At 38.0% G+C, this 72089-nt stretch overlaps 4 protein-coding genes across 5 annotated transcripts in view; all 4 read left to right on the forward strand.

Annotated features, from left to right (window-relative positions):
* Positions 1–10572: 10572 nt before the first annotated feature.
* Positions 10573–17977, forward strand: LOC143883298 (transcription factor bHLH110-like). Of its 2 annotated transcripts, XM_077386643.1 has the most exons (7): positions 10575–11224; positions 11907–12552; positions 13913–14032; positions 14239–14304; positions 16060–16125; positions 16649–16708; positions 17549–17977. In XM_077386643.1, the coding sequence occupies exons 1-7, from the start codon at positions 11103–11105 to the stop codon at positions 17693–17695; spliced, it is 1227 nt and encodes a 408-aa protein (XP_077242758.1). In that variant the 5' UTR covers positions 10575–11102; the 3' UTR covers positions 17696–17977. The 2 variants fall into 2 exon arrangements, with proteins under 2 accessions (XP_077242759.1, XP_077242758.1); XM_077386644.1 differs by lacking the exons at positions 16649–16708; positions 17549–17977 and adding an exon at positions 16426–16614 and having other exon boundaries at positions 10573–11224.
* A 5356-nt stretch (positions 17978–23333) lies between these two features.
* Positions 23334–40349, forward strand: LOC143884544 (calreticulin-like). Its single transcript, XM_077388172.1, has 14 exons — positions 23334–23490; positions 27366–27473; positions 28196–28388; positions 29845–30103; positions 30202–30258; positions 32446–32493; positions 32630–32716; positions 32804–32861; positions 32983–33050; positions 33145–33240; positions 33325–33372; positions 33476–33511; positions 33596–33649; positions 40158–40349. Exons 1-14 carry the CDS (start codon positions 23391–23393, stop codon positions 40167–40169), a joined length of 1224 nt encoding a protein of 407 aa, XP_077244287.1. The 5' UTR covers positions 23334–23390; the 3' UTR covers positions 40170–40349.
* A 6427-nt stretch (positions 40350–46776) lies between these two features.
* On the forward strand, positions 46777–59480 carry LOC143884545 (bifunctional nuclease 2-like). Its single transcript, XM_077388173.1, has 11 exons — positions 46777–47203; positions 48372–48677; positions 48954–49124; positions 49270–49319; positions 49444–49500; positions 49618–49683; positions 49883–49957; positions 52586–52704; positions 53182–53273; positions 59065–59123; positions 59277–59480. Exons 2-10 carry the CDS (start codon positions 48380–48382, stop codon positions 59118–59120), a joined length of 984 nt encoding a protein of 327 aa, XP_077244288.1. The 5' UTR covers positions 46777–47203; positions 48372–48379; the 3' UTR covers positions 59121–59123; positions 59277–59480.
* Positions 59481–63439: 3959 nt separating this feature from the next.
* LOC143884547 (phosphatidylinositol/phosphatidylcholine transfer protein SFH8-like) overlaps positions 63440–72089 on the forward strand; it is an 18294-nt gene continuing 9644 nt past the window's right edge. The window contains exons 1-3 of the mRNA XM_077388174.1: positions 63440–63647; positions 63728–63843; positions 67393–67693. Coding sequence (XP_077244289.1) covers positions 63810–63843; positions 67393–67693 — 335 coding nt within the window. The 5' untranslated portion in view covers positions 63440–63647; positions 63728–63809. The remainder of the gene's footprint in view (positions 63648–63727; positions 63844–67392; positions 67694–72089) is intronic.

Consider the following 72089-nt stretch of genomic DNA (forward strand, 5'->3'; position numbering starts at 1 on the left):
TTTTTTTTTGATGGGTAATTTGGGGTTAGGCGGACCCCAACCAGATATATTGAAAGAAAAGAGTGATACAATTAAGCTGCAAAATACATGCCCAAACCCGGGCTAACTAAGAAGAGATAACAAACACACTCACACAAACAACGATCGTGGTCACAGATGGCACAAAAGCATAAGCATCAAACAAAAAGAGGGCGCGGGTCTCTTCTTTTTTTTTTGTTTTTGACTTTTTGCCAAGCTTCACCATCGGGTTCTGAACTATGGTTTCTAGCAGCTCCCAAGGAGGAGGAAGGGTGTTCCTTTGGATCTCCCAAGCCGGGGAGCTCTCCATTGAGAATGTTAAGAGCCTCAAAGCTGTTTCTATGAGAATTAACAATAGGCACCCCTCTAGCAGAGGAATGGGCTTCAGAGTGAAGGGAGGCTACTGGAATTTCAACAAGTTCAGAGTCTATAGAGCTGGGCTTAGAGGGAATGATCTCTTTAGACAAGATAGGAACTATTGATTTTTGAACTGGTCTCCACACATTTCTTGGTTGCTCGGCCGGCTTCTGAGGGAGAGGGGAACAATTCTCAGAGAGGTGGCTGAAATCTTTACAGTGAGTGCAGAATTTTGGTTTCCAATCATATATTATATTCTGCAGAATACTGGCAGAAGAGGTGCGAAGGGTTATAGCTTCAGGAAGAGGATCACCGGCCTTGACTTGGATGCACATTCGGGCATAATTCAAACGGGTTGCTTCAGCAGTATGAGTATCCATATAGAGAGGTTTGCCTATCATGCTCGCAATCCTGCTGAGGCAATGAGAACTCCAGAATTTTAGATGTAATCCAGGAAGGCGGATCCAAATCGGGATTTCTGGAAGGCTTTTCTTCTCCATGGAAGAATCTGGATCCCATCTCTGAAGAAGTAAAGGACGACCACCAAAATTATGAGATGTGTCTTCAAGAACTCTAGTACAATCCTCAGAAGATGAGAATTTGAATAGAAAAAAGCCATTTTCTAAAGTATAGAGCTGAAGGGATCCTTGAAGATGCCACTTGCGGCTGAGAGTTTCTCTAAGAGAGATGAAATATGGTCTCTTTCCAATGAAATAACCCACCAGACAGTTCACCCACTTGTTCTCCGAATCCACTGTTTCTTCATCCTTGAAGAGCAGCTCTAAGCTATCTATCTCTTCAGACTTGGGGGGGATAAGATTAAGCTTGGTGGGTACAGGAGGGGGTTGCTGAAATAGAGATTTCCAAGGGATGGAGGGATTCCCATCTCCTTGCTTATCCTTCAGGGAATTGATGGATCTGATACAAGCTGGCTGAAGGCCCAAGGGAGAGATTTGGTCTCTAAGAGGAGAACTACTCAAGCTGGCATTGGATACAGGGACATTTGCACATGTATTTTTTAGAGTTGAAGGGCAAGAATGATCTATGGGGCTGAGAGAAGCTTTCTCATAAAGACAAGGCACAACAGTGTTTCCTTTATTTCCGTCTGGGCTGATTGGGATAGGACAGGCCCGCTCTAAAGATGGAGGGCAGGAAGGAATTTTTTCCTTGGGAGACGAGGACACAGGAGTAACCAATTGAAAAGAAGCAGAAACATCAGGTGAGAATTCATACCTACTCAAATCCAACGCGTTTTTACTGCCAAGGGCAGCAACATTGGGACCAACATTTCTGCTTGCTGATAGGTCCATAGGATCCCTGACCTGCATCTCTCCCAATGCACTTGAATTGATCAAAGCATTTAATGAAAGGGAGGAGTCCTTTTCAAAGGGAATGACAGACTCGGATTCAGCATGGCCTTTTTCAGAGAGAACTGACAGTGAAGGGACAGCTGAAACCAGAGCAGGTTTGACCAAGGAAGTTTTGGCCAAAACCAGGCCATGGTTTGCAGAAACCGGGGAAGAGGTGGTTTCTAAGTGCAGGGAAGCGGTGTTGGATATCCTCCTTTGGATTTCACCCCCATTACCAGCGAGATCTTGCACAGGAGAGGGATCAGATGGTTCTATGTCCTGAGAGCTTAGAATATCGAGATCATCTTCAGAAGCCGCTAGAGCGGAAGATAATAGGCTTTCTTCCTCATCAATCTGATTTTGAAGAGAAACCTTTGATTTCTTCCAATTTCTCTTCTTCTTTTTTGAGTGCGAGCTGCTTTCATTTAAGGGAGATCGAGCATGGGAAGGAGGACGATCCTGAGAGAATAAGATTTCTTTTTCAATCTCCTTTAAGAGCTTCATCTTCTCATGCACCGAAGGATTGAGATTATCAAACTCTCCCTTAACAATGGAAGACCTGACCCTTTGAAGATAACTGGAAGGGCTGGGGGCGGAATCAATTTTGAGTTTGATCAGCTGAATGTAGGAGAGGCACTCGGTCTCTGAATCATTGGGACCTTCATCAGAAAAAGAGGCCATGGGAATCCAAGAATCTGAGCGTAGGAACACGAAAAAGGTAGAGCACAAAACCGATCAGAGCAGAACTGGGCTGAACTAAAACAGAGTCTAACCCATTGTGCCACTCCCTAACTAACAACAGTTTATCTCTAGGGAGCAGAGAAAGGATGTTTATGAAATCACATCAGTTTTTTTTTTTTTTTTTTTTTTATTCGGTAAAAGATTTTCTCCTGTTAGAAGAGGTGTTGGAATTGACCTTCGCTTCTTCTAATGGAGCAAATTGTGGGACGTATTTAGAAAGCATGTATGATCATAGGTGTTAGGTCTAAAGTTGGTAACAGGTTATGGTAGGGCTGGAAAGGCTGATCTGACACACTACAGCTGAAGGGCTGGTGGATTCCTGCGCTGCACAAGGGCACAGACAAGAAGATAAAGGGTCAGAGGACCAACCCGGAGTGGTGCTCCGGACGGGCGCTTCAACACTCAAGTCAGTATGAGCAGGAGTGAAAAGCAATGTCAGAGCAAAAGCTTAGGGTTTTTATTTTCAGATCCCTCACCTTAGCACAAGTGAAGGCTATTTATAGTGATTCTGAGCCACCTGTCTAGGACAGGTGGTAGTTCTGAGCCACCTGTCCTGCCACCTGTTCAGGACAGGTGGTGGCCTCTGTATGGACCAGGTCTCATACCTAGGAAGGGTAGGTGGAAGTCCCTGATTGGTCCAGGTGTCACACCTAGCAGGGACAGGTGTTGGCTTTGCAGCGGTCCCTGTGAGGGCCACGTGTCAACAGCCAATTGGTTGCTGAGTTCGGACCTCATCAGTGCTGAATTCGGACCCATCAGTGCTGAATCCGGACCCCATCAATAGGGTACCTTGCTTATTAGCTTTAAAAGAGATAGGGAAAAGTATAGGTGGATCCTGACCATTGGCTAGTGGGAGTCTGGGCCCCACCATGAATGGGCCATGCTCAAAAAATCTTTCCACCATTGTCTTCATCTATTGAAATTAGATAATCTAAAAGGGAAGTATATTTCCTCCCCATTTTGTTTGTCTAAGGTGAAAGTTATTTTCATTCACAGACAACAAAAAGAGGAGGGAATGCGGTAACTTTTAAGGGAAGAACAAAAGGGGATGGAAATGCTTAGTTTTGGGTTGGAAATACCATTTTCCAACATAGAAAATTTTGAAATTTCTCCTTAATTTCACGAGAACTTGGGTTATCAAGGAGAAATTTCAAAATTTTCTATATAGCACTTCCAGCAATGATAATCAGATTGTCAATGCTTTTCGATTCTCGTGATCCTATCGCTGAAGAAGTTCTTGTTGAATCTAGTCCGTCGATTATTGGAAGATCTTCGAATCTAGCAAACATGGACCAACCACAAAAACCCTTGATCCCCGTTGAGCAATTGCATATATTTATAGACATGGAATTAGAGTTAGGTCTGTCAATGCACCACTCTCTTGCCAATTATGGACCCTTCATAATATTAACCTTAATTACCTAAAAACCCTGATTAAATCCTAATCCTAATCTATCTAAAAGTTGCAATATAGGCCATCCATCAGATTGATCCATTGTATTATTTTATATTTGTTATTAATTACTTGCTAAAATGTAAACTTGTGAACAGTGCATTGTTGTTTAATTTGGGGATCTTCAGTGTAATATGAGGATCTCTGGTTAATGGAATGTACTGGACCGTCCATCTCTAGAGATATTTGATTTCTTACCCCTTGGATGACTGTATTTCTTGCAGCCTGTTGATCTTCTCCCTATTCTTTCTCGTTCTCTCGACCCCGTCGGTCATGGGATCTTTTTTTAAAAATTAATTAATTAATACAATAGCATCAAAATTAATGAAAAAAATAAGTAAAATAAAATTTTATTTGAAATTGGAAACATATTGTGGTAAAATGCTTTAAAATAACTATGTGACTATAAGATAACTTTTTATTAGATTAGTCGTATAGTTAAGTGTTATGATATATCAGCTATATATGGGCAACCTTGTGACTATAATTTGAACACACGAGCTTAAACTACTCATTTTATGTCGAAAGAAACAGAGCAAAAGGAAAAATGGGCAGCAGAAGTATCAGCTCCACATGTTCTATATAATCCAAACCATTATAATGTTAGGCATTTCTATGAGTGGGACATTCATCAAAATTCAACCCTATTGGATGGTTCTACTACGGGTGCAACTCGGGTCGGGCTGAGACTGACCTGAACCCGACCTGAGGAACCATTCCCTCAACCTGAACCTGACCCCGATTCGATTTCCCAACCTGAACCCAAACCAACCCGACTTTTTAAAATGATAAAAAATGTCGAGTTGAACTCGGGTCGAGTTTGCCCAAGCCCTCAACCCGGGTTGGCAAAACCCAACCAGACCCGACGTTTTTCAGGTTGAACCCGACCTGAGTTGCATCCCTAGATTCTACCCTTCTGATTTATATCCGTCGAATGGATGGTGAGAAAACAAAGAAAGTCTACACTAACCTCTACAAATTAGAGGTTTGGAATCGTCCGATAGGAGTGAATTTTGAGGCATGGCCATCTATAGCACTGCCTAACATATGAATAATTTGAATCATATCATAATCGGACCCCATTTGTATTTCTGCTCGCTCATATTCTCGCATCTACCAATCTTTTACTTAGTAGCCAACCCACATTTTTGTAATTGCAAAATGACTGCCAACACCTTTTTGCAAAATAATGGCCCCAACTTAATTTCGGGATATCGTGCCAATATTTTTGAAAAATAAGCCATCATACCCTTGTGATACATTTGCCTTTCGCTCTCCCTTTCTTTCGACGTAAAAGTGGCGTAAAACAAATTTCATTGGAATTTTATACGCCCAATAAAATTTGTTTTACACCCATTTTATGTCAAAGAAACAGAGCCTAACTATTTTGGGTATTTTTGGCAACCAAGAAAGTTAGTTTTGTGAAATATGGCGAGAGAGGGAGACTTGAGAAGGGAGGTGACTGGGAGGGGAGGATGAAAAGACACAGAGAACCAGGAAAAATAAAACCCAATTTTAGGAATTTCTCATGCTATCCATTCGTACTGTCTCAAAACTCTTCATCTTCCTCCTCCTCGGCCCATCTCTTAACTTAGACTACATTCCAATGAATAGTTTTTCATGGTTGCCAAACATGCCATTTAAGATTGTGTGTGTTTCTTAGGTAAGAATATTTTAGAAATCATATCCAAACAAAGGTTTAATTACAATTTCTGGGCTTGAGAGGATGTTGTTACAATATAAAAGGTTCACTAGGACTTCCTCATAGAAACGCATGCCCTAGTAAGTTCTACTAAGGTGCACTTCTCGCCATCCGTGTGGTGCATGGCATGGTACAAACAAAACCTTTCGAGTCATGCACCCAGGAACGGGATAGACATGTGGCACTATCAGAGCCATCAAACTCCTAAAAGATGTATAGATGTTAGGCATGCGATGAAACTTATCGATGTTGCTTCATAATATAAAGAAATGGAATGGAATAAGGTAATATTAATTCGTGAGTGGGCATAAAAAGTAAGACAAAAATGGCCCCCAGTGTTGGATTTCATGTCCTAAACTAAAGAAAAGCATACATCAAAGCACATATTCTCTTTCGTCTTCTTCTCAACACATATAGCAGTCTAAAACTTCTTTTTAAGGGCTAGACATGAATGCACTTACTTTTCTATATTTAATCTTCTTGATATTTGGAAAATAATACAACTCGTGATTAGAATATACACTAATTAATGATATTTTATAAGCATTTGGATTTTTGAAATTATTTTCCCTAATGATCAACCGCATATTGTCGAAGATAACACCAAAGTACTAAAGCTTTGTTTCTTTTGACGTAAAATGGGCGCAAGACAAATTTTACGCCTTTTTTAAGTTAAAATTTGTGGATGTAAAATTTGTTTTTTTCACATTCTACGTCTAAAGAAACGGAGCCTAAGCCCTTCTGCCTTTAGACTCAAATACTTACAAAGAGTTTAACCCACATTTTAAAAATCAAAATCGAGGACTAGGGTTGAGGAAAAAATATTAAAATATATCATTATTGATAATGGACTTTTTTTTATTTACTATATTAATCTGGTAAATACCACTAATCTGAGTGGCATTTGACCCTTGGGTTGACTAGCTATGAGTTAAAAAAAAGTGAGTTTGATTTGCTTACGATAGGGATGGACCATAAAGTTCTCAATGATAGAGATTTGATTTTAAGGGGTTATTTGATTCTTGAACTTTGTTATGTGAGGCTTAGGTATAGTGGATCAAAACAAGGACACCATTTTAGTGTCTAGGAACTAGGGACTAGAGAGTACTTGTATAGACCATTCCATAGTCTCTCTTTTCTTTATTTTTTTTAAAGTATTGTGAGTCTTTCTTTTGCTTTAGAGAGAGAGAGAGAGAGAGAGAGAGAGAGGTTCGGATTCTACCAAATTTTCTAAAGAGATGCTAGCATGGCTCTCACAAGGCATAAAAATTTTAGGTAGCCCTATCCATTGTACACGTTTCACATGTGAATTGTTATTGGGAGTTTCGATCTAGTTGGTCCCCGCACAAATGGACCCAAAGATTATGGTTATTAATGGGTTGCTCTAGTAATCTGATTGGAGCAATTTTCAAATCGTCTATTTATTGGATGGCTAAGATAGTCTGACACGGATGTGATTTCTCAGTTATTGTTCGTTCATATCTAGCAGCCTAGCAAACTAATTAGCCTACACCTATGTCACATGCTTTGGAGGAGAATTCAAACAGAGAGCGATGCAAGCAAACACATACTTAAATGGTTGTATGTTTAGGATTTACATAAGCCTTAATTCCACACTAATAAAACGTAGGGATTTACAAAAAACATCTTCGAATTCGATATTCTTCTAATGATTGAATATTTGTTAGTGTGTGAAATATATGTGAGGAATGCTAAATTGATGAGCACCCTTGCAAAATTCAGCTAAAGGGCGTCCCCATTGGACCATCTCATCAAAGTACACGTGCCATACGTGGATCCTCTTTTGGGTTGGCCGTATTCATGTATTTGGATTTTCTATATCAAGGAGTTGTTGGGTTTTGAACACTGGACCTCCCGTGAGGCAATAGCTCTGATACCATGTGAAACAACCCATTGCTCTAGCTTAAGCGGTTAGAGTTGGTATTATTCAATCATTTATACTTCAACATCAAACTGCATTTATTATTCCTTTAATTTTATATTTTTTCTGTGCTATTATAAGTGCACTTAGGTGAGATGGTCCAATGGAGGCACCTTGTATGATGTATGATTCGCCTTGTTCTGTTGCCAAATGCAAACTCACTCTCTCTTTCTCTCTCAAGAAGATATCATAAATCTTGAGTGACTGGATTAATAATATAATACCTTAATCATCAAAGTGTCCCTGCTAAACATAGCAATCATGACCTATCAAAGTAGCGTGAAATGGACAAAATTTCCTCTAAATGGCCAAATTGTTTCATCTTATGAAATCCAACTTGTGTTACAACTGCCAATTGGTCACCAAAAAAATATGGAACAGGCAGTGCAAGGATTCAATCCCTCAGACAATTATGCTAACATCCAAAAAAAAAAATTTTAAAATTGAGATCTCACCTCCTTAGCTCATGATACCACCAAGATTAGGTTGAGTATCATCTCTTAGTGCCATAGGACCCTAGTCTCGACTTGGAATGGAAAGGGTGTATCTAGGTAATTTTAGGGTTAGTTATTTAAGTAGATGCAAATAATTGAGGTGATTTTATATACAAGTACTTAATTTAGAGATGTGATTCTTCTTAAAACCTAATTTAAAAAGGGGCACTAAATGAACAAAATATGGATGATAGTGATATTAAGAAATAGGAAAAGGTGGCAGCCAAAGCAAAGCAAGGGGACTCAATAAAGAAATCAGGCTTTTTCTAAAACCAGATGTAGATGGGTCGGTCGGCATTCTCGATGAGTAAAGAAAGAGGTCCAAATGCAAAGGCAAGCTTGCCCATACTCTAATCTCACATCCCCCTATCAACTTTCCCCTGACAAGAACTTTTGTGGGGCTGAGCTAATTATTATAGGCTTTCTTTTGAGCAAGGCCAGCTTAACCTTGCTTATTCAATCTTAGTAGAATGTCATCACAATCACCCAAAACTAACTCTCTCTCTCTCTCTCTCTCTCTCTCTCTCTCTCTCTCTCTCTCTCTCTCTCTCTCTCTCTCTCTCTCTCTCTCTCTCTCTCTCTCTCTCTCTCTCTCTCTCTCTCTCTCTCTCTCTCTCCACATATGTATCACCAATTAAGAAATGTTGCCCCACTCTATATGTTATGTACTATCTAGCTTCACACCTTGGTCTCATGTCTATTGACCTCATAAAAATTATGTATACTTTTGCTTACGAGTATATTGCACTTGTGTGTACTTATTATGTATGGGCAATGTTAACCACCTCAAAGTATGTACCAAGTACACAAATTTGTATGTACATTTTTGGTAATTTCAACCCTTATTCCTTGATCGCTGGATGAGACGAACCTTTCATGGCAATGGTTAAAAGGAGTGATCTTCACGTATCCATTCAGTCACTTAATGGGACCGCCCTAAAAGTCTACTGTGAAACCCACGAGCTATGATTGGTCCTAACACACCAATGTGATGTGCAAAGATGCTGTGATTTAACCAGGCGACTGTTGCTATCAATTCTATTCTTGTTATTTTTATCTCACTTATAAAATTTCACTACATGCAAGAAAATTTTTCTTATTATTATGTAAAAAGAAGATTGTGCATGAATGTATGTTCGCGTCCTTGTTAATGTATACAAGTTGCTAACCTCTATCCACTAATATCCTATGGTATAAATAAAGTTACTTATCATACCAGAAAAAACACATGGAGAGAGAGAGAGAGAGATAGAGAGTACTTTTTTATATGAGTCTAAGCCATACAAAATAAAAAAATGGAAAAGATGGAGAGAAAATATGATTGGAGGGTTTCCCGGGTTTTCTTTTGGTATAAAGTATTACAATTTCTAGGGCTAGGGTTTTCTTGCTTGCCGCTGAGATATTATTGAGAAAAACTCTCAATGCTGGTCCTGCTCGTATTGAGGTTTCAAATTAAAGTAACAAAAAGGAATTCATTTTTCGTCCTCTTTTCTCATCACTGCCCTAGTGTCATTGCATGTCATAAATGCTATGTTGTGAGATGGGGGAAATCAGCATCTCAGCTATTTTCTAATACACGAGTGTTTCGAGGGGTATTCCATGTATTTTGGGGGAAACAATGAAAATTAACATTTTTCCTTTCTTAAAGTACTGTCTTAGTAAGCTTACATAAAATAATTAAAACATAATCTATTTTGCATCTTGTAAATCCTAAATTAAATCATCATCAGTATAAATTGCCCATTTAAAGTCCATAATTTAAAATGTATTGTATTGGTTGGTCAATATTATTTGACCTGCTTATCATGATATTATGGCCCTTTGTATGTTTTCGTGCAAAGTTGTATTGCATCAAATAGGGTGTGTCTTGCTGCCTCCCTTTTAGGGGTGCCACTCGGGTTGGGTTGGATCAGGTTGAGGCCAACCCTAATCCAACCCGAGATAGCATTCCCTCAACCCTAACTCAACCCAAGCCTCGGGTTGAGGATGTCCAACCCTAAACCTAACCCAACCTGCCTCTAAATCTCTCAACCCTAACCTAACCCATCTAACCTGAAATTGGGTTGGGTTAGGGTTCACCTAGGGCCAAACAGGGAAAAAAAATAACCTAAAGAAAATCAAGATAAAATTAGAGGACATAGGTTGGGTTCGGGTCGGGTCAAGTTGCCAAGGCCTCAACCCTAACCCAACCCAAAATTTAAATCCGGTTGGCTTTTCCTAATACGAGGACATGCCAGCCTAACCCAAGCCAAAATTAGGTTGAACCCATTGGGTTCGGGTTGAGCCCGACCCAAGTTACACCCCTACCCCTTTCAGGAGAGAGGAACCACATCATATGAGGTAAATATTAACATTCAGGTATGAGTTGTCTCTTGAAAAGAAGGAGCTGCGAAATAGCTTAGTGGAAAATTGCCTAGACATTGTGATGAATATATTAACATTTAGATGCCGAGTGACTGTGACATGATTTATGGGTCTTGATTCTTGAGTCTTAAGTCTTAACCATGTGGCCACGAGAGAGAGAGAGAGAGAGAGAGAGAGAGAGAGAGAGAGAGAGAGAGAGAGAGAGAGAGAGATTAGTGGCATGGGTGTAATGATTTGCTCTCTTCTGACTTCCTTTGAAAGCCTTTGGATCAAAGGCTGGGAATTTAATCATGGCGTTGAAGAGATAATCATCTCCCTGTAATTGCAGAGAGTGCAAAAAGCTTCACCTGAAAAAGAAAAAGAGAGAAAGACTTCAAGAGTTAGAAAGAGAAAGAGGGTGATATGATCATCTACCTTTAGTCATAGACCTGCAGAAAAATTTCCTTTAAAGAGAAGGCTAAGAGAGAAAGGGAGCGCTTTGATAGGGTTCTCATCGTCTTTCCATTCTATCCGTGGCTACTTTAATCTAAGCTTGTGACTTGAAAGAGTAAAGAGGGAACTAAGAAGAAAAAGTTGTCAAAAGAAAGGTTATGGGTATTGTCTGAAATGTTTCTTTTTAATTAGAGTGAGATTCCAAAGGTTAGTTTAATACCATCTTGGGATTTTCAAGCCTTTAAAAATCATGGAGTCTGCAAATATAGGCCACCAGCACCAACACCAAGAACAACTTAATGGGTCTTCTTTAGCACTCCCATCCTTCCTTGGAGTTGGAAGCAACCATGTGTGGAACCAAAATTTCATACTGTAAGTCTATTAGTAAATTCTCTATTTTAATTTTTTTTTCTAAAATATATGTCAGACTACCTATGTTTTATTCCTTGGATTTGGATTTATTTGTAGGCTTGTTTCTATTTGTTTTCTTTGTAACTGTGAAGTTGAAAGTTTTAATGACTAATTTATATGGGGATTTGTTTAACTTGATGATTTATTCATAGAATTTGGACTTTACCTTCTGTTTTTTTTTTTTCATTACACTTCAAATGTTTCAAGTGTTATATTTTGGCTAGGGCTTTTCTAGCCCACGAATAACATTCTCCAAAAATTAGGAATTTACTTCTAGCCCACAAATAACATTCTCCAATAATTTGGAATTTACTCTTTGGGTTCCTGCTCTATTTAAACCTAGCCGAGATTTTGGACCTAGGGTTTGGAATTCACTTGTTGGTTTAGAATGTCGATACTGACGGATCGACATTCTCCAATAATTTGGAATTTACTCTTTGTTGTTTGGAATTTTCTTCTTTTGGATATAATCATTACAAATCTAATGGTTATTGACTTGACACATTTTTTTTTTCTGGGGTTTGAAGCTTACTTGTTGGGCTTTATTCTTTTCAGTGATAAGTAATTTGTGTTTTTAGGGTTTCTTTTCCTTTTTTTTTCTTTCTTATATGAATTGAAGTTTTCTGCTAAATTTATTATGCAGGAATGGTGGCAACCTCAATGGGTTTTTTTCAGGCTCTAGAGATTTGAAACAAAATAATGAGATTCTAGTCCCTCCTCTCACAACTTCCATGTTTCAAGAATCAGGGTTTCAATGGGCTAGTAATGAAGAGAGCTACACAAATCACATGACCCATGAACTACAGTTTGAAAAAATCAAGGAAGAGCTATCAGATAATTCCTTTCCCAAATTTAGCAATGCTTCTAATCTTGAAGAATTCCATTTGCCTTCCACAAGCTACATTAAACATGAAAGAGAATATTTGCAAGATCTAAATGAGAAGCTTTTGCACAAAACCTTCTCTTCTAGCTGCCAAATTAATGGGTTAGATTTGTATACCAACCCTCAAAGTTCTGCTACTTTTGGAAGTTTAACTACAACTGGTAGGGGGAACTTTAGCCGCATTCTTCCGAGTGCTAATATTTCAAACCCAAGACTGTCTTCTTCTCCATTTTCGAGTTCCTTCGGTGCGAACTTGCAAGCTTTGGATCTGTTGGCTTCTGCTAAATTTGGAGGGAGTTATAGCCAGCCCTCACTTAATAACATGGCTTTGTTTAGAGAAGGTGTTCCTTTTGGCCTTGACCTTCTACAAGAACCAAGTCAGGAGACATCCAACAGCCCCCCAAAAGTGGGTACACTCTACTTCTTTGTATCAAAATATATTAGTAGCATGAGTTGTAGTCTTAGGGCAATCTTCAAATGGTTTTGAATCTAAATATGATCATTTGAAAATAATGGTTATAACAGTTATAGAAATGATTTGGTTAATGGCTTCCAAAGATGCATTAACGTCAAATTTTAATGTTATCATAAATACTAATATTATCATCAGAGTTGTTGTCTTTGCCTCCATTAGCAGTAGAATTGTTGTTTGTTGATTTTCTTATATTTTCACAGAAAATTTATGGTATAGCACTTGGTAGAGATAAGCTAAGAGTAATTGAGCAGGCAGGATTTCTAAGTTCTTATCACATCATATGTTTATCGCGGATTGATTGCATTTTGCTGTACTCTATCTCTAACAGCACTAATATCGATCAGTTTACAATTTCAGATGAAATGTAGGTTTTATCCGTGGAATAAAGATAAAAATGTTATGAAATTTGTTTGTTTTGCTGAACAAGTTCTTAGTATTTCTAAATAACAAATACCAACATTTTTGCTGATTATTTTGTTATTTAAAAATAAATTTTAATTAATACCAAACCTACCAAAATTGTAGTATTCAAAACTTTTTTGTCTTTAAATCTAAAAATGCATAATTCTGAAATTTTGAATCATGGTATTTCCACCCCCACTTTCCAGCATTTCCACCCCCTTTTTTACAGCATTTGTTTTTTCATAAAATGACTTTATTTCCACTACATTTTATTTGTGTTCTCCTTAAAAATAAGTCATTTTAAGGAAAAGACAAACACATATAGGTTGCAAATGCTAGGTAAAGGGGCTATAAAGTTATTATGCTTATAATGGAAATGATAGAAGTTATAAATCGATAACAAAGATCATGATAATGATAAAGTTAATAATAAAGATAATTATAATAGTGTTCATTTTCGTTGGATTTTATTATTACTTCTTTCAATCTATGACAAAATCTGAAATCCATGATGCTGAATTAAATTAGTGCAATGATAATCAAGCTTCCTTCAATCCTTTGTATTTCATGAATGCTTACTTTTACGTCATTAGTTTCATCCTTCTTTCTTTTTCCAAATTAAATTAATGAAACCTTATGGTTTCATTAAAATCTGTCTCTCTTTCCATCTTAGATCTGTGCAGCCCATAAAGAGTATCACTTTTTTCTTTCTGAACAGCGATAAAGAGCATCTCTTTTCAGCTTTATGAATCACATTCCTTAGCTCTTTTTTTTTCAGCAGCATAGATTTATTTATTTTTATTTTAGTGTTTGATGAGCACTTCATGGGTGAAGAAATCAATGGATCAAATAACTAAATAAGTGGCCTTCGCTCTATGTCTTTTGAAAGATATTCATGAATGGAGTTACCGAAACAAAGAGAGCTAATGGTATTTCAGAGCCCAAAGTATCTCAGGCACCACCCAAAAAGCCTCGATTCGAGTCACGCTCTTCATTTCCACCATTTAAGGTGCACCAATTTACAAAAGAAATTTCCATTTATAGAACTGCAGTATTAATGTATTATTGGTTTTGATATTTATTTTTTGTGTTGTATTGTTCATCTCCTTCATGAATTTTTTCTAAAGGATTCATTTAGCCGACCCCAACTAGTTTGGGACAAGGTCTTTGTTGAGTTGAGTTGAGTTGAGTTGAGTTGTTGTATTGTTCATCCAGGTTAGAAAGGAGAAATTAGGAGATAGAATTGCAGCTCTTCAGCAGTTGGTGGCACCCTTTGGCAAGGTAGCACTCTTATAAATTACCTTACCACTTTATATACTGTTATACATGCTTGAGTATTAAGATTATATGAGAAAACATCCACAGTGCCCCTTCATTATTACAGCAACATCACAACAGAACATTTGGCACCATGTCAATTTTTCTTATTTGATTTACAATTTACTTTTTTTACCTAAAATACAAACTGAAATGGGTGTCATGACTAATTTTAAGGGGGTCTATACCAGTCCTTATTGCTATTGTTACTATTATTATTATGATCATCATTACTAACATATATATTAAGAGAAAAGTCCTTAATAATTATGATGATAAATTATGTAATAATAGTGGTCTGAAAAATGTGACAATTAGAACCGATAAATGGGGCAACCATAGAATCAATATTAATTTAACTACTAGAGATCAGCCAACCCCCAGTTTATTTACCCCACAAAAAAAAAAAAAAAAACTAGCAGTAGTTGTTGCAGCTGTATTATTGATAAAAAAAAATACAACTAAGAAGAATGTTATCATACTTAAAATTGATATTAGGGAAAAATACACTTAGACCCCCTGTGGTTTCTGACACATTAAACTTAACCCCTAATGTTTAAAAAGTTGCAAGTTGACTCCCTGTGGTTTCAATTTGTATAAGGTAGGCTCCCTCAGTTGATGGTTCGTCCACATATTGAAGGGTTAGGATGATCCGATGGAGCTGGTTTTTTGGGCACACCCTATCTATATCAGGGCCCATGAATGAACACTTTGGATCATCCAAACAATGTGGGTCCATACCCGAATCCAAACACTACCAAAAACACAGTGGGCTCACATTGTTTGGATGATCTAAAGCGTTCATTTGATGGGCCCTGACATCGATAGGGTGTGCCTAAAAAATCAGCTCCATCGGATCATCCTAATTAACCCTTCAATCTGTGGAAGAACCGTCAACTGAGGGCGTCTACCTTACACAAATTGAAACCATAGGAGGTTTACTTGTAACTTTTTAAACATTAGGGGTTAAGTTGAATGTGTCAGAAACCACAGGGGGTCTAAGTGTATTTTTCCCTTGATATTATGCTCTACAATTCCCATGATTATTAATCCTGCAGAAAATACACCATTTTTTGCTAAATTTTTATGATTTAGAAATGAAAGATGCTTAATAGCTATAAAGAAACTTACATCTATATATGATATTTAATTGCTACTAAATATAGGCTACTGATATTTTCCCTACCATGTTTTGATAACTGGGCTTTAAATAACTTAGGGTCCGGTTTGCTTTTATAAGGCTTTTTAAATAACGTAATTAGGGGCCTGTTTGCATGATAACTGAGGGTTAGACTGAACGAAGCGAATGAAGACTTGTTATATAAAACATATATTTCTTTACATAGCTCATAAATATTAGAAGATGTTTTTACATCACGTCAACGAGTAATTCGTTCTTACCACTACTGCTACTACTAGTGATATTATTGCTATTATTTCTATCGATGAATAGTAAAACTGTTTGAGAATAATCTCGATTATGAATTTCGTTTAGTCTTTCATTTCATTTTAACTGTCACGTAGGGGAGTATGTGTTCTTACATATATTTAGTTTTTGACACATGAGAATTTAAAAAAAAAGAAGGTTTGGGAGATGATAAATAAGGCCCCTCTTCTACTAGGGACACCCCAGTTTAATGGTTTTATGTCATTGCGTTTATCATTTTTTTTTGTCTTTTTCCTGGAATGCGTTATAAACATGGAATGTGGAATTTACAGACTGACACGGCGTCCGTACTGATGGAGGCCATCGGGTACATCAAGTTCCTCCATGATCAGGTCGAGGTAAAATCTTCTTCTTTATAAACATGAATTTCTGCAATGGGAAATGATATTTCCACTCCCTTTTCCAGCATTTTATATTTCCCCCGCATTTCCACCCACTTTAGTTTGTCCTTAAGGTGATTTTCAGGAAAAGACAAACAAAAAGGGGTGGAAATATCATTTCCCGAAAGACTACTCTTTTATTTGAATGAACAGAATAATCCCCATAAAATGAGCATAATGCTGCTATATGCCGGGGTAAAATGGGCCCCATCTTTTAACTGCCCAGAAGAAGAGAAATGATAAATGGTGCAAGTGCAGCTTTGGTCCAAAGAAAGGAGCAATCATATTAGATGTCACCTGTAAACAAAAGTCTTAGTACTACTACTCGAATACCTATAACATGCATGTTTGTATATTTTTAAAAGATAAGTTCTTATATTGTTTCCATTATTTACACCCCTAATTTCTTACAGAACAAATTTCCAGGGCCTAAAGTTATCTTGCTATTCTGGAAAAATCTTAACTGGTTTGTTTGTTGCAGACTCTTAGCGTGCCTTACATGAAGTCTTTGGGCAACAATACTTGTAGGACAATCAAAGCGGTAAGATAGTAATGTCACGCCATTAAATAAGTAAAATGATTATTCTGCCATAACAATTAATTAAGTAAAATGATATTTCCACTCTCTTCCAGCATTTCCACCCACTCATGTTTGGAAAGGCTGGACAAATGGAAAATTAGCTTGCTTTTCCAATTGGTTGATGGGTCCACCCATCCATTGAAGAGGATCAAGGGACCAATCTCTGAGAGTAGTGGGACCGATCTGTGATTTTTGTAGGCCCTCTTTTTTCTCTATCAACTAGAGGGGTAGGACTAGTCATGATCTTAATTAGGCTTGCTATAGTCCACTGGGGTTTAGAACAACCCTAGTAGATAGGGTGTATATGAGATTCTATATGTTGTGTGCGCGTGAAGTCTAGTATCTTTAAAAAACTACAGCAGGGCCCATTTCACAAGATGATCCAAACCGTTCATTTGTTGGGCTACATCGTAAATAGGCTATAACCCACAAATCATCTCCATATGATAATCCTGACACTCCGATCTATAGAAGTTTCTATAACGTGCAGTCCCTCTACATTTCAGAGGGTTAAGATCATCCTATTGAGATGATTATGGGCACAAACCTATTTGTATTGTAGCCCAGTCAATGAATGGTTTGGATCATCTTATGAAGTGGGGCCCAATTTACTTTTTCAAAAATATTGGTCACCTCCTAAAATATAAAGTGGGACCCAATTTACTTTTCCAAAAATATCTAAGGATTTCCATCCCTACCGAGAAAAGCCCCGAAGAAACTATGAAAATATAATGAATTTTTGTGTTGATATAAATGCTTATTACACTTGTTCTCTATGCTTCATGTTGTGCCAATAACCAGGGTTCAGTCGAGCAAGGGCTAAAGGAAGAACGAAAGCGAGATCTAAGAAGCAGAGGGCTCTGTCTTGTGCCATTGTCATGCACGTCGTATGTTACTAATGACAACGGATGTGTTTGGTCTCCTCCTAACTTTGGCGGAGGTACTTGAACAATTGAACATGCATGATGCATGTAGTAATTAAAGGTTGGAAAATGAATGTTATTTAAGTTTCTTAATCTTTTAGTTAGTTTAGGAGTCAAGAGCTTGATCTGTATTGGATATGTCTCTTTGAAGAAGAAATGTTGTTTTAGTGGAACAAATTTGGTCATCTTTTGAAGAATTTCTACGATAGACCAGGTTTGGTCCACTAAACTTTCTACATATCAATGTTAGTTGGATGATATATGTTATTACCATTTTTATTCATGTGGTTTTCCTTTGTTTAAGCTAGTACTACTAGAAAATTTGTATTGTAATTTTACAGAAACCTTGTGGTATTCTTCTTAGGACGTTGTATCCATCCAAAGCAAAGCCTAATAGACATACGGGTTGGATCATTGAGCAATTGGGCCCTACTTGTAGTCAACTAGTCAGTGCATGTATCATATAAAAAACCCATTTTGTTAGTTTAGTAATACAAAATCACCCCATTCACTGATGGGCATTTTCAACTTGAAGGGTATTTTTGATAAGTGTAAAAGAGGGATTTTGGGTAATCTACGTGGTCCTTTTAGGAGGCAAGTTTTGAGTTTAAACTCTATCAATTCCATACTCGAGACTTCCTTCTTCTCTTCCTCTCTTGGCCTTGAAAACATAGAATACCAAGGCTTCATGAGTGTCATTCACACTGTGAGTGCTACTTTTTTGTAGGGTTTAATTTGGAGGTCCCGGAAAAGCAAATAGACAATTTAGAATCAATAAAGATAGTTCGAAAGGGATTTGACTCTACTGGCCTTGTCTACCATCTTATCCAGTAGGGTAGTAGGCTAATCTAGGAAGGAGGGCTATCATGTGGCAAAACACATATGTAAGGGTGTCCTGCCTTCTAGGCCCGCACCGGAAGTTGATTGGGAAGTGGACGAGGCAGGTAACAAGATCTCAAGACGCCTATCCTGAACGTCTGTTCTACCTTACGTAATAGGGCAGTTCTCTTCCTCGACTTTATTTGACAAAGGCGTAAGATGTGCATTCCTATCCACCCGGGCCTCGAGTTGTAAGTTTTCATTTTGATTAGTTGATTTTTCTTGCTAGACCCATTGACGTAGCCCTATTACTGTTGAAAAAGATAAATTTCTTGTGTTATGATCGAGTATTTTATGTCTATTTTCTCCATATTTCTCTTCATTAATTGCACATAATCTCTTTGGTTTATTTTATGGGTGGTGGAAACAACAACCGGATTACAAAGGACTGGCCTTGTCCCTAACAATTTTGTCTACAAATGAATGAGTCCAATCGGCTCAGCCCAAAGAAAGTTTATGTAACCTAAGGGTGGTCCGGCCAATTTGGCACGTCTAATAGGGAAAATGATATCTGCATGTTGAGAGCATCTTGAAAATTGCAACTGCCTTTAAAAGCTTATTGAATAAGTACAAATTGAGGAGTGAAGTGTCATTGCCAAAACAAGGGAGTGTTGATATCAATTCCCCAAATAACGACAGTACTAGTGACGAAGAATGTTGCCTGGTTGTCATTGCTAATATAAAAGATATCAATGGCTTCTATTTGATCATCTAGAGTTCTAGATGGATTTAAATTATGAGGTGTATAACCTTTCACAGTATCTTTGTATGAAATTAGCTGGCAATATAAGAATCATCACAATTCTATAATGCCAGAAGGATCTCTATCCTTACAAGAAGTAAACGCCAATTACTAAAGTGCTCGCGCATGCACGGCTTTGTTTTCTTCACTGCTTTCTTGTTGTTGTACTCTTTGTGATATTTTCTGTTTTAGACATTAGGGATTTGCAGTGGATAAGGCCGGGCTTCATTTAAAACCTTATAAATGTAATTTTCCTTACAAGGAGTCTAATGTTTTTTTTTATCTGCACTCTTGTTTTGATATTGTAGCCTCTCACTTTAGGTCGATGATATTTTCACCCCCTTGCAGTACGCATTCGTCCCCTTATAATGTGATTTGACGTCAAAAAGCGTTAAAGTTGCCCACTGTTCACGTTATAAGGGGGCGAATGTGTACTGTAGAGGGGTGAAAATATCATCGCCCTCACTTTATTGAACACTTTTTTTCAATTGGTTGTTGATGGCTTTTTGGGAATTGTAACAACTTTTCGGCTACGTTTGGCTTGCTGGAAAAACATTTATTGTGGGAAATCTTTTTTCCTATATATTTTTTTGCCTCCACAATTTGAAAGGAAATAATATTTTTATGAATTATTTAGGCCTTGTTCGTTTAAGATTATGAAATCTGATTGTGAGTGCTACACCAATTATTGGACTCAACTTCAAATGTAATTTTGAGTCCAATAATTGTTTTGGCTCTCACAATTGGTTGTCATAATCTTAAATGAAGAGGGCTTTAGCACTCACAATCGGTTGTCACAATCTTAAATGAATATGCCCTTAGTGTGATATCATTATAGATTAAATAAAATTTGAACTGGGGTGGTTCGAGCTACTTTTTTTTTTACTTGTAATCAAATAATGGAAAAACAAGAAATTCCGTGAATCTTTTTCTTTCCCAAAGTATTTTTAAAGAAAAACCCTGCAACACAAGCAGAGCCTTGTGGGACATTTAGATCTAGGGGAAAGAAATTTTGAAACTAATAATTTCTATGGAAAATAAAATTCAAGGGTCAAGTATGTTTGCAGTTATCCTTTAAAAAACAAGAAAAAATTTCAATTTTGAGAGAAAATTTTTTATGGAAAATGAGTTTACCAAGCACTGAAAGAAAAAAATTTCATAAAAAAATCCAAAATAAAATTTACCTTTATTCGAACATCCCATTAACAGGCCATACGAAAAGGGAAATGATATTGGCACAACCATGTTTTGATATTTTCACTGACTCATCTTGTCTTTTAGTATTTAAAGAGCTGTCGAAGGTTATTACAGTTCCAAAAAGCACTCACAAGCCAAATAAAAAAGAAAAAAACAAGCTAGGCTTGTGCAATTATTAAAACATGGTTGTGGTGACCATGGTTTTAAATTTCAACCGAAATCTGAAATTTCTGTCCAAAATTTTGGGTTTCGGTTGGGTGCGGAGTCGAAATGCCATTTACCCGAAACGTTAATTTATTTCGACCGAATTTTCGAAATTTAGGTTGAAATTTTGCTTATCCCGAAATTTCGGGTGGAAGTTAAGGGATTTACATAAAGCGTACGCTAATTTGATTTCGATGGATTTTGTCCGAAATTTAGGCTGAAATTTCGGTTTCGGTGAGGTCTATGAGGACCGAAACGTGTTCCGAAACCGAAATTTGAAACCATGGTGGTGACCGGCGATATCAATTCACCAATAAAATGTAAAATGAAGAGATAGCTGCCAACAAGGGATTGCAAATAGGGTTGCAATTTGGGTTGGGTTTTACCCAGCCCGCATCAGCCGGGCCCGAAAAAAAGCATGGGTCGGGTTCAAAGTGGCCGGGTAAGTTGTTGGGCTGGGTTTACTTTTCCAAAGCCCGAGTGATTCTCGGGTTGGGCCGGTTTTAAAGGTGGAAAACCCGGCCCGCCCGAAAACCCGCATTTATTCATTTTTTAATATTATAAGTTATAAATAATAACATTGATATGGGTAATTTAGTAATTCTCATTTCTCATCCCACCAAGACAGTAAGAGTGTAAGACACGAACGAAAGAAGGTCTATTTCTCGCATTTATGCCTCAATTGCCTATTGCTCTGATGGCCATCGAAGTCATAAGAAGGTCTATTTCTTGCATAAAATAATCTTTGTAGTTCTTTAATTTGTTTACAGTGGCATCTTTACTCATATTTGATTGTCCATTTTATTCATGCTTTCCATTCATGTACATGTTTGTAGGATACGTATCAATATATCACCACCACAAAAATAATTTTATGTCATTCTCTATAGGCAAACAGAGGCCATGACTGCATTTTTTTTTTATCGAACCTCATAACCTGTGTTTTGCATAAATATTTAGTGAGTAGTGTTTAAAAGCTTACAGATCAGTCTGGCCACTAACGAGTTCATTGAGAATTAGAAAATGTTTAAATCATACTTTGTCTAATCATATCACTTATCATCATGTTTCAATCAACATGTTAAAATTAGGTTTAAAGTAGGTTTAGAGTAAATTAGGACAATTTGGAATAAAAATGAGAGCATTGCATGAAGTTGGAGGCGGCAATGCGGAAAAACCCGACCCGACCCGAGAAATTATCTCGAGTAGGGCCGGGTTTAAGAATCAGGAGTTTTCCCCAAAAAAACCCGCCTGACCCGACCTGAGGTTGTTTCTTGGGTAGGGTAGGGTTCTAGAAAACCCGACCCGCCTGACCCGAGTTGCAACCCTAATTGCAGATATCATACTCATCTCAACAAAGCCTTTGTCCGAAACTAGTTGGGGTCAGCTAAATGAATCATTTAGAAAAAATTCATGAAGAGGGTCAAGGAATCTACCCGGCTCTAATCCTAGCCCTAGTTGGGTTCATCTAAAGTCGGATTGCAGATATAATCTCACTGTTAAAACAAAAATAGCTTATGTTTCACATTCAATTTGCCCTTCAGAGGCACAATTGTCATCTTCAAAAGTTTGAAGCATTTGTCTACTAAAAAGATCAATACAAGAGCTTAAAATCAGAACTATTTATTAGATGGGTCACCATTGATCTAGATAAAGGGGGCCCACTTCTATTCCAAGCAGAGAGCCTACCGTTCATTAACCACTGCCAACAATTGGGGTAAATTTTTCATTGAAAAGCTACCTTTTTTCGATGATCAGTTGGTGTTAATGCCCGACAAATGTAGGCCCACAGAATCATTAGGCGAATAATTGGGAAATGATATATTCCCCGCCTATTTTTACTTCTGACAGCCCCCTTTAGCGTAAAATAGCAGTCATAAATACACTAGAGAGGTCTGTCCCAAATAAAAATGGGGGCAAATTTCCTGGATTATTTTATACGTTTCTGACGTGTCTTCCTGGAAAATTTGGATTAATCGTGATCCATATTTTTGAGGAATGATAGAATTAAGGGCGCCCTTGCAAAATGAAGCTACAAGGGCGCCTCCATTGATCCATCTCCACTAAGTGGCACAGAAAATCATGCAATGGCAGAGCAATAAATGCACTTTGTTGATTTCTATACCCACTAGGTGGAGATGAACCAATAGGGGTGCCCTTGTAGCTTGATTTTGCAAGGGCGCCCTTTATTCTATCATATCTCATTTTTTTTGTAATAAAAAAAAGGTCGATGATATTTTCACCCCCTGCAGTACGCATTCGCCCTTTTAACCTGATTTGACGTCAAAAAGCGTTAAAGTTGCCCACTATTCACGTTATAAGTGGGGCGAATCCTTACTGCATAGGGGGTGAAAATATCATCTCCCAAAAAAAAAGCTGGATTAATTGATCCTAAGCGATAAGAAGGTCAACTTTTGTCCAAGGGAAGGGTTAACTGAGCAAGGGAGCAAGACGGCAATGCTATTTTCATACCAATAATGCCCTCTTTTCTTTCCCTCCTTACACGCTTTTCCTCGTTCGCATAACGTTATTTCTGTTTTCTACTATGGTTATTTTAGTCATTCCACATAAGAATATTCGCGGACTATTTTCCGTTCGGACCTCAAAGTAAATTAAACTCCTGTTAACCAGTTGCCTTTACACGTCCGAAGCCTATATATATACCTCTTTCTCACTCTGACCTACATTGCTTCGAACGATGATGGCGAAACGAGTCGATCTCGTTTCCTCCATATTCGTCCTAATTTTCCTCTTCTCCATTGTTTCTTCCGAAGTTTTCTTCGAAGAGCGATTCGATGGTGATTTCTTATCTTTTGGCTTCAAATCTCTTTTCTTCTTCGATTTCGTTGCATTTCTGCAATTTCTACAAGCTCATTTTCTTGTTTTGAACTATAATTCATCGACTGGATCCCAATTTTACCAGTATATTATGTCATTGTTTGATCTAAATCTTCACTTCCTTATCTTCTCCGAGTTTGATTGTTGATGCTGTTGATTTTACAACATTGATGCGATATATCGTCGAGTGTCGTTCGATCTGAACTGTTTTTTTTTTTTTTTTTTTTTTTGTGGATCTGGATTTTGTAATTGATCTGAATTATTGCGTGCACGATCTTTGAATCTGGTTGTTTTAAGTGTTATTTGAGTGTATTTTTCTTGTTGCCTGTGCATCTGCTACTTGTGATTATTTTAATATACAGATCTGTTTGTTCAGATGTTGTAGGTAGTACGATTACTAGAAGCATTAATTTTGCTTGTAGAAATTGTATCTTTTTATTTGACTAGCATAAGTTTTCTAATGTTGTGGCTATTGCCTGCTTTTAGATCTGGTTGAGCTAATAGATTTGATGCGGTTGGGTTTTAGTCAAGTAAGATGCATTTTAGAAAGAACACTTTGAAGGATTTGAACTGATTTTGTCATTTTGTAAACTAATTGAGTTTCTTTCAGGTTTTTTAATTATTATTCAGTAAGAGTTATTTGTTTGCTTTTTATTTTTTTCATTCCCTAAGCCGCAGTGTTATTTGACTTGGTATCTGACATGGCATTGACTTAGAAAGTTTTGTAAGTTTTGTATAGCTTTTATTTGATGGAGACTAAGTAAGATTTGTTCGGGCCAAGATAATATGTGATCACTAGTCTCTTGGCACATGTATGAGGCTAACTAGTTCCCCTTGTGCTATGGCTAGAGTGATAACTTTAGCTTGTGTTTTCATTGGGTCCAATGGTTTCACTGAAGACTGAAGTGGTATCTAATATCCATGCATTTCTTCATATGTTTGTGACAAAGTAACCATCATCAGATTGTATACAAATTAATTACTTATGCTAAGCTAGCTCAAACGTTGCTTGCGAACTCACTGAACCGACCTTGCTTGGTAAGACATTAAGAGAACTTTTATAGACATATAGTTGGGACTTGCTATGAATGACCGTCCTATATGAGAAACATGATAATTTTCTTAAAACCATTTAAATAAATAGGTTAGTTCATGTATGCTAGTTTGTAAGGTTGTACCTAAATGTAGAATATTACTGGATATAATGTTGGCCATTTTTTACAGCATAATAGAAGCTATCACTACTTAAAAACTACCCAAGTCGATCATCGACTGACCCGATTTGACTTGGTTTTTTCTTGGCTGAGGTCTCACCCGAGGCCAAGTTTTGCCTAGCAAGTTAATTAAAAACTCCTTTGACTCACCCACGCTAATGAAAACTGACCGGCCAATCATTGACTCATCTGATTTGACTCCTTTTTATCCTGGGCGTGTTTTCTTCCGAATGCAGTTTTTTAAGCACCGGAAGCTATAACTAAATTCCTTATCCAACCCCAAACACTTGAATATGATACCTTGCACACGTCTTTATTTCATTTAGATATATCAGGGAAGTTTAAGGATCGAGGTTTAAATGGTTGGAACTTGGGTGGAACCATCGCTTGGGTCAGTGTTCTGAGTTGCATGAGTTTCCTTCCTGGAATCTCAAGCTGCGAATGGTGTCCAAGATTCCCATGAATTGGGTGGTTTCTCTTTCTTTGCATGAATTGACATGCAAGTTCATCAAAAAATTGTATTCAGGTTCCTGTGCTAGTGCGAGCATTTTGTATTCAGGTTCCGGTACTAGCCATGTGGTTATAGGTATTGGAAGTAATTACAGTGAGCTGCAATTATAGTAGTGAATCTGGTGTCTGATCCATTTTTTACTAGTAAATGGAATTAAATTCAACTAGAAATCTTTTGGGGATTACCTTGTGTATTCAAGCTTTCAAGTGTGAAAATATTATGGAGATCAGCATCGTTGATGTCAAAACTGTATTATTTCTGTACCACAAGTTTCATTGTATTCATTTGCAGTTCTCGCTGATATCGAGTCCCTTCTAGTATATGCTGTCATTCATCCACGATAATGCCTGGCATTGATGGGACTAATGTGTTAGTTAAAGGTGACCACCTGCTCTTGCAATTCAGTTATTTGATTCTTATCCACAAGTTCAGTGTATCATTCTATGTTGGTCTTTCTAGGTATTCAGTTAACCTTAAATGGCATGTTTGCTGCAGGTTAGTGAAGCTGTCCAGTTAAGTTATTCTATTGTTGTTTGGAAATTCAAACGGCATGTTGGTCAACATTAGAATAGTCTTTGGATGAGTTCCGCGGGTTTAGTGTTAGTTAAAGTACCGTTTCAAAACTCCCCATGTCAATGGTTGATTTTCCTGAGTCCACTCCCTTTTACCTTGGCCATGTTCTTGTCCAAGTCCGTGTTTTGCCCTATCAAGTCAATCAAAACTTCTTCTACTTTCCCAAGCTGTTACCGCGTCAACTGAATACTCGGTCACGCCGCACCAAGTCGAATATGATTTTCTTTGGCCGTGTTTTGAAATGTTGAGTTTAAAAGGTGTCCACCTACTTTTGCAATTCAGCTAGTTATCCACACAAATTAAGGGTATGTTGGTCATTCTATGTTTTCAGTTAACCTTAAACGGCATGAGTTCTTCGGGTTTATGTGAATTTATTTTGCAGTTCCTCCATGTTTTTTCGCTAGGCAATATTGGATTGAACCTATGACCTCAAGGTTGACATACAAAGCCTCGACCAACTGAGCTACAGGCCCAACTAGCAAAAGAGTAAGCGGTGCAATATGAGGACTTCCTAGGAGGTCCCCCATCCCAGTGCTACTCAGAAAATTTCCATCACAGTAAATATAATGCATATGGTACTAGTAAGAAACAGTAAGAACTATATCCAGACATCTGGTCACTAAATCTATATGTAAAATATTTCACCGCAAATGTCAGAAAATCCACCATATCTCGCCATCGGCAACGTCCAACACTAAAACTCTATCAAGAAAGCACATTTGAGCATCTAATTTGTTGCTTGCTCAAGCTTAGTCATTATAATGGTTTTAAATTTCGTCCGAAATCCGAAATTTTGGTTGGGACCGAAACCGAAATTTCGCGAAATTTCGGTAATTTCGGCTGAAATTTCGGAATAAGTAAAATAATACTTTTTTTTATTACCGGATTTCAGCTGAAATTTCGGTTTGGCCAAGGAGGAAACCGAAACTGAAATTTAAATCCATGGTTATTATATTGTTTTTGCACAAAGGTATGCTGATTCACATAAGAATGTCTATGGTTCATTGATATTTTGACCATTCATTGAAAATATTGATGATGCCTTTTGGTGCTTTTTTCTCAAGGAATATCAGAAGAGTTTTCTCATCTTATCGGATTACCTGTATTAAGGATCAATACATTTGATTTTGTTTTATTTGAGGGTCACTTCTGTAAGTAGTGAATAAGTTTTGTTCAAGAAGAAAGATTCCTAAAATGGTATTTCTATGAATTGGCAATTTCGTTCTTGTTTGATAGGCATTACGGTATTGTGTAGGCGGCATTTTACCATCACTTATCATATATGTTTCTGTTATATGCAACTTGGTGGATTTGCAACCATCTATTTTGCCTCTCAAATTCTAAATGTTGTGGTAGTTTCCCTTGTGACTGCTTTAAATTTATTTCGTGAATTCCACTGGTTTTTCTATTAGGACTAACTTAGCCTTTCAATATGATTAGTTCAAGTGGAACATGTGTTCTTCTGGTGAAGTCTTATAAATTGAGTTTTCCACACCTAATTTTTCCTGTGTGTGTGTGTTGTGTGCTGACATTAAAGATGGATGGGAAGAGCGTTGGGTAAAGTCTGATTGGAAGAAAGATGAAAGCATGGCTGGAGACTGGGTGCACACATCTGGAAAATGGAATGGTGACCCAAACGACAAAGGTATTCTTTTCTCTTGTTTTTCTGAATAGTTCTAAGTTTTTCCAAGTTACATCTATCAGGCATGCCATCAGTTTTAGATGATGCCCACTAGATTAGCATTAGTCCAGCATTGTCTGGTTTGTGATGTCCAATCTGCCATGCAGACTGATTTGTGTCTATGACAGTGAAAGTAAAGATGAGAAATTTGGGGAATTTGAAAGGAAAGAACTGAAAAGTGTTCTTATATTTCCAGAATCATTTTGTTTGGAAGAGTAACATTATGTTTACTCGAGAGAATTGCATAAAAATTCTCTCATTTTCCAGAGTACTATTTTCTTTTCTGGATAAAAATGAAGATTATTTAGAATAATTTTTACACTTGAAATAATTTCTTGTTTTGCTTATGCACAACCTTTTCAGTTTAAGTTTTTAAATTTAAATTTTGGGTCCAAGGTGCTTGAAGCGTTCATTTAATGCTCATCTCAATAGTCTGTCTCCTGTTTTTTTGCTGGTATGCATCCTGGTTCCTGATTTTTGACCTGGAACAATTTGGGCTGCCAGCTTTGGGTCTGACGTCTGAACTTTGTCTTGGCTGGTTTGAATCTATTCTTACAGCATTTTGGTTGGATCAATCCTTTGTATTTGACCCCTTTGCCTTTGTTTTGACTTATTGTGGTGTCCTTATGTACAGTTCTTTATACTATTTTTATTGGATCATTTATTGTCATGTTTATTTCATGTAGGCATCCAGACTTCTCCGGACCACAGATTCTTTGCCATATCTGCACAATTCCCAGAGTTTAGTAATAAGGATAAGACATTGGTTTTTCAATTTTCTGTCAAGCATGAGCAGAAGCTCGACTGTGGCGGTGGATATATGAAGTTGCTGAGTGGTGAGGTTGATCAAAAAAAATTCGGGGGAGAGACACCTTACAGGTAACCGATAATACTGGAAAACCATGATTTAATAAATGCCAAGAAATGCAACAATAGTCTTTACCCGTGTTGACATGTTGGTGGGGACCGTCCTAAGCCCCATATTTTACTTTTAGGTGTCATAAGTTACAGAAGGGGGGCTAATATCAATTAAGAGGGAACATTAAAGTACCTTTAGGGTATCCTCATCAAAATTACTAAATATGGTTGGTTCATATTTACTAAATATAGTAAGCTTGGGTTTACTGAGATAGTAAATTTGGGTTTAATAAAAAATAGTAAGTTTGAGTTTACTAAAAATAGTTAGATCACACTTCATAAATGTAGCAAGTCCTTAACAAAATCAGCCATGTGTGTCGATGGGCCCACTATCTCTTTGGTTTTGATTAGGAGTTCTAGTTTGGAGAGATTTTTTAGTTAAGGATTGTTAGAAGTTCTAATTTGTGTTGGATTAGTTGTTTGATCTTATTTGAATTGGTGGATTACACATGGTCAAGTCTTGTTAGAAGTTGGAGTTCAATTTAGATTAGAAGTTCAAATCTTATTAGACATAGGGATGTTATTTTGTATATAAATATAAGGCCTTTGGCCACTTTTGAGAACACAAAATAGAAAGATTGCAGTTTGCTCCCAAGCTTGGATGAACCCTCGCTCATGAGAAGACCCTAAGGGGTAAACCCCCCCCCCCCCCCCCCCCCCCCTCTCTCTCTCTCTCTCTCTCTCTCTCTCTCTCTCTCTCTCTCTCTCTCTCGCTTTCTTCTTTTACCGCAAACCAACCCCCTACGGCATGATTGCTGCAAACCCATTCCTAACCTTCCCATCACCACGGCCCCCACAATCATTCCTTCCTTGAGCCACCCCTTCTAAACTGCCCATAAACCTCCACCCGACCATCATATCCCCCAAAACCATTCAAAACCCAGGATTTCCCCTACCCCAACATCCACAACTCCGTCCTTCGATCTCTTTGAACCAGTCATAACAGTCTCTTAATGTCCTAGACCAATCCAAACCCAATCTTAGTGCCCAAAAGGCCAAAACTGCACCTAAACTCTAATCTTACCAGTCCGATTCCTGTTCCCCTACCGAATAATTTATAGCATACTACTTCTGTGGTCATCCTGTATCAACTTGGTATCGGAGCTGCATGTATAATGCTCTTTCCATACCCGTCCTGTCACCTCTGTCATATTTGTTGACATGAACATGCTTGTCGGCCAGATAGACATGGCCCGTGTTTTATCCGCACACATATATGCATGTATGTATGTCCAACTTTATATGTATATAAATGTATATGCACCATACTCATCTTTTAAACTGCCTGTGATTAATTTTCCATGTCCAAGACTAACACATGTCTCTGCCCTAGTTACAATCTCTTGGTCTTTTTCTCTCCTCTTATTAAAGCTGTATCTAACTGTGTGCTAATTAATCCTCATGTTGCCCCACACAGTATTATGTTTGGACCAGATATCTGTGGTTACAGCACGAAGAAGGTCCATGCTATACTTTCCCATGATGGAAAGAACCACTTGATAAAAAAGGATGTTCCTTGTGAAACAGACCAGCTGACCCATGTCTACACTTTCATCATCCGTCCTGATGCTACGTACAGCATTCTGGTTGACAACGAAGAGAAACAGTCTGGAAGTCTTTACACTGACTGGGACTTGCTACCTCCAAAGCAAATCAAGGATTCCGGTGCCAAAAAGGTTATAGGCTGACTTTTGAATGTGTATTACTTTCATTAACTATACTTTCAAATCTCCCTTTGAATTTGAAAATGAATCTTCTGTGTTGTTGCTTACAGCCAGAAGATTGGGATGAGGTGGAATACATTCCAGATCCCGAGGATAAGAAGCCTGAGGTACACGAAAATAGTGTTTTTGGTATCTACGGTTACTTGTATTTTGCATTGGGTTTATCCTGGAGCCACTCCTCAAGGAAATGTTATTTATGGAGGCTATATATATATATATATATATATATATATATATATATATAGGGGAAAGTGATTGTGAGCGGCCCCTCATATAAGCTTATATGAGGTGACTGCTAAAAACATGGTGGGCCCACATTTTTGGGCTGATCCGAGCCGGTCATTTGATAGGCCCTGACGTAGATAAGGGGTGCCCAAAAAATCAGCTCTATAGAATCATCCCAACCCTTCGTACTGTGGAGGTGAAAGAGGGGGAAAATGGACGGGTAAGTGGGCAAATTTATACCCGCCCATTTTCCCCTCTTTCACCTCCACAGTTTGAAGGGTTGGGATGATCCTATGTAGCTGATTTTTTGGGCACCCTCTATCTAAGTCAGGGCCTATCAAATGACCGGTTCGGATCACCCCAAAAATGTGGGCCCACCATGTTTTTAGCAGTCACCTCATATAAGCTTATATGAGGGGCCGCTCACAATCACTTTCCCCATATATATATATATATATATATATATATATATATATATAGGGTTCCTACACACTTGTGTAGATAAGTTATCTACACACTAGCTTAAAATACAGTGGGGGCCCACATTGTTTGGGTGATCCAAAATTCCAAACCATTCATTTGAACGGCCCTCACATAGATAGGGTGTCGTTAAAAAATCAGATCCATTGGATCATCCCAACCCTACAATTTGTGGAGGTAAAATGGACGTGTATAAACCTTCACAAATTAGTCCATTTTTTGCCTCCACAGTTCGAATGGTTAGGATGATCATATGGATCTGATTTTTTGTGGACACCCTATCTATGTGAAGGATGTTCAAATGAATGGTTTGGATCACCCAAACAATGTGGGCCCCCACTGTATTTTAAGCTAGTGTGTAGATAACTTATCTACACAAGTGTGTAGGAACCCATAAAAAAAAAGTGTGTAGGAACTCTCTCTCTCTCTCTCTCTCTCTCTCTCTCTATATATATATATATATATATATATATATATATATATATATATATATATATATATGGGAAAACTTTTTCTGAGCTCAAGCTTAGTCCACACACGCATGCTCGCTTTATGATGGTTGTATCTGAACATTTGGGGTAATAAACATTATGTGTAGTCATAACTCAAATTTGAAAAACTCAATTCAGATTTATAATTCGACCAAGTTACTTAAGTTAGCTGGAAGGTAATACTGGGTCGTGGGATCTTAGCTTATTTAATTTGCTTATTTTCACATAAACTTCCTCTCTTTTATGACAGGCTGGAAACTAAGTGCGTTTGATTTCTGCAGACTGCAAGAGCATACCCTAAGCCATTTTAAGTCATTTCATTGTGTTTTTTTTTTTGCCTTCAATTTTCTTGACCAAAACCCTGAAAACAAAACCTTCCCTTTCTTTATATTCTCTATAAACTCAACCCAAACCGTGTCTCACTGTTACTTTCTTATCCATTTATCTCCTTACTCTGCATTGTAGTTATCTTTTTATGTATTATTCATAAAGGTTATTTCTAGATCCTTCTTTCTTCTCTACATATCTAACCCTAAACACAGGACCTGTTTGGCTGTTTCTAACTCTAGATCTTGTTTCCTCAGCGGGCCTTGTCATTATTTTTTGATAGGTGCCTATTATGTATCTAAGATGAAGGTAAAGTGCTAAGGTATCTGTTTATATTTCGGCCTTCTGTTGCTAATTAGAACATTTGATCAAGAAAAGCGTAAGATCTTTAATGCATCCCGGATTTTCTTTCCCCCAAAAAAACATTTTGTTATCTTTTTAAGGATCCTTATTATGTAGTGTCCAATTTTTTGATTAACCTGGCAAAAACAGTTGAGATCATCAATTTCTAGGTTGAGTCCAAGTTTCTGGATAATGTCGTTTTGTTAAACATATATGGTCAGTTAGCGGATTCTGCTGGCTAGTCAATATCTGATGTTCAACAGGTGCTTGTCGTTGGTGCCTCTTTACGATAAGGGCATCCGGGTGTCATAAATAAGAGATTTCTCCGTTTTGTGTGATTATTAATTTATCATGCCTTCGATTTTAGTCTATTTTCAATATTAAGTTTTGCCCGACAATGACGATAGTTCTATCTATGTATGTGCCCAGGGTTATGACGATATTCCAAGGGAGATACCTGATCCTGATGCCAAGAAGGTAATTAAACTGTTAACACTTAGGTACCATATCCTGAACGGATTCTGCTAGTGTTTCATTTTGAATCCTTTGAAATCTAAAGCAGTTAGGCATGGACGTTATCTACTTGAGATTAACTGTATGCTTGGTGTTGCAGCCGGAGGACTGGGATGATGAGGAAGATGGTGAATGGACTGCCCCGACAATTCCGAGTCCGGAGTACAAGGGACCATGGAAACAAAAGGTTAGTGAAGCAGGAAAATATTTTACCTTGTGGCTGAAACCTAAGTATTGTTACAGAATTTGATAGAGCTATTTTTTGGAGCTCCAGAAAATCAAGAACCCGGATTATAAGGGCAAATGGAAGGCACCTATGATTGACAACCCAGGTACTTTCATGCACCCTCTTCAATATTAATCTATTTCAAACAATTCAGATAATCAGATATTTGATGGACCCAGCTTTTATTATGTGTTAGTACGTGCATAATAACTGAGCATGTTTGACAGATTTTAAAGATGACCCCAATCTCTATGTCTTCCCCAACTTAAAGTATGTGGCGATCGAGTTGTGGCAGGTGAATTTACCTCTAGACTGATTGGTAGACTTATATTGGAATCTGTATTATCTGAAATCGATTCACTTCACTGATTGAAGCATTTCCATATCAGGTGAAATCAGGAACTTTATTTAACAACATTTTAATCTGTGACGATACTGAGTACGCGAAACATCTAGCTGAGGAAACATGGGGAAAGCATAAGGAAGTATGTTGGATGCCTTCACTTCTGAAATTTATGATCGGTTTGTAGTATTTAGTGTTTCATTGGTAAGCTTTTGTCTATTTTCAGGCTGAAAAGGCAGCTTTCGATGAAACAGAGAAAAAGAAAGTAAAGGAGGTATTCTATCAGCTGTGTTTTATTCCTTTTTTTTAGAATAGGTTAAAACATGTTATACTTTTAAAATTGTTAATTGCTTTGATTAATTGTTTCTGTTAAATAGGAGGAAGCTGAGAAAAGTGATATTGAGGAATCTGATGTGAGTTTTTACTTTTTCTCTTGTTATATTTATCTCGTTCTTTCTTTTTAAGATGTTTATAATGCAAATCCCATTACACAACAGGATGAGAAGGAAAGTAGTGGTGACGATGTAGAGGGGGATGATACAACCACACACGTAAGTCTCTCTCTCTCTCTCTCTCTCTCTCTCTCTCTCTCTCTCTCTCTCTACACACACACACACACACACACACACGGATAACGCGTTTTTCCTGTTGTTACTCAAACCAGTTGGGGATAGGTGGACATGCATATTTTCTTTGCATTTTTCCTTTACCCTTTGCCTATAAATTGGGATATTATTGATGAAAGCTCATCCTTACAAGAATCAATCAGGTGCTGCGAGAGCTAGTGAAATTCGGAATCTTGATTTATTATTCATGCATAATACAATTTTCTTACGGGCTATGATTCTATTATACTCCTTTCCATTTTCTCTTTACTCTACCTTTTGGGTTCTTCTCCCCAAACTTCACTATTTGTCTTCATTTGTCCGCCATCATTGTCGCCAGTGCCATCACTAGCATCCATGACCAACATTCCTCTAGCTGTCTAATCTCCACAGTCCACACGTCACTAATCTCTTTCAGCATTGCTGCATTGCTAGAATCCCAAGTTATTTTTTCCTTTTTTTTATTGCTTTTCTAAAATTTCTTAATTTTTTTTCCAATTAGCAATTGAATTCTCCAATTATTGCCGTGTTTATTATGAATTTGGTAGTAATTGAGTTCTCAATTAATTGCCTTGTTGATTATTTCATGAATATGGACTTTGTAACTATAATATAATATAAAGGGTATTCCATTGGATTCTCATCATGAACCTAGCTAAAGAGAGCTTGATCTTTCAATTTTCGTATCGTTGTCAAGGCCAAGAAGGTAGGGGGATAAGATTAATTCTCCATGTAACTCTTGCTATCATTAGATGCTTCATTTTGGAACACACACGACCATTCTTTCTTCTTCCCTCATCGTGCATTCCCCTCCTTTCGCATATGACCAATAAGGTACGGGGTGAGATTAATTCTCCATGTAACTAACACTATCATGAACCTAGCTCAAGATATCCTGAACTTCCATTTTCATGTCGTTGTCAAGGCCACTAAGGAAGGGGGATAAGATTAATTCTCCCTGTAACTCATGTTATCAATAGATGCTTCAATCCCCTCCTTAGAGACCATATTCCCATTGTAGCTCCACCAATACCCCTTCTTTTCGCATATTACCAATGACGTAAGGGGGTAAGATTAATTTTCCCTGTAACTCACGCTATCATTAGATGCTTCCTTATGTAACATCCCAACTTTGGGAAGTACACTCCCATCCGTAGGGACCATATTCCCATTGTAGCATCTCTCTCTCAACCCATTATTAATCATCATGCATTTTCTTCCTTCCGCATATGATCTGTGTCTGAAAGATGTTATTTATGCAATCAATATTCGTCAGTCGTTGAAGCACCAATGATTGCCCATTCATTGGATCTATCTCTACATCTTCATCTTCAGTGCAATCACCATTATGGCATTTTTCTACATCTAAGTCTTCGTATCGATGGTCATCTTCTTGCTCTAAATATATTATTATCCTAATTTTGGGGCTTTCATAGGGAATATTGTTAGGAATAACACATAAGTCGCGTGATTTCTGTATCGTGTATACACAAGTGACTAATGGTGGGTTATCTCACCAGGAGCAGTCTCGTACATAAGTCCAACGAATTGTGAGGCTTCTCTCTCTCTCTCTCTCTCTCTCTCTCTCTCTCTCTCTCTCTCTCTCTCTCTTGAATGGTAATGGTAATGGTAATGATTTTATAAGTCGGAAAAATGGGAGCACCCGACGACCTAGATGGTCAGTGCCAGGAAAAAAAGTACAGAAATACAAGAATAGCCCTCAAGGAGGAAGATGATCAAATATCTCTAAACTTGCCCTTGTTACTCCGGCTTTCACTAACCTTTCCGCTTCGCTATTAGGATATCTTTTCACATGATGAAGTGACACCGAGGAACCTTCTATGCGATCCTTAGTTTCGTCCAACTATTGTGCCAAACGCCAGGGAGGCGAAGAGGAGCCCCTCAACCATCTAATTACAAGTGGATCACCTTCTACTACACTACGTTGTGGAGAAGTCCGGGATCCAAGATTCTCAAGCCTTGTAGGAAGCACGAAGCTCCGCTTGATTAGAATCCGCTAAACCTAATGTTCCTGAAAATGCCCACCTTGTTGACCCGCTATCATCTCTTAGGATACCTCCAAATACCTGATTGCCCCAGTTTCCCTACACTTGAACCATCGATGTTGAGCTTGAATTGCCCAGGTTCAGGGGCTCCAAACCTGTAAAGATGGAGTTTTTTGCTCGCTACCCCAACAATCACTCCACCCATGCCAAAGATCAAAAGCAGAGACAAATCTAAACGGGGGAGACATCTAACCCAAGCAATCGTAAGGGCTAGAATCTTCGAGAACAGAAATGAAGGGCTTTTCATCAACCCCCTAAACACCCTAGCGTTTCTCTCCTTCCATAACACCCAAATCATAGCCAGAAGAATGACGTTCCATAAAATATTTCCTTTCTTTCTCACAAGGTCTGTAGGCCAACAGTGAAAAAGATCACATAGCCTCAATGGGAAGACATAATACATGCCAAATTTATCAAGGATTCTACTCAACCTCACTAATGAGTAATGGAGGAACATATGATCCACCGTCTCTCCCACCTTTATGCAAAGGGCGCAATGGTGTATAATAAGCATTTGACGGTTGTGAAGATGGTCCACTGTGAAGGTGTGTGTTTGCAAAGGGCGCAATGGTATATGATAAGCATTATATCTTCCTCTCTTCTTTATGGAAATCTTCTTCCTCACAATCACCGTGAAGGTGTGTTTTTGCATCCTTAGGTGTTTTTCTTTTGAGGTAGCATATGTTATTGTGGAGTGAAGAAGAAGAAGATGGAGAAGAAGAAGAAAAGTGAGGGAGAAGATTGGAGTCTCCTTGAGGGAGCTCCCATGTAATATGACATACACACACACATGTGCAAATAAGGTTACATAAAAGACCACAATACCCTCTAACACTCCCCCTCAAGCTGGAATGTATATATCATACAACCCCATCTTGTTACAAATGTCTCTCAATCTGGATTTTCCCAATGACTTGGTGAATACATCTCCAATTGATCTCCAGACCAAGTAAAGACAGTGCTAATCTTCCCTTTCTTAAGTTTTTCACAAACAAAATGGCAATCTACCTCAATATGCGCCGTCCTCTCATGGAACACCGGATTGGAAGCAATGTGAAGTGCTGCCCTGTTGTCACAATAGAGTGATGCTGGAGTTGAAGAAGGAAAATCGATTTGCGACAGTAGAGACCTCAACCAGGTCAACTCCCCACATGGGGCCATGGCTTGATCCTCTGCCTCTGCACTAGAACGAGCTACCACCTCTTGCTTCTCAAGATTTTCTCCAACAAAGGTGCAATAACCAATAGTCTATCTCCTATCTACTGGAGATCCTGCCCAATCTATCACTAAATCCTTCTAACCTAAAGTGGTTATGCTTATTGAAGAACAAACCTTTTCCAGGATCACTTTTCAAGTACCTCACTATCTGCAATGCGGCTCCCCAGTGTGAAGTACGAGAACTCATAAACTAACTCACTACTCCCATTGCATATGATATGTCTATGCGAGTTACAGTCAAGTATATCAATTTGCCCATGAGCCTCCTATACCTACCAGGATCCTCCAACAACTCCCCCTGATCCTGAAGAAGCTTCATGTTGGGATCCATAGGAACCTCAGCCGGTTTTGTTCCTAAGGATCCCATCTCCTCTAATATATCAAGATCATATTTCCTTTGCGAGAAGGAAATACCACCATGGAAGTATGCCACCCCTATACCTAGAAAGTGCCGTAGACGTCCCAAGTCTTTGGTACAAAACTCCATCTGAAGAAACTTATTGAATCTCTGAATACCTGACTCATAATCCCTTGTAATCACATTGCCATCCACATACACAATCAAAAGGCTATAGCCATCACCCAAATGAACACTGTCTCAAACCAAATCGCCTAACAGCCTCGTTGAATTTGCCAAACCAAGCTTATGGAGACTGCCTCAACCCATATAACATCTTCCGAAGGAAGCAAACAGAATCAATCTCCCCCTGAGCAACAAACCCAGGAGGTTGCTCCATATACACCTCTTCAGAGAGGTCACCATGTAGGAATGTTTTTTTACATCCAACTGATAGGGAGGCCAACCACGGTTAACTGTCAACGAAATGAACACTCGAATAGATGGTATCTTCGCCATTGGGGAAAGGTCTTCATATAATCCACACCGAAGTTCTGGGTATAGCCCTTAGCCACCAAACGGGCTTTCAATCTCTCAACAATACCATCTACCAGATATTACACAATAAATACCCAACAACATCCAACGGCTTGGGCACCTATCGGCAGTGGAACTAACTCCCATGTACGGTTAGAGGCAAGAGCCTCCATCTCAGCCTACATGGCATAACGCCAACCTGGATGAGATAAGGCTTCTGCAACATACTTAGGTATAGGGTGAGATGATAAGGATGAAAGAAAACTCATATAGGAGGGAGAAAGATGATCATATGAAATAAAATGAAAGATAGGATGAGCAGTAGACCATGAACAAGTCCAAGAAGCGATAGGGGACTCAAGAGAAGTAGAAGGAGGATCAATATCTGGGGCGGATCCACCAGACTGAGGAGGTGGATCAGAGTGAGGTGGCTAAGATGTAGGTGGTCATATCAGTGGACACCGCCTGGCGAGGGCAATGAGAATAAACCTTCACCTGTTTGGACGGAGCAACGACGAAGGCCTAGGTGAGAGAGGAGGTACCCCAGACTCAGTGAATACAGGGCTAGGTATGGGAAGAGGTACTGCAGACTTAGGAACAGTAGCAGTGGGCAAGAAATAGGGGGTATCCTCAAAGAAGGTAATGCCAGCACAGACAAAGGCACGCTGAAGGGTAGGACTGTAAAACTTGTACCCTTTCTGTGTACGAGAGTAGCCACAAAAGATGCACCGCTCAAAATGAGGGTCAAGCTTATCCAACTCACGAGACAGCCAATGAACGAAGCACATACAACAAAAAAAGGGGGAACCAAAAGAAATTGATCACCCGAAGGGTGAAGGATAGAGGAGAACGACCACCCAACATGGGAGAGGGAAGACGGTTCCCAAGGAAGCTAGTTGTAAGAATGTCATCACTCCAATTGGGAACCTTCATCTAAAAAAGAAGAAAACGAGCTATGTCAAGTAAAGTCATCGTGTCCGCTCTGCAACCCCCATTCTGCTGGGGGTATACCCACATGAAGACTGATGAAGGATACCGTGGGACTCAAGGAAGGATTGGAAACCAAAAGACGAGGAAAAGTACTCCTTGTCATTGTCGATCCTCAAGCACCGAACAGAACAACTATACCGAGTACACACCTCATGGTAAAAGGTGCGGAAAGGATAGAAGACCTCATTACGATCCTTCAACAAAAATAACCAAGTCGGATGTGAATAGTTATTTATGAATATGACAAAATATCTTGAACTAGATAAGGAGGAGGATCTACAAGGACCCCAAATATCGGAGTGGACCAACTCAGAGGGATGGGAAGCTCTATTAACGGGACGGGGAGGGAACAATGGTGTTTACCCAAATCACGGGACTCATAGCGTACGAATGTAACATGACCCGATAGAAGGCCCTATCTGCGCAACTTATCAACAGACGGATGCCCTAAACGACAGTGCCACTGAAAGGCATCAACCGAGGCACGTAAAGGCATAAAGCAGCAGTGTGAATCGACCGATCCAGAAAATATAGGCCGTTCACCTCATGGTAATGGAAGTGGGAGGGGCGTAACTTCCAGTGGCAGTGGTTATGGGAAGACCTCACTTCCAGTGGCCATCACCTCTCTCTCTCTCTCTCTCTCTCTCTCTCTCTCACACACACACACACACACACACACACACACGCGCGCGCGCGTGCGTGCGAGAGAGAAAGAGAGAGAGACATCACCCTTTACCTCAAATTTTAATCCCAATCCGGCCTCAAACTCCATCATCCTCTCTTGCCCTCACTACAAAATCCAGTCCTTGGCATACCATTTGATGGTTTGATTTCAGCTAGCTTTATAACAAGGAGAAACCTGATTGGTTGGAATTTGTTACAATTACCAAATTGCTCTCAAGTCTCAACCATGGTTTTAAATTTCGGCCGAAGTACCGAAATTTCAGTTGGGACCGAAGCCAAAATCACCCTAACCCGAAATTTTGACCAGAGTACCTAATTTCGGTACAATAATGAAACTTGCTTTTTTACCGAATATTTCGGCCGAAATTTCAGTTTCAGACAAACAGAAACCGAAATTTAAATCCATGCTCTCAAGTCTCAACAACCAATTTAAAAAGTGTAAAACATGGAAAGTCATTATCGATTAGTGATTGTCATGTCAACCATCTGTGCTTTGTAGGTCAACCCAATGCCAATTAGGGTGGCATATAACCATCCTAATAAGGCTTCAAAATTGGATATTCATTTTTGCCTTTCTTTCTTCTATTAATTCGTTTTGTATTTTCATTTATCTTTTTTTCAGGATGAACTGTAGGAGCCCTCTTCAGCTGCGGCGACATTTTTCCGGCAAAGACCTGATTAATATGCACATTTTCATCTGAGTTGAAGTTGCTATTGATTTTGTTAGCAGACTTGGCCTTTTTTTAAGACTATTTTCCCATGTTGTGGCGGGTTTTATGACCTTCCCCTTGAAAAAGAACTGTCATTTATGATCTCTCTCTCTCTCTCTCTCTCTCTCTCTAAAAATAAGTATTTGAAAAGATGGCAAGATAGGGAGAGCGGTGAGAGGCCATCTAAGCAGAAAGAGATGGTTAGTGCTTGTGAGATTGCAATGATTCCTAGGGTTAGACTTTGTCCCAATAAGATAAGAGGTGCAATGTGACTTGTCTCTCTATCACGACTCTATCATGCAATTGGACTTTGGGCCGAAAGGGTTTCTAGTGGTTTCTGAAAACCTTATCTTCATACTTTGGTACTAGCTTTCTTTTTCTCCAACCTGTGAGGGAATGCCTTCTTAGGTCAATGGTATCTTTGACTGTAACCCGTCGTCTTTCGGCCTTGCCAGGCTATTTCCTTCACCTCTAATTGCACATTGGGTCCTAACTACGAAGGTTTAAGCCATAAATCCTCTGCCTCCTTTGGTTTCTGAATGGGCTTTGGATTAATTTATTGCTTAAATCAGCTGAGTTAGACGTCCTTCTCTAAAGATGGATTAGTATCTCCGAGTGGTGAGATCTTAGTCGTCCAATCAATTTCTAACTATTAATTAGGCCCTGTTTGTTTTGGATTTTGAGATCTGATTGTGAAACCAGAACTGATTATTGGACTCAAGTTAGTGTGTAACCCCTGTTCGTTTCAGATTGTGACAGCCGATTGTGCGCTCCAAACTGATCGGTTTGGAGCCCAGCCCACAATCGGTTGTCAAAATCTAAAACGAACAGGGCCTTAACTTTGAGTCCAACAATCACTGTTGCCCTCCCAATCGGTTCTCAAATTCCGAGACAGACAGAGCCTAAGCAATGAAGTTAAGTAACCTCATGGGCACCTCGTCTATCTGCAATTGGTGAGAATTGAGGTTCGTGAACCTATGCAAGGGGAACCCCAACTAGTGGACTTGTTAGGGTCATCTTTTCCGTGGTGTACAATGGTGGGGCTGACTCTAATTGGTCCAGAGACATAGGTGGTACACGTGTGTCTGAGACATATATGAAAATTGATATTTCTACCCTTATTTTGATAACTGCACAAGCATCTGTTTAAAAGAGAAGACTGTCATTGTTATTGCAAAGCGGGATTTCGTCCATGTTATGTGTCACATGCACAAGAGACAAGGAAATGAGCTCGATCCTTTTTCACTCCTTACGATTCTTTGTTATAATAGAGGTGTAGTTATCATCTCCCATCTGTGCATAGTTTGTTTGTGTACATGGGAGTTTATATTGAGGTTGTGGACACTAGTTTCCTTCTGAAGTGGACTTATATTTTTCATGTGAATAAAATGGTAAATTCAAAATATTAGAAACAACCAAAACACCTCATGGGAGCAAAATCAGAAGCCAAGAATAATATCATTTCTCAACATTGAGGGAAATAAGGACCATTGGAGGACCCACACAACGAAAAATTGTACTGTTCTACCAAAGAGTACCATCAAATAGCAACAATAAAGGGGAGGCATTCAGCAACCATTATTAAAATGGTTTTTACCATGTTTCTATAAAGCAAGAAAGTCGATAAAATCATGTTAGGAAAACACGGCCCGCAAATTTGATTTCAGATTCTCATCCATCTGTTTCTGCCCGATTATTGTGATGATTTTTTGAAGACATGGCAAATTTACAATGGGCCCCAACAAATGAATGAGTGGGCCCCATTGTTTGGTTTCAACTTTCTATCCCAGCTTATGGTATTAGATAGGTGTGTCAACTGACCCACTTTGGATCGGATCTACCTATGTATATAAGTCACGATCCATTTAAATCCCTTTTTGGTCAGATGGGAGTCAGAATGTTCTTCAGATCTACTTCTAGTGTCTCGGTCATGATCCATTTTAAATTGGACTATTCATTGGAGTGTCCTAGTAGGTCATATTTACATTACACACACTTAAAATTCTAAGAAGAGAGTGAGTGTGAGCTACAACAATGGCGGCGCAGTAGGTTATGGACTTGTCAATGGCTATAGAAGGAAGAGAAGAGGGTGACTTGACACTTTAGAGAGATGAATGACAAATTACTGAAAATAGGAATTGTTCGAAAAATGCATGACTTAATTTTACTATAATTCCCCTGAAATAATACTTAAAGTTATAAAAATATTGGAAGATACTTTCATAAAATAGTATAATAAATTCAGATTTAGGACTGTCCCACAGGTTTTTGTTAGTTGTCTCCGATCATAAATCATTTCGGATCCTATAATAGAAATCCCAAATGACTCCATGGATCCTAATAATATGTCTAGATCTTGTCCGTTTAAGCCTGGATTTGGACCGTCAGGGTCCAGTGACACCCCTAATACTATAGGTTATAATTAATGGAATCAACTTCATGAAAGAATCTCAATCCAAATGTCTTTTTTTTTTGGAAGGGATTTGCTAGGGACCATCGCAGAAGGCATTTTGCGGGCATATGAGAGCAGCCACACGGGCCCAAATTTTGTCTTATTCGTTTAATTCAGTTGAGGTGGCGATATCATCTTTTCTAGTGGTTCTTTTCTATGTAACTCTTCATTTTCTAGTCCCACGTAAAAAATTATGAATTCTACTGAAAAGAGAAGTGCAGAGAAGTGATAGAATATCATAAAGGAATGGTAGAAGATCCACTTCGAGTGTCGATATCATCTTCATTTGCGTACGTTGCTTCTTTGTCTTTGCTCTCCTAAAGCGTCCATAAAAAACTACACGATATGCAATGAAAACTAAGCATATGGGCGGGCCCCATGGACATTGACGTTATATGCATCAAATGTCCTTCTCCTAGGCCACCTTTGAAACCCTTCAATTATTTATTTGTAATCCATATTCCATTGCATTTCTCCTCTTTTTTTTCTCACCACATGTTAGTACTTGAGGCCGTTGATATGATGGGTCATTACTAGGTGACCTAGTGGGTGCAGATTCCACCTCAAAAAAGATCCATCGGCCAGATCTAGACGGTCAATTAATTAAGGGAAATGATTTCAGCACAGTCATTCTTTAATAACTTCACAAACACAGCTTGTTTTTTTCCTTTTTCTAGACTGTGTAAATGCTTTTTGAGAGAAATTATATGATGCCCTGGACCGTCAAGTCCCATGAAAGTGATACCTCAAAAGTACTACCCTTGATATTTGATCCAACAATAGCTTCTTAAAAAAGTGGGCTGTTATTGGATCAAATATCGAAGGTGGTACCATTTTGACGGTACTTGATGGCCGGCACCATATAAAAGCTCCTTTTTGGTAACTATAATAACCCTTGACAGCTCTTTAAATAATAAATGACAAGATGGGTTTGAGCAATTATAACAATATGGTTGTGTTGATATCATTTCCCTTAATTAAATGGCGGTTAGGAAATTATGCCACTGTTTATGGGCAATGTATCAGACTTGTGAAGGTCGGTAAGATCCACCGACATATCACTAAACATGTGGCAAAGGCAAGGTTTAAAATTTCAGTTTCGGTACCAGTTTCGGACCTTGAAATTTCGGTCGAAATCTGGTACTTGACCCAAAACTAATATTTTATTCAATATTAAATTTTGGTAATTTCGGTTGAAATTTCGGTGAAATATTAAATTAATATTAAAAAAACATATTTTTTGGGTCAAATTTCGGGAAAATCGAAATTTCGACCGAAATAAATGACCGTTTCGGTTTTGATGCATTTCGGTGTCGGTCTCCACCGAAATCCGAAATTTCGGTCGAAATTTAAAACCATGGGCAAAGGGTCCACGGTATACAATGGTTGTTTACTTGTTAATCTTCACTGAAAATATGCCACATTTATAATTGTTTGTTTAATTATTTGATTCCTTATAACTATCAATTGAACATGATTAGCTTGAATATTCTAACAGTCGACACATGTAATTAATATTTTCATATTTTCTTCAAATAGATATACTATTCAATTCCATAAAAAAATTCATGCTCTCAAAATCATCATAGCCGTATATGATTACTAGAGATGACAAAATTTATCATTTTATTAAATAATTTCTTTGAGTTTTTGGCTTTTATCGTCTCCAAAGGAATTTTTACCTCTAAAATAAATACATAATTCAATTAGTTATCTAGAATTAAAATTTAGCAACTACTTTTAACAATTTAAATAGTATTTTCAACAAGTATCTAAATGCTACTGAGGTTAAAATCTATTAGATAGTAAACTTTTTTTTATATATTATCAAAATGTTATTTCGAGCAATGTATCGACATGGAGTTTCTTAAAGTTAAAAAACAACTTTGCGAGTCATCAAGTCACAATCAAGCACAATTAGTACTCTAAAGATGATATGGATCCCATAACAAGAGGGTTCCCACCTGGCTTTTATAAAGAGCATGTGGATCATATGGGATTATTTAGTTTCATTTAGTATCATTGAATAAGTTAGTTTCATTTAGAGCTTCTTTTGTTTGCGCCACTTAATTATTGTAGAAAGACATTCTGCGCCTCACTTTTTTAAAAGCGAGAACAGCCGTCTCGTAACAGATTTTGTCTTATTCAATTAATTCACCGGAGGTGGCTTTTCTCTCATGAAAAAGTGCGTTGCAAAATGGCTATATGGTACACTCCAGAAATCATTTCCATAGGATGATCCTAACTCTTTAATCTATAGAGAGACTGTATATTATTGAAATTTGTATAAATCTGAGGGTTAAGATCATCCTATTGAAATAGTTTTTGGAGTAAAACCTATTTACGTTGTAGCCCAAGAAATGCAAAGTCTCAATCACCCGAATGAAGGTCCATAGCAAATCACCAAATATTAATTATTTAGATTTCTTAAATAGAACCCACAAACTAAGGCTATTTAACCATTATTATGAAAATGATAAAAAAAAAAAAAAAAAAACAGGCGTAGAAATTCTGTAACAGGGGGTGGAAATATCATTTCCCATTTCTACTTATCATGCCAAGTTGTATTGAAAGTGATACCCATGAAGGAAAAAAGAAAAAGAAAAAAGGAAAACGAAATATGACCTTATCCGGCCGTCTCGTTGCTGTGTCAATGTTCCACGTGGCATCCGCTGGAGAAGCTTGGATATTTTCGCTACCGGCAATCGCCTCTTTTTACCGCTAGTAACCGGTTTCAGCGGTGAAAATATTCTGTAACCAGTTCTTATCTTAAGGACGGAAATGCTCTTCCCATCATCTAAAATTCAGAAATTATTTAAAAGCAGGCTCGTCTAGGGGTGGCAAAATTGGCCGAACCGAACCGGAACCGAGCCGACACCGAACCGAAAATTCAGTTTTGGTTTGGTTAAACCAAACCAATTCAAAATTCGGTTTGGTTTGGTTTGGTTTGGGGATCAAACCGAACCGAAACCGAATATCTCCAATAATTATGAGCAAGGGGTGGTAAAATTGGCAGAACCGAACCGAAAATTCGATTTTGGTTCGGTTTCGGTTTGGTTTTACCAAACCGATTCAAATTTCGGTTTGGTTCGGTTTGAGGGTCAAACCACCGAAACCGAACCATTGCCACCCCTACGCTCGTCTCATTAACTGAAAATTAGGAACATAACCCATTGTTCGTGCAGGGGCATGTATGTCTTTTCGGTACAATTTCCCAATAAGAGGGTTTAAAATTCAAATTACCATAATGCCCCAAACACATAACTTGTATTTGTATCAAAGTGCAAATCGCCATTTACAGTTGGATGTATCTAAGCCGTCCGATGTAGATAAGAATAATCAGTCAACGAGTGGCATAAGCAGCACCGAGAATACGCGGTTTTACTCACTCTTCTCAGCGAAATTACTAAAATCTCCCCAAGTTCAGCAAAACTAATAATTTGGGGAAAAAAAAATGCTAAAAAAACAATAGCTTTTACTCTTTCCTAACAGCTCCCTTTTTGGATCCAATATGTGCCTGTTTTGAAGTGATCTGATCCATTGATCTGAATTTCTACCACAAGCCCAGCTCATTCCCGATGACCCTACGTTAATTGGATGATCTTCCACCCTTGATCGATCAAGCATCGTTTTGGGGATGATCTTAGCCCCACAAACATTATTGAAATGATATATTGGCTCCTTTTTCTCCCATGGGCCAGCCCATTGTAGTGTAAAAGGGGTAGTCATAAATATAGCACTTCACTTTTGAAAAATTTTGTATCCTATTAATTTACGCATGGGTTGTCCATCTGGCATGAGATCATGATCATGTGGGCCCGGCTCATAGGCACTACAAGATCAACGGTCTCAAATGCACATACATGAGAGGTTAACGAATCCCCCCCAACCTAACATGGATAGAGCAAATAGACCCTCCATCTAAAGCATGAGTACGGCATTCTGCTGAAGAATAAGGCTATTTTCGTCATATTTGCGTGTGTTACTGTGTTACGGAAAAAACATACCCCCGTGTCTTTTTATTCTCTCATTCCCCCTGTTTTTCTGTTCCTCCCATTAGTATCAACTCTAACATTTCACCCTTATCCATCTCTCTCTCTCTCTCTCTCTCTCTCATTTTTATCGGTAATATATTTTCGTGTCGATCGGTTCTATCTTCATATCCGTGCTTTTTACGCGAAATCTGTGTGGTTTTTAAAATTCTAGGGTTTTTTTTTTTTTTGTTCATTCTCTCCTCTGAAACGCTTCTCAAGCTCTCCGCTAGGGTTTTTTTATGCAGATCAGAGAATAAATTCACAGATAGATTGAGATTCGGCTTCTAGCACGCTTCCGATTAGATCCTTGTCGCTGCAAATCGAACTTTCCTTTTTTCGCGATTCAATTTTTCTCAGCTTTTCTGAGGAATTTGTGATATCTCATAAATTCGACTGGATTGCAAAGGAATTAGCAGATCGCGAGTGAGGTTTTCTGTGATTTTCTGGAGATTGAGCTTTTGAAGGGCTTAGGGTATGAGGATTTAGTATTTCTTAATGTTTTTCGTTGTTGATATCTTACAAAACTGCTTTTTAGTTTCTAGAAGGTCATGATCTCTGTGATTTTCCTTTTCTGCTGCAAATCTGTTAAGAAATCCTGTCTGGTTTGTTATTCTGTTGAAACATATAGTGCTGTTGTAAAGGTAGCTCTATTTCCATGTTTTCTTTGTGATTTTTGCCTCTAACTCATTGTTCTTGCAATTTCTATATAATTTACTTGCAATTTTGTGTAGATTACTTGAATTCCTTGAGTCCTGGCTTGGAGAAGGTTTTGGTGTCTGATCTTTTTTCATTCTCTGGCAAAATATAGAAATTATGTGGATTTATTGATATTAGGCTTATCAAATATACCGATAGCTGATATCTTTTTCATTGTTAGGCAAAAAACTCTATTTGGTTTTTAAGTATTTTTCTTGTAGCAAGGAGTTATATAATCATAGATGTCTCAGACTTTTGTACTTGAGCTCCTTGCATTTGCACTGGTATGTACTTTTGTGTGAAGTTAATAAAGGTCGTAGCGTAGTTTCTGCATTATGTTTATGATTTTCTGTCCATGGACTGAAAAGCTGATTGGTTTTATGTAATGTTTTGTTATATCCAACGAGATAGTCCTTTCAGTAATAAGCATGGTTTCAATACTCCACTGCGTCATCGTTGACTCACCTGAGTTCTTTTCAAAGTATGTGTTTTGCCCTATAAACTCAATCAAAATTATTTTGGCTATACTGAGTTATGACCGCATCAACTGATTATTCAGCGGCATCAATTGAGTACTTGATCATGCTGCGCTGAGTCGACTAGGATTTGCTTTGGATTCATTTTGGCCCGCAACCACATTTTGAAACTTTGCTATTAAGTGTTATATTCGCGAGTCTTTGCATTGTATATGTTTGGCAATCCAAGAATCTATAAACCAGTTATTCTCCACAGTCATTTGATTTGGTGGTAAATCCGGTAATGTTTGGCAATCTGGATATTGTGATCATGAATTTTGTTCCTGGCTCTTTTTCTCTCTTTCCCATTCTGTTTCTAACATTAATTTCCCGCTTTCCTGTACTCTTGATTGAATTCAAATCTACTCCTTTTTATTACTATTGGCTGGACCTTATCCTTTTCTTCATTTTATTTTGTCATCATTGAAGGAGGTGAGATGGGAACTCTACAAGGACCAGTTATCTGCCCCACTGTCCGTGCGAAACAAGTAGGAATTTCTATGCTTCCAGTGAATGGGCCTTCCATGAAGGCTAGGATTCTTAGAAGTGAAATTTGGGGATCTAGAGGGAGCTGCCGAGCCCGAGCAAAGGTCAAGGGTTTATCTCCTAAACCTGCTGGAATGGATAGGGCTGTTCGGTGTAGTTTCAGTTCCTCGTCAAACGGTAACGGCAGCATGGCAGAGAATTTCAGCGAGAAGGACGAAGATTATGTGAACTCCAGTGTGGTGGAAGCTGGTATGCTTGTGTGCTCTTACACTTGGATCTCTTGAAGGCATGGATTTCCTTTTCATTGATTAAATATTCATGTGCTATTGTGGAACTTTCCTCGTGTCATTTGGTAGATTTTTCATTGTCATGGATTTTGATGCACCTCATTTATTATTGATCTACCAACCTGCTATAGGATGTTGCATTGGTTTGAATGTAAGTATTCTGGTTCTGAAATTATAGAACAGGGTGTGACTGTCATAGATGACGTGCGTGGTGTATTTGCATTATTTACCTATGCAGTTGAGGTGAAAAGTGGTTCAGATGGTTTCCTGATTAAAATGCGAGATGGTAGGCATTTAAGATGTGTTCATAACAATCCTCAGGGAGGACACCTGCCAGATTATGCTCCTCATCCCGCTATTGTGCTGAAGATGGAGGATGGAAGTGATCTTCTTCTTCCAATCATTGTGTGTACGTATATATTTTGGGATTTGGTCTTTGTTTAGCTGTTTCAGAAAGAAATTAATGCTGTTGTACTTGGGATGCCAACAACTTAAATCATTTTGTTTATGTTTCAAAAATCTTTCTGACAAGTGATTGTCCATTTTAATTGCAGTGGAGATGCCAAGTGTGTTGCTCATGGCTGCAGTACGCAATGTTCAAATTGTATGGCTTTAGTCCTTTAGTTGTCTCATTAATCCCTGCTAGTTAGCTTTTATTTGGTTATTTGCTGGCTTCTATTATGAATGGTACTTTCAGATGAGTATTAAACATTGAATTTGTGTCTCAGGCTAGGCCCACTTTATATCAAACAATCAAGGAGATGATTGATAAGATGGGATATGTTGTAAGTCTTTTAGGAATTTGACCTACTCTCATCAGTGGCATAACTCCTCTTGTAAAATTTCGGTTTATCTTCAAACTGGGATATATACATTTCATTTATATCCCTCTTCTCATGCAGGTGCAGCTTGTTCGAGTAACCAAAAGAGTTCATGAGGCGTACTTCGCAGAATTATACCTTGCAGAGGTAAGTGCTTACTTCCCTTGGAAAGTACTAAGCATTTTCTCCCCTGCTTTACTCCTTTCTCTGTCATTAATAAATTTTGTTATGTGTCGGAAAAAATTTTCTGCATTCTCCCTTCATTTAATAGTTAACTAATCTACGCAATGGTTGATTGATAATTTAAATGGAAAAAGTGGCTTGCTGTTAACTTTATTTTATACAGGCTGGTGATGAGAAAAAGATATTCAGCTTTGATCTCCGACCTTCAGATGCCATTAATATTGCAGTGAGATGCAAGGTATTTCTTTTGCCGCCTCCCTTAATGTTGCATCTGGTAATGAGGTCACATTCTGTAACCTTTTTTGGCATCGCTTCTGCTCTTTTTCGTTTCGGAGAGCAGAAGCAGTTGAAGAACACACCCTAAATGACAATGTTGATATGTCTAGAGTAAATGCAAATGTCTACACAATGCTTTCCTACATGTTATCATATATACTGGTATAGAGCCATTCAAACAGAGATGGAGATCCCTCCCCCCCCACCCCCTGGGCGCGCGTGCGGAAATTTGGTTTAGCGTTTTTTTAATCATAAAGTCCCTGGCACCTAAATTAATGCTCCCCTCTTTTTCTTTTTCTTTTTTGTAGTAATTCGGTGTAGCATTTTTTTTTTTTTTGGTAAAGTCTCTGCCACCAAAATAATTTTAGCTCTTCATTCCAGTTTTGGCAACGAAAAACACTTCTAAAACATGATCACTATCATTCCTGTTGAAAGGGAAGACAAATTAGGAACTCCAAGAACAACAAACGACCGAAAAAAAAGGTGAGAAATGTCCATCAAACAAGCTTCTTTGTGTTCATACTTTTCTCAGGAGGATGGCAATTTGCTCTAGTTATTTAGCCACTGGAGAGCAATCTCAGATTTGGCAACAACGAAAGTTGGGATGTTGCCACAGCTGCTATCAGAAAGCGATGCCAGGGTTTTCTGCAGTATCCCGGTGGGGGATAACACCGGTCTGGTTGGGCCCCTTGACCCAACCATCGTTCATCAGATTATGACCACCACAAGAGCTTAATTACTACTACTGCAACCCCAGTTTGGGAAAGCACTTATTTTTCAATCCCTTGAAAATTTCCGAAAGGACAAATCTAGAAAATGCATGCTTTCTTAATTTGGCTGAGAACCACCTTTTATCTTAATCTAGAAAATGCATGCTTTCAGGAGCGACTATTTGTTGTTCCTAAAAACCAAGTAGGAAAAGCAAATTAAAATCTGAATATAAAAAGTTGGTTTTTCTAAAAGCAGGGAGCCACAATATTTAGAAAAGCAGCTGCTTTTCATTTCCAATTTTTAGATGCATTAGACATTCCTGGTTTTCCTTTCTAATTTTGAGAAATGACAATTAGAAAGCGTGGATCATTCCTGTTTATTTTTTTCTAAAAAATTATTTTTTAATTATTTTTAAAATCCCGTACTTTTCTATAACCATTAGCCCATATTTCATAAATTTCCAATATGTCACTCCTAAATTTACTCAGAATGGCATTTTAATAATTTTTAAAATCCCGTACTTTTCTATAAGCATTAGCCCATATTTCATAAATTTCCAATATGTCACTCCTAAATCTACTCAGAATGGCATAAGCATAAGACGATCCACAGAAAACATTAAGAAAGTTGTGACCCCTAGAAAATTCACAAGAAAATAAACAAGAGTACCAATATATGGTTCTACGTTGATGCCGGCAATAGCGCTTTTAGAGAAATTTATTTTTAATCCCGATGCAATCTCGAACCACCTAAAGACCCTCTTTGAATTAGCAATGGTCGGTCCATCTTCCTCTAAGAGTACCAATGTATCATCGACAAATTTAAGGTGAGTGACCGTTTGGGAGTTTCTACTCAGTTTTAGGCCCTTAGTATATACCCCTTTATCTCCGCTTTTGATATAGTAAACTAAGTGCTTCCACGACCATGATGAATAAGTATGGTGATAAGGGGTCCCCCTGTCTCAAGCCCATTGAACTCCCAAAATAAACAACCGGGGATCCATTAAGGACTATGGAAAAAGAAGCCGAAGATATGCAAGACATCATCCATCTTCTCCATTTTTGGGCAAAAGTCTATCATTTCTTGAATGAAATCAAGTACCTTCCAATTGACATGATCGTTGGCCTTTTCTAAGTCAATTCTAGCAATAAGTCCTCTTTGACCCTCCCTCTTCAAGGTATTAAGGACTTCATTTGCAATGAGTATACCATCTAAGATTTGCCCATCATCGACAAAAGCCCCTTGGAATTTTGAACTGATATCACCTATGACTCCTTTTAATCTTCTTGCAAGTACCTTAGCCAAGAGCTTATACAAGCTATGAACAAGGCTAACCGGTCTGAAATCCTTGAGATCAATGACACCTTTTTTGGGAATAAGAGTGATAAAAGTGGTATTAGCTTCCTTGTTTATCATACCTCTCTCATGAAATTCATGTATGAAAGCAATCATCCCAAATCATGAGTGCTTGTCAGCACCTTCTTATGAAATTCACAACAGCATCAGTTTTTTATTTTTTATATTTTGAATGGCACAACAGCATCTGTTATTATTCGTAGTCGCATCCTATTTTCCTCCCCAATCTTTCTTACTTTCGTACGCTATAGTTGGCCATATAGACTGTATAACGGTATAACCAACAGAAAATACATTATCAGACATGATAAAATATTGGATACATGTTTGTGTATGCATTTCCATGTGGTATCTAAATAATGTATGTTATAGTGATAGTCAGTTTATTCATGGGTTCTTATTTGTGTTGTGCATATAGCATGGTTAAACTGGAGCATACAAATGGATATTTCTTTCTTTCTTTCGTATTATTACAGTTCATTTTTCTTCTTTAATGGATTCTGATCTTTGTAAACCATTGCAGGTGCCCATTCAAGTTAACAAACATCTTGCTTACAGTGATGGAATGCGAGTTATCGAACCTGTAAAGCATGCGATCGAGGTCCCTCTGTCAAGTGGCTTGCTGTTCACAGAACAAGACAGGTAGAATGAAGAATCTCTTTCCAAGGGAATCACCATTTATACTGTCACAGTTAGGCCCTGTTTGTTTTGGATTTTGGAACCGATTGTGAGTCCAAAACTGATTATTGGGCTCAAAATTAAATGTAGGATGCTCAAAAAAAAATGTGAAATGCAATACATTTTGGATCACACATGCATAAATGTTAATTCAGAGAATCTTACATTTGTCTTTCTTGTTTTTGTTCAGCTCACTTATATTCTTTCGTCATACTTTTAGTGCCAATCCACTTATCATGTTGCACTTTTTTCACACTTTATTTCTTATACATAATACATCTAAGATACTGCGACAATCATTAATCGATTGTATGGACATGTGGTCTGCTACATTCATATTGGCCATCTGTCCATATTCGACACTTTAAATGTGAGTTGTGTAAGTGACGCTCTGTTCTAACTACAAGAGAAGGATTTCATGCAACTTTGCAATCCATGCAGGCCTGATGGTCATCCATGTGTCGAAACCAAAGAATTTGATCTAGTTCGTAACATGCTGCTTGCCGCTGTTGAAGAACGGTACGGAGATGCAGGTAAGTTTCCTTTTTATATGTTGCTCGCATATTTTGTTTCTACTAGTTAGTCAAAACAGTGGCAACACTTCTGAATTGTGCTTATTATAAAGTGGTTTAAAATCTCGAATAAAGCTATATAAAAAGGGCACTCATATATTTTCAAGAATTGTTATTGACATGTATTTGTCATTGGTATTGGATGACATTGGTATTAAACATCGCGAGGCTTATTAGGGGAAAAGTTTGTAATTATTATTAATGGGTGTTCAATCAATTCTTTTAATGTTGTTGTCATGTATTTTATCTAGATTTCTTTTCTTTATCGTGTGATTTTTATGAACTATTGATGCGATTTAGTATTAGTATTATTTGTTGAATAGATAGATTTAGTTTCTTTTATTTACACTTTATTTCTTGATTTAATAATCCTACATGTAGGGGTTGTCCACATCAACCATGGCCCACCACTTATTTCACTTAAACCCTTTAAAATCATTTCTTAAATCCTATTGGCTAAAATCTTCAGCCCACCTCTTAACTAACTCCCCTCTATATAAATACCTATCACACCCTCCCCCCAAACAAAAGAAAACCCAAGTATTGGAAAACGAAAAAGAATTCCCGTTGGGCGTCTCTCTCTCTCTCCCTCTCTCTCCTCTCCCCCTTTCACTCAACCTTTCCCCCCTCCTTGTGGCTGATCAACATCTACCTCCCTTCTCTTTGCCCTTCTTTCCCTTTCCACCTCCCTAGTCTATTACCCCTTCTTCGTTTTCTCCCTTATTACATCTTACATCTGTTCCCTTTTCTCTCTTCTAACATCCTACATTCATTTCCTTTCCCCCTTCTTATTTTCTTCATTCTTTTGGCCTCTTTCCACCCCCACTTCCCGATTAGGTTATAAACCTTTTGCTTTCCCTCCTTTTCTTCCTTATATTTGTTTCTCACCTTATCTCTTTACCTTTCTCAGCTGGGTTTATAAATCGTTCTCCCTTTTCCTTATCATTCTCCCCCTTTATCTTCTATCTACCTTTTCTTTATTTTGATTCCCTATACTTTTCTTGATCTTGTTCTTAATCTTTTGTTGGATCTTGATTTTCTTTTCTTCATAACTATCTTGATCTTTCTTTCCTTCATCTCTCTTTTTCATCGACCCTTCCTTTCCTTACTAGCTTTCTCTTTCTCCTCTCAACCATTACCTGCAGCAATGAGATTCAAAATCCGCAGCGATTGATCGACCAGCTTTCACAGATGATATTCCTCCATCCAGCTTCAAAACAGATTTTTCAGCAAATGATCAAAAGCACGAAACCCTTCACATCACTCCCAGGTATATATATCATATTCTATTCATTTTAGCAGGCGGCCCCCGTATCCCCTACGTCCTAAACCTTTCCCATTGGATTTACAGTTTTATTTCTGTGATCAGCGTACCCTTATCATCCTTAACACCCATATCCATATCATATTATAACCCATTATTTTCTTACCTATGTTGGATATCATTTGGGCCATGGGTAGACTTTAATAGATCTTAGTGCTATGATAGATTTTTAATTGAGATCTAATTTTATTTCCCCATTAGTTATTGTTTCCCTTTGGACTTATTGTATGAACTTGCCTTGAGTTGTTTACTTTCTTTTTGATGAATGAAATTAAAAGCTTAGAACCTTCCCCCTAAGTGTTGGGTAAAAATCTAGTTCGAGTCTCCCTTAGTTATATGCTTTCAGTGGTTCATCTAGCGCTGTCCGTGTGTTTGGTAAATTTTCTGATAGAGTCCATATTAGTGATTTTGTCTATTAAGGGATATTTAGATAGTATGTGTGTTTCTTAATGCTACCCCTATAGGTGTCAGTTACCTCGTGCTGCGTCCTTCTATTCTTATTTTGGTGTCTTAATATCTTTTTAGAATTCGTAGGGTTCTCCTCCATGTCAAATTCTCCACTTTCAATCATTGCTTACAGGGCTAATGCTCCACGTCAGGGGCAAGGACAAGTCCAACCCCAAGTAGCCCGGCAACTATGTACTCAGGCTACGTTCTGCCAACACTTGGACATGCTATTCGAGATTAGAGTTGCCCTTAATTGCATTAGCAAACATATTGGGCTTTCAACTATTATAAATCATGTGACCGGTCGTGTGAACCCATCTTCCTCGACCAATACCACGAGACCATTTGTAGGTTCCACGGAACACATGCCGTGGACTTGTAAGACCCAAAGCTCACTGTATGACCTCCAAATGTTTTTTAAGTGCGGTGAATCGATTCACAGATCGTCCGATTGTTTCCGTAGGACATTCGATCCTCAAACTAACCTCTAGCAAAACGAGTAAATAATGAGGATGGAACTGACACTGAAGAAGGAAACGATCTCAATTCTAAAAGTGCTCCACATGAGGGGATGAATAAGCAATCTTGTGAAGGCGAGGACGATGAAACCGTACTTGATGGGGATCATCTGGGGACAACTTCTGTACATCTCCATTAAAATTGAAACTTCTAAACTGTCATATATTCTCCTATAGTCCGGGATTTTATGAGATTTGAGTCCAACATTGTTATTATTAATAGATTCTCTGATGTGGCTCCTTTCATATTGATTTGTTTAGCGAGGATCTCTGTTGTATCTCTTTTCGGTTGTATTTCAATTTGACACCACATACTACTCCCAAGCAGATGACCATGCGGAAGTAATATGTCAACTGAGGGCATTTGTTGAAGTGCTTAGCTAGTGAGGAACACCAGCAATGGAACTTAATTTTGCCCATAACAAAGTTTACTTGCTATAGTTCTATTACCCATTCCTTTGAGACCATTCGTGGACATCCCCTTCTTCCACCTCTTAGATCATGCCCCTATGCTCTTTCCTAGGGAAGCCCAGTGCCAAGGTTGATGCTTCAGTCTACTAAATCGACGTAGTATACAAAGAGGTGTTAGAGATATTGCAACTGAGTATTGAGAACGAAGTAGTCGCTCATCGGCATCATGGTGATCACTTTCTATGTCATGGGTTCTAGTGGCCACGTTCCTTCGATGAGATCGGTTAGCAATTGAAATCGCTCATCTTATATGCCTTGGAGATATGCCTGACCTTATCATCATCGCTTTATTACCTTCTGGAGTTTATGACATGGACGTTCGGACGATGTAAATCTAGAGAGGATTTTGTTAGAGATACCTAGTCCGTTGGCAAGGACATCCTCTGATCAAGTATTCGTGCCGTGACTCTTTTGGATCGGTCCTTTGGGCTTTTTATGGTCCTATTGGGAATTGTGATGCGAATGAGGCGGAGGTTAGGGCAGCATACATGGGGATCAAAAGGCTGGACAGGGACATTATTGATAAAGTGATAGTGGAAGGAGATTCAAAAAATGTGGTTAGATGGCTTAGTGGGTAGAAATCTACTGCATGGAGATTCTCTCCTTATTTTGATCAGATTCATGACATCACTCTTGGCTCATCCTTTGTCTTCACTCACGTTAGAAGATCAGCTAATAGTGAAGCGGATAGATTAGCAAGGGATGGTGCAAGGAAACACCGGATGTTGAGTGGTTTGATTTCCTCCCGCCATGACCTGATTAGATATATTATTGATTGTATTTTCTTTTTTTCTTTGTATCTTTTGCCGGACTACTTCGGTCTTCCTTTCTATTTGAATGAAATTTGCAACCATTCAAAAAAAAAAAAAAAAAAACTTCTCGAGGACATGTTTTCAGGTGTTGCAGGTTTATACTCGATGCAGTAACTGGTGTTATTTAGTCCCTGTTCATTTGAGATTGTGACAACCGATTATGAGCCCCAAACCTATTATTGGGCTCTGAATTTCATTTAATTTTGAGTTTAATAATAGGTTTGGGGCTCACAGTCATTTGTCACAATCTCAAACGAACAGGCCCTTAGTATTAGGATTATTTGTTTCATGTATAAATTTAGTTGTTTTTTCCTTTTTTTTTAGGCTTTATTTAGACTTATATTTCATGATTTAGTAATCCTAGTCTCCTTGATGTGGGGGATGTCAACATCAACCTAGGACCCCACATATTCCCCTTTTACTTATAGTTCATACCATTTCCCCTTACTTATAGCCCCATGGCCCACCGCTTATTGTACTTAAACCTTTTAAAATCATTTCTTAAATCCTACTGGCTAAAACCTTTGGTCCACCACTTAAGTAACCCTCCATGCAAAACTCTGGTACCCCCTACTCTCCAAAAAAAAAACCCAGGTCTTGGAAAATGAAATAGAACCTCTATCTCGGTTAGGTTTATAAATCATTCCTCCTTTTCTTCCTTTTGTACTTCCTACATTCATTTCTCTCATTTTCTCACTTTTCCTTTTTTTTTTATAAATATTTTATCTTTTTTCCCCTTATGTTTCTCACCATTGATATTCTTTCTTCCTTTTTGTGATCTTGATCTTTCCTAGATCTTGATCTCCTTTTCTTTTCGTAAGCTTTACTAGATCTTGATCTTTTCTTGATTTTGATCTTTTTTGTATCTTGATCTTCATTTCTCTTCCCGATCATGATCTCTCTTATCTTGATCATTCTCTCCTTCATCTCTTCCTATCTTGACTAAGATCAATCATTCTTTCCCTCACTCTTGTTTTCTCTATTTCTTCTCTTGGCCACAACAGACAATGAAAGTCATGTCACTCCTAAGTATGAATCATACTCTATTTATTTTAGCAGCCTACCCTCATATCCCCTACCATCTACACCTTTCCCATCAGATTTACACCTTTACTTTCCGCAATCAGCCCTACCCTTGTCACCGGTAATACCCTACCAAGATCGTATTATCACTCATTATTTTCTCATTTCTATTGTTTAATTTCTATTTGATCAATGAAATCCAAAGCTTAGAATTTTTACAAGAACTATGACTGATTTGATTATTGTAACCTGATTAATCTGATTTTGGAATGCATGTTGTTTTACTGAAATTAACTAATTTTATGGTCCTAAATTCCCCGAAGTTCAGTTGTGAGCCCTAGGTGTGCACCGATTATCTTAAATGTTATTATTAGTATAAATGGCTGGTGTCTTAGCACATTGGTGTCTTACGGAGAACCACATGTCATCTCCAAGCAGTAAATTTATATGTTATTTTAGACCCATTTCACACATAATGCGATTTCATTCTCTCATTAATGGTGAGAGAAAATTGTAATGGATCACTTCACCACTAAGTATACTATGGAGTTAGTTTTATTGTCTCTGCTAACATGGGTGAGTTATTTTGGACTTGATGGAAAATGAAAGCCAGCTGTTCTATAGTCGTCATCTTCTGGAATTTGTGAATATATCTGAAATCAAGTGATTAAATTCTCAAGAAATGACACAAATTAGGGTCGCTGGAATGTTATATTTCTTTTCCCTTTGTTCTTTTGAGTACATTTTCTTTGTGACTGGCAGTTGATGTATTCTGAAATGTCTGGATTTTGTCAAAACCATAAAGCTACTCTTCAAAAGCACCCATACGGTAAAGGTTTGTTTTTAATAGAAATAAAAAATGCTATAAAACTCTAAATCTGTTGCACCAGCGACTCAACCTGTTCTTGATTCAGGTTTGAATGAAGGATTTTACTTTGTTTTTATAAGAAATAAGAAAATATGGCTTGTTAAGGCAAAATTACTGCATAAGCTCACAAAGCTCCATTTAGCACCCTACTCAGTAGGGGCTCTGGCACCCATCAAACCTAGCAAAGTTTCAAGTTTAAAAGCCGTTAATTCCAGTTGGTTTCTCATCTATTTATACTCAGTAAACTTGAATCATGAAAAATCCCATCTTTTGCAATGTTGTGATCCAGCTCAATGGAGGGACAAGCTCTCCCAATTCCGATCCAAGAAAAAGAACTTCCAATGACAGGTATCAATGTGCTCCTTTCTTCCTTGTTTTTTTTTTTCCTGTTGGCTAGAAATGAAATGTTGACCTTGATATTGTGACCCTTATGTACAAATGGTTTAGGCACATTATCGAACCCTGTTTTCTCACTAGAAAATACTCCTTTTTTTTTTGCAGTCACAAAATGTACATAGAAGCTGCTATTCAATCCGGATGAGGTCAGCCTTTAGTAGTCGTATATTTGTCTACTTGTAACTATATTATATGCTTGTGAATATCTGTATAGACTAAAATAACTATATAATGTCACCTTGGATCATGGGTGGCCTCTTTTCGCTTCTGTTGATTCCATCAGACTTATTAATCAGTATGTTTGTTGCCCATCTTGAAATAGAATGTCAGCATTGCTTCTTAAAATTTGGACACAAAGGCCATGTCTGGCAACCGTGAAACCTTTTTTTTCATGGAATATTAGTTTACCAAGTGGTGGGTGAGGGGTAGGGAGAGTGGGAAAGGGAGACTCCAATATCATCTTGGGCTATTGCATAGGAGTTAGTTAATTACAAATCTACTCGGCTCCTCTCTTCAGATTAGTATAATAATAGGACTCTACTGAAACTATCCAATTCAGATCCAAGAGTCTATTCTTCCTATTTTGGTTTGTTGTATTGGACCTGCCTATGTCGCTTGGACTAGTTTGGGTGTAGCTTTCTTTGGGCCTCAACTCGTTCATCTCTCTCCTCTCTTCTGTCTTCTCTCTTCTCTCCTCTCTCTTCATTCAATTCTGCTTTCCCAGCAAAAAAAAAAAAAAAAAAAGTAAAAGAAAGTAATGCTTGCGAAACCAAGAGAAACCGAGCGGGTAACTGAACAAATGGGTTCTCGGCACAGCATCGCAAGTGATTTAAGCCAGCCCTTCGGTTTAGGAAAATAACAAAATATAGATTTATTTTGTGCACTTGGCACATTCTCATTGATGGTCTCTCCCATCGGTCTTAGTCCCGGTTACCATATCATTTTCCAAAGAAAATAATAGTATGAATATTTTTTGAGAAATGGCAGACATTGTATTTGGATAATGCTAGAAAGACAGGTGGCTGTTCAGGAGACATTTGTTGTGTCCTGCTTGCTATGGACGATCCGTCGGTCTGATCGGCTCATAACAAGGCTTTTCATGGCCTATACTTCAAAGATTCTGCAAAGATGTGGAGGCATGAAAAAGGCAACTGAAGAGCGTTGCAGTAAAGCCCACCTTCTCACCTTGTAACATGATCATGGAACCTATCGGAAGAGGGTAGCTCTTCTGCAGAGTCAATCTCGGGTCCTAGGCCCTAATCTAGGTGGTGACTCTGTCAAACACTGGAATAGTTGATATTCCTCCCATTTTGGCTGAGAGAGCCCCCTCTTCTCTAGGGGACCAACCGACGGGCACCTGCATCAATGACTGGAACCCTAAAACAAAAGAGTAGGGTATTTGATAGGCACCTACACCACCGCCTGGATACCGAAATAAGCTAAACTCAAAAACAAAAGAGTAGAGAGAGAGAGAGAGAGATGGCTTTTATTTAGATTTTTGTTTGACAGCCTGCACCAGACTTAACAAAAGGACAAAAAAATATGAAGACACTCTTCTCAAAGATTGCATTAGTAATTCAGTGTAATTTGGCATGGTTAATTGTATTTCAATATTTTTATTTTTAAACCTGGATAATAAGGAATTTGCAATGCAATTTCACGGAGAGCCATTTAACGGCTCACTTTTGCACAAGAGGACAGCCACCTCAGATGATTTAAATGAACAAGACAATGTCTGCCAAAAGGTGAGCCATTTTGGCTGTTCTCTATTGCAAAAGTGAGTGTATGTGCCAATCAAACCCACTTGATTTTTCAAACGTCAATTACATTAGCCTCCCTTCAGTCATTGATACACTGTAGCTGGGTGTTCCACGAAAAAAGAAGAATAAGACAAATGTCAAATAAATGGTTGAAAAGTTGAGGTGCATTTTCAGCTACCATTCCTCTACCTTGCAGCTAGCATCAGAATTTCTATCTTGGTTTTCTTTCTCCAATTTAATATGAATTCACCATAATTAGCTAACTAGAATGGAAACTCCATTTTGATTTAGTACCATCCCAATAAATGAGATGTCTCGAGTAAAAAGCCAAATGAGTAACATGTTTCTTCTGTCTGCTAAACATTCGGCCATGGCCCAGTAAATGAATGGTTTTGATCGCCCAATCAAATGGCTCCCCCCACTATACCTTTAAAACAGTGATGGGACGGGCCACCCAACAAACAATTACATTTTCTCGATTCTTGTGCGACCGATCTTTTTTATCAGAGAATCACGTGGCGAACACCTACAATCGTTCCGTGATAATAGATTGTGCAGAGATTCTCTGACATTCTTCCGAATTTCTCCGATACGTAACTTCACCCCGTATAGTCGCCCTCTTACCAGCCACCATTTATTCCATTCCTCCAATTTTTAGAACCCTTTCTCACTACTTGTTCTCTTATAGTACGAAACTACCCTCGCTTTCGTAGTAAAAATTACTGACGAGGGAAATCATACCACCATGATGACTACATGGAGGCTTCGTATGAGAATTCCCCCCCGCCCCCACGCTCTTAGCCATTAACGCCCATAAAAGCTCTGAAAAGACAATTCGTGATTAATAAATGAGGCTCTGCTTTTATTGATCTACTCAATGAAAAATTGATATCGGTTTTGTTTTTGGTGCATTAATCGTTTCAGTAACGGTTTTCTGTGGAACTGGGAACGATTCAGTCTAATAAAAGCCGGAACAGTTATCCCAGCCGGTAGTGGCATTGCGGTAGTTTTCATTAATTCCCTATCTTCCTGAAGTAATACTAGGAAGTACGAACGAGATTGGACGTCTAATCAAATCGGGACAGTTATCGCAATAATAGTGGTATAGGTGGAATTTTCATTAAATTGTAGTTTATAATATTTTTTGCCTACTAGTAAATAGTAATACGTGCAGTCAGTCAGAACATCTATTCCGATTCCTATTCCAATTTCACTGGAAACATATAATGGAATCAAATTTAAATAATAATTTAATTCGAAAACATTTTAATAAAAATTTAATTTCTCTAAACAAGAAAATATTGGCAATGCTAATTAAGAAGGCGTTTGATGGCTTGGTTATTAATCTCTAATTTAATTAATTAAATTTTTTTTTGTGTAGGTAAACTAGGATTTAATCTCGGACTTCCACGATGAAGAACAAAGCCTTGATTATTAAGCTGGTAGCTCAAATCCCCTAAATTAATTAATTAAAATGACGGTAACACAAATTTTCTTCCTTTTTAAAGCTAGAAGAAAAGAAAGGGTTGAATGTTATTAACCAAGTTAAAGAATCCACTTATTTTTAATGAATTTCAAAATTAGGTGACCAATGAAAGTTGACTTGAGAATTAGCTGGATGGGTTGGTGGCACCACCCCTGTTCATTTGATATTTTGATTAGTGTTGTAGGTTTAAGTAAGGAAGTAATTAAGTTGTCCGGAAGGAAAAAGATAACATACTCCCAATTCCCCATTGGGAAGTGATATTTACGACCCTTTTCATCACCAGAGACACCCAGCGTCAGTGTATCAATGGCAAAAAGGGGGCTCATGTACTTTATGTCAGAAAAATCTAGAGGCTTTGATTGCAAAGTATACTGGCAAATGGGTGTCCCCGGTGGGGCGTAAATATCATTTCCCGTTCCCATGTCTTTACTTATCTTTTTTCTCTTGATTTAATAAGAAAATCAAACAGATTAAAATGGCTTGTATTTGGAGGGGTGTTGAATGTACGAAATATAGAAGTGGAAGTAAAAGAAAAAACATTCCCAAAACGGAACCCAACGTTCTAATTGAGGAATGGAGGAATGCTTCAATTATAATCCAACCCAATTAGGATCCTAATTGGGTTCGTTGACAGGCCTAACGTTGACGAAAAACGACACAACAAAGGTAAAGAGGCCAGAAAAGGGTCACTCCCCTTGCATTACGCATGCACCCCACTTATTATGTGATTTGACGTCAAAAAGCGTTAAAGTTGCCCACTGTGCAAGTATATCAGGGGGGCGCATACGGAATGAGGGGGGGAGTGAAAAGGCTTTTAAATATTATCACAAAAGTCAAGCAAAAAGGTTCCGTCTCACGCCGAAAACCAAAGAGAAGCAATAAAAACTTAGCGCCGGAGAAAACTCGAGAGCTTCCCTGTCAAAGAGGTTCTCTTCGCCACGTGTCAAGAACTTAATATCTGGGCCCCACAGAACCAAAACATGGGCCCCACCTCAGTAAAAAGCGTCCAACAAATAAACGCTTCGTAATTCGCACTAATATAATACTCACGCTCCTCCTCCTCCTCCAAACTCCCGATTTTTCTAGATCTCCCTCCTCTTAAATCGGCGATTTACTCGTCTTCTCCATCTCATTGCATATTCCAGCTGAAAAAGATTGTCTGATAAACGACTTAATCATCCTTCATTGATCGTCGATCTGGATTCCTCTTCTCTTTACGAACCATTTGAGGTATTTTTCTAGCTTTTTGAGGCATTCTTCTTTAGATCTGTACGTTTCTAATTTTTCTAGGGTTTTTGTCCGGAATGCAGGTTTTTCTAGGGTTTGGTTGTTTTTTCATCATCTTTTGATCGTCAGGCCCTGAATTTCTTTTACCCATACGAAATTCTTAACATGTCGGGCCCACTCGATCGATTCGCTAGGCCTTGTGAGTAGTTTTCAATCCAACTGATTTTATTCTGATGTTTTTGGATTATATTGTAATGTCTTATCATTTGATTTAGAGATTTGCTTATTACATTTCTCTATGCTAGGGTTTTGAGTTTTTCTTTTTTTTAAAAAATATCAACTGTAAGTAGGAGAGATTGGGTTAGCTGTTGTGATTCCATGAAATTCATTAATAGTTTTAATTTTTTCCATGGAATATAGATCTTAAATTTTTTAATAGATAGGGAATTTTTATTTTTATTTTTACTTTGGATTTTAGATTGCACAGATCCAAGGCTTTTGTTATCCTGATGCAAAGACCAGCATTAGCTTTGTTTAGTCATTATAGGTGATAACAGTAAAATAAAGCTGGGGTTATTTGGGAAATCCCCATTTTTTTAGAACATTGGGTCATGTATTCATTGATAGATTTTCTTTTTCTTGTTTATGGGTTAAGTTGGGGGATAGATTGTTAAATCTTTACTGTGCAGTCAAAGGTGCTTCACCTGGGTTTTTTTTTTAGTTTGAGCTTGGATTTCTTAAGCTATTTCGGAATTTGATTGCAGCTATCTTGTTGGTTTGGTGTTTCCAGAACATCGGCCTGTTCTCATCAATTTTGAGTTTGCATTTTGCTTCCTAGAATTTGGATGCTACCCATTTTATGTTATGAGAATGTTTCTATATTCAATAATTTTTATTTTTTTTTCTTTTCATTTCTTTTTGCTTTCTTTGGTGTGAATTTTTAATGCTCTTGGTTGGTTGGTTGGATGACTGACAAGTCTCGGCAATACTGAGACACTATAGGTAGTTATGTTGAACATTATCTAGCAGAACCTATGAGGACTCCATAGTCACTGTCTTAGTTGGTAGAACTACTTTATTTGTTCTGGAATATTTTAGTGGATTGTCTACCTGGCTAAAATATTCATACAAGTGCTGAACATGCCCTTCCCGACTTTCTACTTGATAATTTACCTCCGATGATGATCTACAAAATACTCATTGTGTCAATGCATAATGATTTTGAATGACAAAGCAATTAGGCAACTACTGATCGTGATGGAACATGTCAATGCATAGATTCCAAAATTTTAATTTTACGTCATTGGGTCAATCCAAGGATTGAGTTCCATTGACCGTTTAAAGTGCTAATCAAAACCATTATTATACACTAACTTGCAAATGCTGTTCAATTTTTTGTTTGTTACAGTTTAAATTTATACACAATAAATTGCAGTTATTTCTGAACTTTCTTAGTCATAAATGCAACCTGCAGTTTTATCTTCTAGGCAATGTTTCATTGAGGAATCCCTGTATGTTAGTGATATAGAAGCATTGTAGTATTGAAATATGATAAATCTAATGATGGATTTTATACGGGAATGTCACAATTTGTCAGCTCAGCTCTGGCATTATATAATGCTCACTAGAGGTAAATCCGGTAGAACAGATTACTGTCTTACCTCTAATAAATCATTTATGAGAATACCTCATCGACTCACTATTACAAAGGAACATCTGAGCTGCTTTGGTTCCAAGTTCCAACTTACACTGGGGTCGATGTTCTTTTTCGCATGAAGTGGTAGGAATCCCTTGATGTAGTCTCTTGTAGTTACACGGATACTATATCATCCTAACACATGAAAAAGTGAGCAGTTTTTCTCTATATATCCTTTTTTATCCCTTATTTTGTGACTACCTGATGATGATAATCGTGTAAGGTACATGAATGTCTTCATATTAGAGCATTATAATATATAATCTATATGCCTCCATTGACAGTTGGATTTCTCTCCACATGATCAAATCAAATTTGGACTGGTTAGGCCTTTGATTGTTGGATTGCTCTCCACCTATGATTTGTGGACACGGACATGAATGTCGCGTGTCGACACTGACACAGAGTGTCGGACATGGCAAACCTCCTAAATTTAGAAACGGGGACCGGCTAAAATAGAAAGTATATATAATCATAATTTGTCTATATGGATTTGCGTGTCGAGTGTCAGCTAAATCATAGCTCTCCACATGATTCATAAGTATATATGTATAGCAGAATCCTTCATCTTCAAATTTTTCATAAGTATATATGTATACACACACACATGCATATATATATGTGTGTGTGTGTGTGCACACGCGTGCGTGTGCGTGTGTGCGCGTGTGTGTAGGTTTTAGGAAATATATATTTAAAATTTTAATTTTTAATTTTTAAAATTTTATTTTATTTAAATAATATCGAATCCACGAATCTTACTTTTTTAATGTTTACCGAATCCGACATCTCGAATCCGTGTTGGATTCCGACATGCGATGCGAATCCGAATCCATGCAACACAGACTGGATGGCTGGAGGCCGTGCAGATTGCATAGCCTGCTTCCCACCATGTGAACCGTTTTGAGTGAAATGATGATGCTGATTGCAAACAGCCCATGATATCATGGACAAGGACATTGTCGTCGTGTCCGACGCATGACTGGAGTGTCTTGCACGGGTCTGTTATATATTTTTGACACTTTAACCTTGTGAAATATTTAAGTGACCAAACCTTAAGAGGCATCTAATCAAGCCTAATAGAAAACAAATCCATAATGAATCGGATGAGTGAGATGAAAGGCTAAAGTGTACGCAGGCAGAATAATTGTATCTAGTTCAGTTGCACCATTGGCTGCATGGTTTATGCTGCTTTTATGCATTTGAATGGTCTATTTGTTTTAATGGTGCATTGAAGATGCATGGACAAACACATGCAGAATGACATGAACACCCAGTTAGATAGAGTGTTGATTCCACATGCACCATTCCTGGATATTGTTTTCCCAAAAAATATTCCTAACTGAGTAGGCTCAATTCAATCCTTCAAAAAAAAATGTCTCAATATGATCAACAGGGTAACAGCATGCATGATTTTGCTTACAGTGACTCATTTCATGTTCTGCTTGTGGGGTCCCTTTTTTAACTTCAGCATCTGCACATGAAGATTTACTTCACTGCCTACAGTTGGTCCTTTCTGGTCTCTGTCTCGGTTACAGAGGGCCTAGTTTTATATTTAGGCTCGAAATGGGTAACAGCTGGCAATGTTGAGTGTCAATTTTACTCAGCGCGAGTGCAGCGAGGCTACCAAAAAGGATATGAAATTCATATTTTATGTCAAGGGGCTTCCTCATTTTGATGTTTGATGACTGGACATGATAATACTATGCTTGAAGCCTGTGATTCTGTTTAAATCCCTTCTAGAACTTGCACATTCTTTTAAAAAAAACTTGCACATTCTATGGCAGAAGATAATTATCATCTTTGTATTGATAGAAGCTTTATACTTAACACTAATCAAAATCATTTCATGGCATATGAGGTCTCATAAATTCGACATCGCACTAGTTGTCACTTGGAAACTAAATAATCTGGATTCATAGAAGTTTGATTTAGGCTTTATTATTAGAATGAATATAGAAGAGTTACTTCAAGAACACAGCTTCCATAAAGACAGTGTTAACTTAAACTGTTTATCATTTAGTAGTTCGTCCTTAACTTTGTAACATATTACAGGCTTTGAGGGCTTCTCTAGTCATGATGAAAGAAGAGAAAGGAAATCTGATTTTGAAAATTCAGAAGATGAGAGGAGGACGAGAATTGGGTCACTGAAGAAGAAAGCAATACATGCATCCACTAAATTCAGGCATTCTCTCAAGAAAAAAGGTAGGAAGAAGAATGATGGTAGAGTTATTTCTGTCTCAATTGAAGATGTGCGAGATGTTGAGGAGCTTGAGGCTGTTGATGCATTTCGCCAAGCATTGATTTTGGATGAACTGCTACCTGCAAGGCATGATGACTATCATATGATGTTGAGGTACCTTATCTTTGTACTTCCTCTCTTTAATTTGCCTTTTATCACGATGCATCTTTTGGCTGGTTTGTAGCAGATATCCTTGTAAAATTAATCCATTGTGGAAATTTTGATCAAGTTGCTGATACAAAAGACTTCTCATCATTCTCACTGCTCGGCTATATTATCTCTAAGATAGTTTTGAGAAACTTTCTTTTATATTGGGAAATATGGGCCTATATGTGAACTATTGCTATATAAGTTTATGTGAGAATGGATGTTGTACTGCATGTGAAGTGCTGATATAAAAAGGTCTGCCATGATCCTGAAAATGTGATACCTATTAGACAGACCAAAAGCCAATACATATCAGCAATATGTATGGGCATTGGCTATGGTTGGACAATGCAATATGAACTTTGTGGTTAAAAAATGTAGACCGGATAAAAATATTAGATAAAGTGAGAAAGAATAAGTACTACATTTAAAAAAAAAAATATAACATATATTCTCCTGATAAAAATATTATATAAATTGAGAAAGAATAAATACTACTTTTAAATATAAATACAGTATATATTTATAAAATTACTTTTCAGCAGTACAGTTGACGCACAGTGTTGTTTTATATTACCCATCCAAAACTTTGATACGTATTGAGCTATAACACATTATTTTAATCCATGCTCATATATCTATATTACATACTAAGCATGTTTCTTTCCATGTGTCATTCTTCTTTTTCAAGAATAGTTTTATTTGGAAAAGTTTTTCCCTTTACAATCCGGTGCTATTTGGTCTGTTTTTTCGAATTTGAGTCGAAATGGCAGAACAGCTCTCTCTTCGTGCATAGTTAGTCAGTTTTTTAATGTGACGGGCAGAAAATCTCAGTTTTTTAATGAAATGGGCTGAAATTCTCTCCCTTCATGCAAAGTTACAGTTTTTAAAATTTCTCCTGCGGCACGGTTCTGTTGAAATGGGAGCAGTTACGTGAGAAATTTTCGCTTCCTGCTCCTAACATTGTGACACTAAAACCCCCTAATTTCTCTCCACTTAATCGGGAAAGATCTTGATTGAGGCGGAAATCTCTGCACGACGTACGATATACCCCTCTCCCTCTGTTATAACAATCCTAATTCTTTCCAAATGCATCTCTCCCCAAGCCTATTGAATTCGTGATTTAAATAACCATTGAATCCTCCCATTTGGAGAATCTAAATCTTCTTCTTCCGTTCCTTCCCATCACTCTGGTGTTGAGGTAAGCTTCCGATCAAACTTTCTTCTATTTCTATCTTTATTTTTTCTTAAACTTCCATGCTTGGTGGACAAGAAGCGAACAAAGGTACCTCGCTTGCTGTCTTCCTCAGGTTTTGGAAGCCCCATACAAGCCTAGATATCACTTGTAGAGGCATAGGCCGTTGATCATCCATCACCAGAGGGTAAGCGATCTTGCCATTAGCCCTGCATCTGGAAACCTCTCCTTCTGCTCCACCTCATCGTCTACTGACTCCTCCCGTACACCAATCGTGTGTATTTACCCATGCACGACCAAATCTATTAATGATGGGGGTTTGAAACTTGTTTTAGATTTATTATTATCCTCCCATACTCCACCTTTTCTGCCTTCGCCATCGCCGGGTCAATCTTTAGGACCCCAGTGGATACTCCCAAGGCCACTAACATTTCCACCAACCAAGCATATAGAAGAATGCCATTGAAATGACACCACAAGGATTTGAAGGCCATCCCCTTGGTCCAGCTTTCCAACTTGAGAAGAAAATGGAGAAGAGTTTAATCCCTATACTTCTTGGGTTGCTTTGATACTACATCTGTCGATATGAAGCTTATCAACCACCCCCTCTACCTCTGCTCTATTTCAGTGATTGTAGGCAAGAAACATAAAACTCACTGTCACTGAATCCAACTTTGGGCTTCCTCCATGGACTAGTTATTACGCCCACTTTGCATCTCTGTAACTAGTTTCTTCTCATCCATAATCAAGCCCACCTCTACCTTCACCCTTATTTTGTTTCCCTCCATCTTCCTCCAAGCTTTCCTTCCTAAGGCCGCTTTTGCATTGTTGCAATACAACTCAACGAAGCCTTTATCCCATACTAGTTGGGGTCGGCTAATGAATCCTTTAGAAAATTTTCATGAAGAAGGTGAAAGGATCTACCCGGCTCAAATTGACTAAGTCTAATCCTGACACTAGTTGGGTTCGTCTACATGGATCATTTTCTTCCATTCTCTCCTATCAAAGGTCATGTTCTCTGTTATGTTCCTAGCCCTCAAGTCTTTCCTCACTGTTTCTACGCAAGTTGTTTTCGATCTGCCCCTACGTCTTTTTACTCCATCAACTTGGCACCAGTCACTTCTTCTCAATGGAGCACCCAAAGGCCTACGTTGGATATGCCCAAACCATTTTAAGCGTTTCTCTCTCATCTTCTCCTCAATTGGTGCCACCCCCACCTTTTTAGAAAATTTTGCATTGTTGCTATCAAGGTTTTGAATTTCGATTTCGGTTTCCATTTCGGTGGCCATGAAAACAAAAATGTTTTGGCTTTGGATGGAAATTTTGATAAAAATTCTAGAATATCACAGGAACGTATGGAAACATATGCAAATGATAGAATTTTAAGATTAAACCTAAAAAAATGTTAGGATAAGCATAAATACTCACCTAGAAACCATCACATAAGCAAGACAACCATACATAATGGTTTGACAACATAGCAAACCTAGTGACGTGTGCTATCGTACATGTTTAGTAATTCATTACATACCACAATTCTCATGTAATTTACGTAAATATTTATATGTAGTACATACACCACATTTCGCATGCAATTCATATAATATAATTATGTAACATATACTGATATGGTATGATACACTTACGATCTGGGTTTCAGTATGCATTTCTGCTTTTGTATGTGTTTCGGTGGGGATGGAAACAAAAACATTTTGGTTGTTTCATGTCGGTTTCAGTGGAAATTTAAAATCATGATTGCAATGACCATATATGACATACCAAGTCCAGAGCTGCCAAGACTTTCATGATGCTGGTTCACGTGGTACTGAGGCTGTGCATGACATTTCTCCCATGATAACCTAGTTTCTGAACGTCGCTTCTTGACCCATTTTGCATTTTTTGCAGAATTTGCTGAAACGGAAATTGATGTACCAGCATCCTAAGCACTTCTAGTCACCAATCCCCCATCCTGGCAATGCCCCTAGTTGCTGAATAATGGATTTTCACCTCTTTCTTCCCATCGCTGCCTCCCATGCAGCCTCTGTTCTTCGCTGCCTCATTTGTTCACCCAAGCATCTTTCCTCAGTAATGATTGTTTATTCTCTCTACCATGTTCATTTTCTTCAAGGTCTCTAGAAATTTATGTAGGATTTATGCAAATCCAGAGTCTCAGGAAATTATGAACTTGTATTCAACAAATAAAAAAATTTAAGTCCATAGACTCTGGAGACAATGTTTCAATCCTAAAAGGAGCCGTTCAACTAACCACCCCTGCGGATTTAAGAAACATCGGGGCATGCACAGATCCCAAACAAAGAAGAGCCACTTGCCTATCACCCAAGAAGTCAGTCTCTAATCTTATAAGTGAAGAAACCGCTCCATTATTCTATGGAAGACTGAATCCAAAATTCTGTAAGCCTATCATCTCTAAGATCAGGGCAATACTGGCTGGTTGGAAGTTTTCTCTCGGTTGCTGGAACACTGGAACTCAACTTGTTCGCTCTGTGCTTAATTACTATGAAATCTACTGGTCCGCAGTCTTTTATATCCCAAGGGGGACTTAAGAAAAGATTGAATCCGTATCTCAAAATTTCTTTTTGACTGGTTCAGGGGATAACCACCGTAATCATGGGGTCAATTGGAACATTGTGACTCGGCCTATTTGCGAAGGTGGGCTTGGCATCCACAAACTTGTTGACTGGAACTGCAGATTTAAGAAACATCGGGACATGCACAGATTCCAAACAAAGAAGAGCCACTATCCTATCACCCAAGAAGTTAGTCTCTAATCTCATAAGTGAAGAAACCGGTCCAATCTACCCATCAATGAAATTCTTAGCTATTGGACCACATAACATATCCGCCAACTATCAGCAAGTCAATAAGCTCGTTCAGCACAATAAAGTCAGAAACTTCTGCTTAAAACATTGAAACATTGTCGTAGAGATTCGAACTCTTGCGGGGAAACCCCACGTTCTTGACGGGCACACGCTTTAACCATTCCGTGAAAGCAATTTTTCTGATAAGATAAAGAAAACTAATTTTATGTTTGAAATGAAACTTATGTAAAATTCTCATCAAAACTTATCCTAACATCTAAGTGTAATTTTGGAAGAGTTTAACATGCCTTTTTTAAAAAAAAAAATGGAAAGAGTTTAACATGCCTAA

Source organism: Tasmannia lanceolata, unplaced genomic scaffold (genome assembly GCF_043159265.1).
Source record: "Tasmannia lanceolata isolate RefF3 unplaced genomic scaffold, GAP_Taslan_0.1 ptg000008l, whole genome shotgun sequence".
Classification (NCBI taxonomy): Eukaryota; Viridiplantae; Streptophyta; class Magnoliopsida; order Canellales; family Winteraceae; genus Tasmannia; species Tasmannia lanceolata.

Coding starts and splice junctions, on each gene's coding strand:
- LOC143884544 (XM_077388172.1), top strand. CDS start 23,391: ATGATGGCGAAACGAGTCGATCTCGTTTCCTCCATATTCGTCCTAATT. Junction 23,491..27,365: donor CTTCGAAGAGCGATTCGATG/GTGATTTCTTAT, acceptor CTGACATTAAAG/ATGGATGGGAAGAGCGTTGG. Junction 30,104..30,201: donor AGGATTCCGGTGCCAAAAAG/GTTATAGGCTGA, acceptor TGTTGCTTACAG/CCAGAAGATTGGGATGAGGT.
- LOC143883298 (XM_077386643.1), top strand. CDS start 11,103: ATGGAGTCTGCAAATATAGGCCACCAGCACCAACACCAAGAACAACTT. Junction 12,553..13,912: donor CATCCAACAGCCCCCCAAAA/GTGGGTACACTC, acceptor GTCTTTTGAAAG/ATATTCATGAATGGAGTTAC. Junction 16,126..16,648: donor TCCTCCATGATCAGGTCGAG/GTAAAATCTTCT, acceptor TGTTTGTTGCAG/ACTCTTAGCGTGCCTTACAT.
- LOC143884545 (XM_077388173.1), top strand. CDS start 48,380: ATGGGAACTCTACAAGGACCAGTTATCTGCCCCACTGTCCGTGCGAAA. Junction 49,320..49,443: donor CAGTACGCAATGTTCAAATT/GTATGGCTTTAG, acceptor TTTGTGTCTCAG/GCTAGGCCCACTTTATATCA. Junction 52,705..53,181: donor CTGTTCACAGAACAAGACAG/GTAGAATGAAGA, acceptor CAATCCATGCAG/GCCTGATGGTCATCCATGTG.